General features: G+C 43.6%; 2 protein-coding genes across 2 annotated transcripts; both read right to left on the bottom strand.

Moving 5' to 3' along the window:
* Positions 1–4665: 4665 nt before the first annotated feature.
* Positions 4666–28768, bottom strand: pip4k2cb (phosphatidylinositol-5-phosphate 4-kinase, type II, gamma b). The gene is made up of 10 exons (XM_079844232.1): positions 28255–28768; positions 27945–28042; positions 25999–26095; positions 18452–18601; positions 16282–16428; positions 9034–9072; positions 8661–8774; positions 7792–8056; positions 7334–7437; positions 4666–5262 (listed from the first exon to the last, which is right to left on the bottom strand). The coding sequence occupies exons 1-10, from the start codon at positions 28399–28401 to the stop codon at positions 5179–5181; spliced, it is 1245 nt and encodes a 414-aa protein (XP_079700358.1). The 5' UTR covers positions 28402–28768; the 3' UTR covers positions 4666–5178.
* A 19191-nt stretch (positions 28769–47959) lies between these two features.
* Positions 47960–49240, bottom strand: igfbp6a (insulin-like growth factor binding protein 6a; the record flags this gene model as incomplete). The annotated part of the gene is made up of 4 exons (XM_079845330.1): positions 47960–48073; positions 48303–48422; positions 48532–48566; positions 48904–49240. 4 exons carry the CDS (start codon positions 49238–49240, stop codon positions 47960–47962), a joined length of 606 nt encoding a protein of 201 aa, XP_079701456.1.
* Positions 49241–60948: the final 11708 nt, after the last annotated feature.

The raw sequence follows: 60948 nt of genomic DNA, 5'->3' as shown, positions 1-60948 counted from the left end.
TAGGCAGTTATTTACAGGAGTACTGCAGAATCTGTGTATCATTCGTTCAGTCGTTTTTGATTTAATATTGAAATTAGAGAAATTAGAAAACAGCTCGTTTTTCGTTTTTTCAGAAAAACAAGATTTCGGCTTGATTTTTCGTTTTAAATTAATAAACAGTTTGAATATTCGATTTCTACAAGTGGACGGGAATTATACGCCCCTTTCTGCTGATTGATTAGCCAAAGATCAAACTATTCCGTCATCAGTTCCTCCTCAGCTCCGCACAGCAGAATAAAAGTCCTGCTCTGCTACAGCTGTACGGATTCTTAACGCGTTTATTAGATTAGATTAGATTCAACTTTATTGTCATTACACAAGTACAAGTACAAGGCAACGAAATGCAGTTTAGGTCTAACCAGAAGTGCAATAGCAGGAAGTGCAGGATATACAATGGATGCGTAAGTGCAGGACATGGATATGTACTGAATATGTATAAATATGTATAAATAGAGAGACGTTATTACTATAAACAGAACTGAATTTACAGGTGAATGTACAGTGAATAAATATACAGATGGCTATTACTATAAACAGAATTTACAGGTGAATATGTACTATGAATACAATATACAGATGGCTATTACTATAAACAGAATTTTACAGATAGAGGTATACAATAATATGTTAGGCTAATATGAGGAATAGCAGTGGATTAGGGTAGTGCAATAAATTATGGACAGAGCTATCCGGAAAAAAAAGTGTAAAGTGCAGTGGAAAGTGGTTGCATATTACATTTAGAAGTACAGTGCAAAAATGCAAATGTAAACATTGGTACTATAAATACAGTCGGCAGTGCAAATGAGCATAATCCAGTTAAGATATGGCAGTGCAAGATGCATATGTAAACAGTTGTTACTGTAATAAACAGTCGGTAGTGCAAATAACAAAGTGAAGGAAGATGTGAGGTAGGAGAGTTATCAGTATATGAGGGAAGTGGATCAACGGGGGTTTGAGTTCAATAAAGAGACAGCTCTGGGGAAAAAACTGTTCTTTAGTCTGCTGGTCCTGGTCCGGTGGATCCTGAAACGCCTGCCGGAGGGCAGGAGAGAAAACAGTCTGTGGGCTGGGTGAGAGGAGTCCTTGAGGATGCTGCGAGCTCGATGCAGGCAGCGTTTCCTCTGGATGTGTTCGATGGCAGGCAGTGGAGTCCCTGTGATGCGCTGGGCAGTTTTCACCACCCGCTGCAGTGCCTTGCGCTCCGCAACAGAGCAGCTCCCATACCATACTGCCACACAGTTGGTCAGGATGCTTTCTATTGTGCAGCGATAGAAGTTCACCAGGATAGCCGAGGAGAGCTGATTCTTCCTCAGTGTCCTCAGGAAGAAGAGGCGCTGGTGAGCCTTCTTGACCAGGCTGGAGGTGTTGGTCGTCCACGACATGTCCGCCGAGATGTGGGTCCCCAGGAACTTGAAACTGGAGACACGCTCAACAGCCATTCCATTGATGTGGATGGTGTCGTGTGTGCCTCTTGACTCCTTCCTGAAGTCCACGATGAGCTCCTTCGTTTTGGTGGTGTTGAGGAGCAGGTTATTATCAGCGCACCATGTGGCCAGGTGCTGAATCTCTTCCCTGTAGGCAGTCTCATCGTTGTTGCTGATGAGCCCGATCACCGTAGTGTCGTCCGCAAACTTGACGATAGAATTAGATCCATACACAGGCTTGCAGTCGGCGGTGAAGAGGGAGTAGAGAAACGGGCTTAGCACACAGCCCTGTGGTACACCAGTGTTGAGAGTGATGGACGTGGAGCAGGTGAATCCTGAACGAACATTCTGGGGTCTGTCAGTTAGGAAGTCCAAAATCCAGTTACACATTGAAGTGTTGATGCCCAGGTCTCCAAGTTTGGCTATTAACTTGGATGGGATGACAGTGTTGAATGCGGAGCTGAAGTCAACAAACAGCATGCGTGCATACGTGTTCTTATGGTCCAGATGGGTGAGCACAGAGTGCAGTGCCATGGAAACGGCATCCTCTGTGCTCCTATTGCTGCGGTAGGCAAACTGGTGTGAGTCCAATGTGGATGGTATAGAGTCTTTTAGGTGTTCCAGGACCAGGCGCTCAAAGCACTTCATGACGATGGGTGTGAGTGCTACAGGGCGGTAGTCATTAGGGCACCTCGGGTTAGAGTGTTTTGGCACTGGCACAATGGAAGTGCGTTTAAAGCATGAAGGTACAGCTGCTTGGGCAAGAGACAGGTTGAAAATGTCTGTAAAAACCCCAGCGAGCTGCTCCGCACATGCCCTGAGCACACGTCCAGGGATGTTGTCTGGTCCAGCAGCCTTGTGTGCGCTGATCCGGCTCAGTGCCTTGCAGACATCTGTGGAGGAGAGTGTGATTGGTGGGTGGTCAGCTGAGGGTTTGAGCTTGGTGGCAGTTTCTCTGTTGTCTCTTTCAAAACGAGCATAAAAGTTATTTAGCTCGTTCAGGAAGTTGACATCAGTGGCTGCGGTGGTGGAGTGGGTGGGTTTGTAGTCACTGATAGCCTGAATGCCCTGCCACATGCGTCGAGGGTCAGAGTTGGAAAAGTGACCCTCTATCTTTAGCTTGTAGCAGTGCTTGGCCTTTTTGATGCCCCTCTTCAGGTTTGCCCTGGACGTATTGTAGGCTTGTGCATCACCTGATCTGAAGGCAGTATTGCGTGACTTCAGCAGGAGTCGAACTTCCCTGTTCATCCAAGGCTTCTGATTAGGGTATGTGGTGATCTGTTTCTGGGTTGTAACACTGTCGATGGTGGTATTGATATGATCCAATACAGAGGAAGTGAATGAGTCAATGTCCGTGTGAGCGCCACTGGTGGCTTGAGAAGCAAACATACTCCAGTCTGTGTTTAGAAACCTTTCCTGGAGTGTGGAGTCTGCCCCCGCAGGCCACACCTTGATGGTGTTTACTGATGGCTTCACACGGTTGATGAGGGGTGAATATTTGGGTGATAGAAACAAAGAGAGGTGCAGCTACATTTCATATGCTTCTCATCAAACAACCAGACTAACGAATGGCTCGACACAACCCGTACCGTATTAAGTAAACTAAATAAATAAATAAATATTTTAAACACTAATACATAAAGGAGAGAATAATGTGTTGCAACCAGACAACCGGAGAACAACAGAGATATTAAAATACATACGCTACTCTTTTATGATAGGCTACTTCTATTTTATGACGTATGCCTTGTGTTTTATTAAAATGGATTATAATTGATATATCAAAAGGGTGCTTGTGCGCAGCGCAAGCTGCTCCACACTCGCACACAGAACTGCAACACAAGATTTTCATTAAAGCCTGTAATAACTTGCCATTTCGGTTTGTTTCTCACCAAACCCTACAGTAAAGGCCTACCTTCAGAGCGCTTGGAATATATGGCACGAGTTGCATATATGGATTATGTTACGACATATTTGCATCCGCTTTAAAAAAAAGAACAAAAGAGAAACATTTGTGTGTGTGTGTGTTCCGAAAAAAAAGGTAATAAGCATAATAATATCAAGGTAGTTACCCTAGTTCACTGTTCCAATAAATTGCGAAACATAACACTGGAATAGTTGTGCTGCTTAAAGGGCAAATTGCAGGGCATCCCCCCGCGTGAAAAATAGGCGACGGTTCTATTTCTAGCTTGCACGTGTTTTTGGCACGGCTCGGGCGTGTCACGCAGGCAGTGTGCAAGCTCTAACCTGTTAACATGTCATGGGAGCCGCGGACACGCCACGCTGCCAGTGTGTAGCTGGCCTAAAGGATGATATTAAATGTATAAACAGCCACACGCGATGCTTCTTTGCCGTTGTTTTTACGTGAATCAATTTCAACATTGATGAATAACAAGTATGTAGGCTACATTAACACTAATGCATACAGTCTCACATTTTTCAAAGAAAGTTTGGAATTTTGTGCTACTAATGTAAATATTTTATTGTATGTACATTCAAGTTCACTCAAATACATACTCATAACTTCAAACATCCTCACACTATCGGTGAATCGGCACAAAATTAAATAAAGTGCCTAAACGGGTACTTAGTGGGAATGACGTGTTTAACGGTTGGGGTTAAAAGGACTTTAAAGGATTAGTTCACTTCAAAATGAAAATGTCCTGATAATTTCCTCACCCCCATCTCATCCAAGAAGTTAATGTCGTTCTTCAGTCGAAAAGAAATACACGAACATCTTGGTTGAGATGGGGGTGAGTAAATTAGTTAAGTTATCTCCTGAGTGTTTCTGTTGAGCACTATTTTTGTTACTCATCTCATTCGTTGTGCGTGCTTCACTACAGCCGCCAATATGTCAAAGATACAACCCTAAAATAAAAAAAGACAGCATGCTCAAGCATATCTGTTTTTTCTCATTATAGGAGCTACGTTGCCCAGTACCGTTTTCATTACAGGCGTCAGATCCGCCGTCTCCTTGGAGTTGGAGTTCTTTTAACTGTTCCTTCAATTCAATTATTTTAACCCGGGGTTTGAAAAGCAATTTCACACTTTGATTACAATATATACACGTTTATGTTACACATGTCTGCACATCCAATTCATGTACCATATCAGGTGTGATTTTATATAGTAAAAAAAAAAAAAAATGAATAACTGTAATTGTCACGGGTGTGTACAGGAACAGGCAGAAGACTCAGGAGATGCAATCCAAACGTGTTTAATAAATAAACTAAAGGCAGGCAGACAGGCAACAGCACAACTAAGCATAACGGTGACCAGACAAACAGTGAGTGGACCAAAGGAACTTAAATAGCAAACAGAAGCGAGATAATTGACTAAACACAGCTGAACAGAACTTAATGAAGGTAACTATGGGAACAAAGGACTGGCGGGGAAACTGTGACAGAGGAACACGTGACAGGATGAAAACACAACTGAAAGATCAACTAAACAGACAGACGTGACTCTAATCTGCATGAGTTTTAAACAAATTTATTTTTCACAGAACCAAAGGATCCATTTAAAAGCGATAAAGCCATTTTCTTGTAAATCAGAGCACTGAAACACAATATCATACGTTTTTATAATTTATACAGTAAAAGGTAAACATTTTAATAATTAAATAATGTTTTTGAAATAATTGAATAATGTGGTAATCGTACAGACCACTAGCTCTCAATCAATGTTCTTTTTGCCCACTAGATTTAAAATTCTCTCAATAGGCAAAGATGTTTGCAATGAAATCCCGAAACCGCTTGGCATATTGTTCAGGGTGAACTGTAGAGATCTCAGCCCCAGCCTTTAAATAAAAACATGCAAATGAAAAAAACAGAACATTAAACAGTAACATGTAATAAGCTTTAGAATATTTACAGCTCAGTTTAGCCTTTTTACAATAACTGTGTAAAAAGTAGGGGTGTGACGACACACTTATGAGACAAGATTTTTGCAGAGTATTTTTAAGAAATCCTCAATGACAAAATTCATGACTGGAAAAATAGTCTGCAGGTGCATTTTGAAATGTTTTAAATAATCATGTAATACATTTTATTTCAGTTCTACTTTCTGAAAATTATGGGATCTGAGGAGGTTTGAGCGATCTCTCCCGTCTCACTATACTGTTATCATTTTAACTAGAGCAACAGAGGGAGTTTACGAGAAGAAAACAGGACTTATGAGTTATACAAGTTAAACGAAGTGCATGTTTTTTATGACATATACCGATCAGGCATAACATTATTACTAATATTGTGTTGGTCCCCCTTTTGCTGCCAAAACAGCCCTGAGCCATCGAGGCATGGACTCCACTAGACCCCTGAAGGTGTGCTGTGATATCTGGCACCAAGATGTTAGCAGCAGATCCTTTAAGTCCTGTAAGTTACGAGGTGGGGCCTCCATGGATCGGACTTGTTTGTTCAGCACATCCCACAGATGCTCAATTGGATTGAGATCTGGGGAATTTGGAGGCCAAAACTTGTTGTTGTGCTCCTCAAACCATTCCTAAAGCATTTTTGTTTTGTGAAAGGGCGCATTATCCTGCTGAAAGTGGCCACAGCCACCAGGGAATACCGTTTCCATGAAAGGGTATACATGGTCTGCAACAATGTTTAGGTAGATGGTACGTGTCAAAGTAACATCCACATGGATGGCCAGCAGAACATTGCCCAAAGCAGCACACTGCCTCAGCCTGCTTGCCTTCTTCCCATGTGCCATGTGTTCCCCAGGTAAGCGACGCACATGCCCCTGGACATCCACGTGATGTGAAAGGAAATTTGATTCATCAGACCAGGCCACCTTCTTCCATTGCTCTGTGGTCCAGTTTTTATGCTCTCGTGCCCACTGTTGGTGCATGGGCACCCTGACTGGTCTGCAGCTTTGCAGCCCCATACGCAACAAACTGCGATGCACTGTGTATTCTGACACCTTTCTATCAGAACCAGCATTAACTTCTTGAGAAATTTGAGCTACAGTAGCTCGTCTGTTTCACCGGACTACACAGGCCAGCCTTCGCTCCCCACGTGCATCAATGAGCCTTGGCCATCTATGACCTGTCGCCGGTTCACCACTGTTCCTTTCTTGGAGCACTTTTTATACTGACCACTGTAGACCGGGAACACCCCACAAGAGCTGCAATTTTGGAGATGCTCTGACCCAGTCGGCTAGCCATCACAATTTAGCCCTTGTCAAACTTGCTCAAATCCTTACGCTTGTCCATTTTTCCTGCTTCTATCACATCAACTTCAAAATGACAAAACGTTCTCTTGCTGCCTAATATATCCCACCCACTAACAGGTGCCATGATGAAGAGATAATCAGTGTTATTCACTTCACCTCATAATGTCATAATGTTATGCTTGATCGGTGTATATGTGGATGCATACGTCTGGTATCAACAAAGGCAAAGGGAAGAGACAGCAAATACATAAAATAAACCAAATAGACACCAAATAAATCCACGCTTATAATCATATATGAATTGTTTACATTCTTCAAGCAGTCTCTGGTATTCCATAAACGTATTTATCATTGCAATGGTTAGCATCAGTAGCCTTTTGCATCGCATATAAATATATTTCTGCCTCATACTGTGATCAGAATCCCTATCGGATCGCAAGGAAGTTATTTCAAACAGTCGCTGGTATCTGAAAGTGAGTTTTGCGCTGAATAATTGTTTAAAATGTCTTAAATATTGAAGTTAGCTGGTAGCCTGTTATAATAACAGGGGAAATGAGCAGCGGTGTTGACCGTTTTCAGACTCCTTTGTTCATGGCCACTCCTCAAGCCCGAGCTGGCCCACTTTGGACCAAGATATTTGGCGGGCTAAAAACCTCTGGCCCGACAGTGGAAACCAGCTATTAAGTATTACTTACACCGTGCTTGACTGTTTTTGCTGCATGGGCTGCTTTCTTCTTGGTATCATACTGGGTCAAAATGTCTATAAGACCCATGAAGTACACTTCTCTGTGTGGGGCACCTATAGATCAAGGACAGGCAAACACAAGACTGATAAATGTAATGTGAGGATTTAATCAAATTCAAATGTCATTCACCTTGGTTAATAATCTGAATCTGAAAAAACAAATGAGGTAAGATGTACTCATAACACAAAATGAGTAATGGACAATTATTTTTTGAGGAATGCAAAAACCATTACCTTCATGAAAAGATTGCTCAATGGGTTCAATATTATAGAAAAGTTGGGTACTGCTACATAAACCATTTATTTGAGTTTTATTCCATTTGCATTCATTGGCAATTATGTATTTCAATGTTTTCATGTAGAGCGTGACATGTAAATAATGTTGGATGAGACTGGATTGTGACTCACCAACTGCACTCTGGATGGCATACACATCAACATAAGGGTCAAACTCTCCTGGACCAAGAGGTTTATAAGAGCTCATGTACCCTGCAATTCCCTCAGGGGAAGAACCGAAAGACCCCACGGCTGTAGAGCATTGGTCATTCTCTGAATCCTCCTCCTCTTCACTTAAAGAGTCTTTCATTTCTACCTCTTCTTCTTGCTCTGCCCTCCCGACATCATGAATGCCCAGCAGCAGGCTGTAGTCCATGATCTTCAAACGCGCAAGAAACTGCATCCAAACACATACAGATACACAAACAGAGTATTAGGCCCTGTTTACACCTGGTATTAAGATGCGCTTTGGTTGATCAGATCACATGTAGACGAGTGAGATACATTCCTGTTTGGTGTTTTAATCCATCACTTCTTTCTTCGGGGGGAGGTCATGGAAGGGGAAATATATGGGCTTTTTCAGATATTTCGTTCTAATGGATGAAATAAGCTTTTTTATCTTCAAACCGAACTTGGGTCTCCAGCCGACAAAGTTTAAATCCCGTCTGGCTAGTGCGCTTCCTACAATGTTTGCGCATTAGGCATTGTGCATTAATGTGCATTACGTTTTCAAACTACTGGAAGTGGTTGAAAGTGGACAAGCTAAAAACCTTTAACACCCTGTTTACACTGTATTTAGCATCGTCCACTTGTGATCCAATTGACCAAAACACATCTTAATACCTGGTGTAAACTGAGCCTTTGTTTCAGTATGTCAGTTACAAAAAGTTATTTGGGTCTAGGAAAACTTCACTTTCACAGTGGGTAAAATCAACCAATCAGTCAAAGTACATTTAATCCAAATGTAATATTCTGTAAATTGTCTCATTAACTCCTCTCACCTCTACATCCCTGTTCAGTTTATCCAATAGCGTTTCTTTCTCCTCTTCACTGATGTAGACTCGCTGCATGTTGTTTCTGAAATCTACATCCTTGAAGGTAGGCAGCTCTTTCACCTGGGTTTTCAAATGACTTAAGCAATTATTATCAAGAAAAAATTTTCAACTTTGAGAAACTTAAACCTCTTTCAAGAACAGCATACAAAAATGCCTTTTTAACATAATGAAAAGGTATAGTGTATATGTTTAGTATTAAGGAGCCGATACAATTACAACCATTTAATTTGAATAGGCTATAAAACTAAATGTTTTAGATTAAAAATTACATAATATTTGTGAGGAACATGAATGTAAACATGGTTGCATCATCTCTCACCTTTTCTTTATCACTTGCTTCTCGAGAAACCAACGAGCCCTATAATATGAAATATTCCTGCTAATTTATTTAGATACATGACAATAGATGATCCTTACAAAATAATAGATGTTCTACACAAATATGATACAGAAGCTCTTATTTAATAGGTTGCCTTAAATATGCAAGTAGAGTGAAAAACATTACAACGTCTATTGTGATCTTTCAATTTTTAAAAAACGTATTTTGCACTTATTGGGCCCTATTTTAACGATCTGAGTGCATGGTCTAAAGTGCACGGGGCAGGTCCACTCAAGGCGTGTCCGAATCCGCTTTTGCTAGTTTAACTACAGGAAAAATGGTCAGCGTGCCAGGCACATGGTCCAAAAGAGTTGTACCTAGTCTCTTAATGAGCCATCAGTGTGTTTTGGGCATAACGTGCAATGAACCAAGTCTAATCTTCCATTCCCTTTAAAAGTTAAAAGCCAGTTGAGCTCGCGCCATGGTGGATTCGATATTTACATGGCGGATTATAGACACCCTCAACCTGACGAGTCAGTTTAAATACATGTGTGTGTTGCAATTTCATTCGTCATTACTGCAAATAGGTAATTCTGATACATGCAATAACTATTATATTACTATTATATAATAATATAATCATTTTGAACTATTTGCAAATAATATTTGTATTAATTTGCATTAAAATATGCTCATGTACTTTTATTTGTATGCTAAAAAGTCGAAAAGTGAAACGTTGACACTCAGTTAGGAATGACATGAATCACATAAAGGCATCATGGACATGCACGAGGGTAGACCTGACCCATAGCTCCTCCGGGAGGTCCAGGTGGCGACAGACCTCGCTCTCTGGGCAATGAAAGGCACCGCTTTTGCAGTCGGTCAGGCGATGTCCACTATTGTGCTCCAGGAGCGACATCTCTGGCTCAACCTGGTGGATATGAGGGAGACCGATAAATATTGGTTCCTGGACTACCCCATTTCCCAGGTTGAGTTATTCGGCGACACGGTCGAGAGCTTTACCCAGCAGTTCTCGGCCGCCCAGAAGCAGACGGAGGCATCCACTTCACCTCCGTTTTGAAAGAGTGTGCTCCTGTTTTACAGGCGGAGATCGCAGTCCTACTGGCTAAGGACGCGATAGAGCCGGTCCCTCCAGTCGATATGAAGACAGGCTTCTACAGCCCGTACTTCATTGTACCCAAGAAAGTTGGTGGGTTACGGCCAATCTTGGTGTTCACATTCTCAACTACCCAGACAACTGGCTGATCCTAGCCCAGTCGAGAGAGCAGTTGTGCGAACACAGGTACATGGTGCTCAGTCACCTCAGCTAGTTTCTACGGGCAGGTGTTCCCCTAGAACAAGTCTCCAGGCATTCTGTGGTCTCCATGGATGCCTCCGCCACCGGCTGGGGGGCCACGTACAACGGGCTTGCAGTTTCGGGTCTGTGAACGGGACCTAAACTGCAATGGCACGTCAACTGCCTCGAGTTGTTAGCAGTTCGTCTTGCACTGGGCCGCCTCAAGGGGCCACTACGAGGCAAGCACGTTCTGGTCCATACGGACAGCACTGCGATCGTTGCGTACATCAACAAACAGGGTGGTCTACACTCCCGTCGCATGTCACAACTCTCCCGCCATCTCCTCCCCTGGAGTCAGAAGCATCTGAGGTCGCTTTGCACCACTCAGATTCTGTGCCTGCTCAATCGTCTAGCCGGTGAGCTCTCACGACAGCAAGTGCTCCTGGGAGAGTGGAGCCTCCATCCTCAGGTGGCCCAGCTGATCTGGAGACGCTTCGGGACCGCAAAGGTAGATCTATTTGCTGCCCCGGACACGTTGTTTTACTCCCTAACCGAGGGGACCCTCGGCACGGATGCGCTGGCACACAGCTGACCCCGGGGCCTATGCAAGTATGCATTTTCCCCAGTGAGCCTTCTAGCACAGACTCTGTGCAAAGTCAGGGAGGATGAAGAGCAAGTCTTGTTAGTTGCGCCATACTGTCCCAACTGGACCTGGTTCCCGGAACTAGTGCTCCTCGCGACAGCACCTCCTTGGCCCATTCTTCTGAGGAAGGACCTTCTGACTCAGAGACGGGGCACCCTATGGCACCCACGTCCAGACCTCTGGAAACTCCATGTCTGGTCCCTGGACAGGACGCGGAGGTTCTAGGTGGCCTACCACAGACTGTGGTCCCTCTATGAGACGCCTCTATGCTTTTAAGTGGAACCTGTTCGTCAAGTGGTGCTCTTCTCGACGACAAGACCCCCGAAGATGTTTGATCAGTTCTGTGCTTTCCTTCCTGCAAGATGGGTCTCCATTCACCCTTAAAGGGGGGGGGAAACACTCAGTTTCAGTCAGTCTCATGTCAATCTTGAGTACCTATAGAGTAGCACTGCATCCTGCATATCTCCGAAAAGTCTTTATTTTTATTATAATTATAAAAGAAAGATGCGCTGTTCCGAGTCTTTCTGGAAAAAGCCGTGCGGCTGGGGGCGTATCGTGTGGGCGGAGCTAAAGAATGTCGAGCGCTCGCCGCTGTTACTGTGTTGAGTGCGTCTGAAAGCTGCGTCATCCCTAAAAGCGGGGAAAAACTTTATTCAACATAAAAAATGGCTTTTAATCAGATACAGCCATACATCTATGATCCGGAATCAGACCCAGAGGCTGAAGTTGAACAGGAGCAGCAGCAAAAACGACTAGAGCAGGACGTCGACTATGTGGTATAAGTTACACTAACTATATAATATGTTTAGCGGCTTGTGTTATTTAGAAAACCATGTCAAGCGCGAGTGTTACAATGTGTGTGTGTGTGTGTGTGTGTGTGTGTGTGTGTGTGTGTGTGTGTGTGTGTGTATGTGTGTGTGTGTTTACGCGTGGTTTGTGAAGACATGATTTGTAGTAAGCGGACTGGTTTTGCGCGTCAGGCTAGTGTTTACATAGAAAGACATGGAATAGTAGCGCATTTGAATGAAGAACATTGCTTATTTAGTTCAACATATTTCCCCATTCTTTGTGTATTGTTGTTTGGAGTGCTTTTACAATACACAAACATACACATATAGTGGCCAGCTAAACAAATGTACACACACTATACATCGCATGCTCCATTGATCAATACGTGATCATGTTTGGGCTACTTGATGGGCATAGGCAAAAACAGACATTTGAAGCAGTCAAACCTGCGGTTCCAACGTTGGGACCTTTATCGTTGGGACAGCTCCATCCTTCAGTATTAGGCGATCTGAAAATCCGGCGTCGAACTGGGCCTTGTTTATAAAACAATCGGCACCGAAATGCAGGGAACAGACATAAATATTTGCGCAACTCAGTTGTTGATCCGGAAAAGCAAATTCCATCTGTACGAGCCAGCGCTCTGATGGGCGTAGCCTATTGCTTTCACGCTCTCTCTCTCTCTCGCTCGCGCTCTTCCGGTAGAATTGTCCGTACGGCCCATACAAGGAAATTCCGCCCTGTTGACGTCAAGCGGACCCATGATCGAAAAAAACTTTCCGAAACTTATGACTAACAGGAAGTACTAATTTTGGCAAAGAAATACTCCCATTAAACGTCCACCTTAGCTTATGAAACGGTGTCCATGTTTAGCATGGGAATCCAAGTCTTTAACAGTGCCAAAAGATCAGTATGCATGAAACAGCATTTCACCCCCCCTTTAAAGTGTATGTTGCCGGTATCGCCGCACATCATGATGTAGTTGATGATAAGTCTTTGGGGAAGCACGATCTGATAGTCAGGTTCCTGAGGGGAGCAAAGAGACTCAATCCGCCTCGCTCTCACTCTATACCCTCTTGGGGTTTGTCTCTGGTGCTAACGGCACTGCAGAGAGTGCCCTTTGAACCATTGCAATCAGCAGAGTTGAAAATCTTGTCTTGGAAGCTCCTGACTGCATTGGCTTCCGTTAAGAGGGTTGGGGACCTGCAGGCATTTTCGGTCGACAAATCATGCCTTGAGTTCGGGCTGGCTAACTCTGACGTAATCCATGAAGATATGTGCCCAAGGTTCCCATCTGCAAGCACTGCCCTTGGAGGAGGTAGACTCAGACCTGGCTTTTCTCTGTCCTGTCTGTGCTCTGTGGGTATACGTAGACAGAACGCAAAGCTTCAGGACCTGAGAATAGATCTTCATCTGTTACAGAGGCTAGCAGAAGGAAAAGGCTGTCTCCAAGCAGAAAATGGCCCACTGGATAGTGGATGCCATTGCCTTGACGTACCATACCCAAGGCGTGCCTTGCCCACTCGGGATGAGAGCCTACTCTTGCCTCTTCCTTGGCGCTGGTGCATGGCACCTCGCTGACAGATATATGTAGAGCTGCGGGCTGGGATACACCTAACATGTTCGCTAGATTCTATAGCCTCCGTGTAGAGCCAGTTTCTTCCTGTGTGCTAACTTCAACCAGCCAGTAACACCAAAATGCCCGTTCTAAGTATCGACTTGCTGCGCCATTCCCCTCCTCATGAACCGGACAAGTGCGCTTTATTGCTCCAGTAAGTTCCCCAGCAGCTGAACTCTGTTGAGTCCTCCACCACCGTACACCTGTCAGATGTGGCGGAGCATCTGACGCCAGGCCCAGTAGTGTAAGCGCACCCCAGAGCTGCGCCCCCTGCTGAACTAGGTGCCATATGTTGTGACCCCTATGGCAGTCCCATATGTGTATTCTTCCACGGTACGGAGAGCCTGTGTCTTTCCCTTGGCAGAGTCCGCTCTGCCGTCTCTGTGCTGTGTAGTCCCCCGCCTAGGTTGGCCGGGGCCACCCCTGGGACATTCGTATGTTGTACTGCTCGGATGGCCAGTCCATATGTTTATCTTCCACATGATACCTCCCTACGGGGAGGATGTGGACTCCGCAGCACCCCAGCATTAACCAATACTCTGCTGAGTGGGTCTTGCGGAACAGCAGCAGTGACTCTCCCTGCATGAGTTCCTGCCCTAAATAGATGGGGGTCTGAGGGGCTTACGCTGGGCAGTGAAAGTGGCAACAGCTGTGGCGTTTTCCATAGGGATCCCAATTCGTTGGTGACGTCTGTCGTACGTCGAACAAGACCGACTGAAAGGGAACGGTCAATGGTCATTGGCCCGTTCTGTATACACTCGAAGCTGATAGGGGCTCCCAGAAGTGATCCCAATTCGTCTGTGATGTCCGACGTACATCTCCGTTCCCTCCCAAAGGGAACGAGGGTTACATACGTAACCAAGACGTCCATCGATCATGAGAACGATGATCGCCCTGAAAAAAAAAATATTTGTCTCTTTTTATTGGTTATTGCGTCGTTTTGCGCGGTACCGGAGGTCTGATTGGTTAGCGTTATACAGCGCCTCCAGACCGCGGCGAAAAAAAGTAAAACTGAGGCGTGCACTGCAGTGATGTCTGGAATCACTGATCATTAAATGGTTAGTGCAAGATGTGCGGCGCCAATCTGTCATAGCATTATAATGAGAACACCGTGGAAAATGCTGTAAATGATCTGTGCTCAGTTCCCTGTGTATCAGCTGATCCACAGAGAAACTAGCGAGAACACTCAGACTAGCGTGTGAAGTTCATGTGTGCATTCGCGTCCTTTTTCTGCAGATGCAGAAGATTACCTTTATATTGTCTATCTGATTAATCTAATATAAAAAGCGTTTGGTTGAGCTTAATAAGCTAGAAAAGCGCTGCCGTTATACCGGCTCTTCATTGTCTTCAGTTTCAGTTCAAATGCATTAATGCTCGAGCTCGACATGGTTTAGAGACAGATATTCTTTTCAGATAGGCTATTTTTTTCTCAGAATCATTGACATTAGTAATGCAGCAGTGCTATACTGTTCTCGTATTTTTTAACAGTAGACCTAGTTTATTTAAAGTTGTTTTTCGTTATGAGTTTGAAAACGCGCAGTGATGTCTGTAAACGCTTCGATCATGAATAATAAAATTAAGTGCATGATGTGCAGAGTCAATCTGTCAAAGCATTATAATGAGAACAGGATTTTAATAAAATGTTGTTTCTGTGTGCTTTCGTTGTCCGTGTATCAGCGCTGTTAAGGGAAGAGCGCATTCAAAATGTTCCGTTTCAAACCATAGCCTGTCAAATCTAGCACGCTGAAGTTCACGTGCGCATTCACGTCCGTTTGTGTTGATTTATGTCGTAATAGGTTCATAATAATCTTCATATTAACATTGATATAGGGTACGTTTGGTTGAGTTTATTAACCAGCTAGCAAGCTCTGCAGGGTGGTGTTATTTCACAGTTTCAGCTCAAAGGCAATGCTCGATATTACTGACTTGGTTATTTGAGACGGTCATTTTATAAAGATGTTTCTTTTTCAAAGACATTTATGCATCATAATCAAGCAGTTATTTTTTGTTTTATATGTTCATGTTTTCATATACCTGTTTTCATGTCACGTTTGTATTTGTCAACAAGCATTTTCATAACAGTTTTCATTATCTCAATGACGGACACGCCCCGCCCCCTGCACATGCCCCGCCCCCGAGTACTCGAGTACTCGTTTTTGAGACGTATCGATGATCGAAATGAGAAATTGACAAAAATGCCCATCCCTAATTAAATGTTTCGCTTACCTCACTTTCTTTTAAAGTTAAACTGACGCTTTGCTGACCAGACTAAAAATGCAACTTGCGTAATGAAGTGCAAGAATTTCAGATATTGGGGGGGACAATTTGGCCATTTCTAATTATTGGAGGGGACTTGTCCCCCTCAATGTCTATGGTGGTTACAGGCCTGTTGTACACGATAATAATCTTTTACATCTTTTACATTGCATGTTTGTGCTGCGTGTCCCTGTGTGTGTGTAATAAGCAGAGTGTACACACGTTGCGCACTGCCTATAGGTGCATATTACTAACACGCCCTTTAAATAACACAAAAAATACTGCGCTATTGACTTTAGAGCAGGTTTGTGTTGGTCAATGTCGTTTTTAGTTCCTTAAAATAGCAACCCACCAACAATGCTGAATCCTGAACACACCTGGTTTTCAGACCAGCACGCCAATGGGTGAAAAATGGTGCGAGTGCATTTGCTATTTAAACAACGTGGCGCTGGACATGAAAATGAGAACTGCGTCGGGCTGACACTAGAAAAAAACACTTGCGTCGCGCCTGGCGTCACATTGCAGCGGGTGTATGATAGGGCCTATTGTTTTGAAACAAACTAAACTCATGACATATCAATTCCTCACCATGATGGTTCAAAAAAAAATTAAATAGTAAACAATGATTAAATAATTAATTTTATCTACCTTGAGGTCATATTTTCTGTGGACAGTTAGTCGGTGGCTGAACATATTCCTCATGACTAAAAGGTATGTTTCTTCATTGTCCACAGTCACACGGTACATGCCAAGGAATTGGGGAAGTAATGTGTTACCATGGCACGTTACAATGTGCTAAGGGGGAAAAAATACATGTTTTAATTTGATAGAAAATGGAATGAAATGTACTACACTTTCTATGTCCAGTAGATTGCTGCTTGTTAGTTGAACAATCAAGTTAAATTAAACCAGCATCTTTAAAAAAAAAAAGTTTGATTAAACTGTTCAAAAAAAAATCTCTTATTCTTTGCTTATTTCTTAAATATCATTACAGTGGACTTGTTCTTGCCTTTTAAACAATAAATCCATGATTAAACACAAATGAGTGACTATGTACCTCTGTGGCATGGTAAAATAGACATAAAGCCTAGTTTATGCTTGGTGTGTCTGGTAAAATCTATCCATCCAAACAGTATTCCAATACATCAAAATTGCAGTTGCTTGGTTGACTCTGGACCCCCCTGGGCATCCATCTAGACCAGCTTGGCCAGACGAGACCATCTTCAAGGCTATTTTGACTGGAAGTGGGTTACTCATAGCCAGACTATATTGGGTCTATAGTCAACCGAGACTGAAATGGCAGCTACAGTGCATTCGGAAAGTATTCACAGTGCTTCACTTTTTCCACATTTTGTTATGTTACAACCTTATTCCAAAATGGATTAAATTCATTATATTTTCCTCAATTCTACAAACAATACCCCATAATGACAATGTGAAAGTAGTTTGTTTGAAATCTTTGCAAATGTATTAAAAATAAAAGTATCCAAAGCCTTTGCCATAACACTCAAAATTGAACTCAGGTGCATCCTGTTTCCACTGATCATCCTTGAGATGTTTCTACAACTTGATTGGAGTCCACCTGTGGAAAATCAGTTGATTGGACATGATTTGGAAAGGCAGTGCATGTTAGAGCACAAACCAAGCCATGAAGTCCAAGGAATTGTCTGTAGACCTCCGAGACAAGATTGTAGCGAGGCACAGATCTGGGGAAGGGTACAGAAAAACTTAGACGGAAGCCACTCCTCAGTAAAAGGCACATGACAGCCCGCCTGGAGTTTGCCAAAAGGCACCTAAAGGACTCTCAGACCATGAGAAAAAAAAGAAAAAAAAATTATCTGGTCTGATGAAACAAAGATTGAACTTTTTGGCCTAAATGGCAAGGGTCATGACTGGAGGAAACCAGGCACCGTTCATCACCTGGCCAATACTACCATCCCTACAGTGAAGCATGGTGGTGGCAGCATCATGCTGTGGGGATGTTTTTCAGCGGCAGGAACTGGGAGACTAGTCAGGATCAAGGGGAAGATGAATGCGGCAATGAACAGAGACATCCTTGATGAAAACCTGCTCTAGAGCGCTCTGGATCTCAGACTGGGGTGAAGGTTCATCTTCCAACAGGACAATGACCCTAAGCACACAGCCAAGATTACAAAGGAGTGGCTACGGGACAACTCTGTGAATGTCCTTGAGTGGCCCAACCAGAGCCCAGACTTCAACCCGACTGAACATCTCTGGAGAGATCCGAAAATGGCTGTGTACCGACGCTCCCCATCCAACCTGATGGAGCTTGAGAGATCCTGCAAAGAAGAATGGGAGAAAATAGGTGTGCCAAGCTTTTAGCATCATACTCAAAAAGACTTGAGGCTGTAATTGGTGCCAAAAGTGCTTCAACAAAGTATTGAGTAAAGGCAGTGAATACGTATGTACATGTGATTTTTTTTCCCCCGTTTTTTTTTTTTTTTTTATAAATTTGGAAAGATTTCAAACAAATTTCTTCCACGTTGTCATTATGGGGTATTGCTTGTAGAATTGAGGGAAAAAAATTAATTGAATCCATTTTGGAATAAGACTGTAACAACAAAATGTGGAAAAAGTTAAGCGCTGTGAATACTTTCCAGAGGCACTGTATTGCTTGCTGTGTAACAGCCTGGTCAGGATCCATCATGAGCATGGCTCCCGATAACGTCAGGAATAACTTGTTGTGCAGCTCCTTTTCAAAGCTCTTGAAATTTCAGGACTGGATGACTACCATGCTCTATTGGCCACCCTCCCAAAAAGCAAAAGGTAACTTGACTTATGAAACAGTACTCTATACCTGGTGGTATTCTGAAAGGATGTTGTGCATGTCCTCCACCTCCTCACTGGAGATTTGCTTGACAATTAATGTGCGGTCATATGATGTCAGCAGCAATCCCGCTTCCTGACTCTTGCATTCCTTAACTGGAGGACTACGCGTTAGAGAAACCTAAAAGGACACATGGAAATTTGGTGGAAAATTCATGACAATCCAGTCCATTTTAATCTCTCTTACCAGCAGGTGTGACCTAAATAGTTACTATAACAGCATTCAAACTCATTCCATAAGAAAATTATATGGGAAGGATCTGGGAGGGGGAAACAGGGCAGATGAGAAACATGATGAAAACAGGTGGTGTAAATGAGAGTTCCCTTTCGAGAGTACTCTCGTATTGCGTTTTGCTAAAACGCTATGGGGGAAATTCCTTTCCTCGAGATATTGAAGCAAATTTTTATCCAAAAATACCATGTACACGCAGTGCAGCTGCACAACTCTCAGCAGGAAGCAGCTGCGTGCTGATTGGCTGTGCCGCTGCAACTGCAGCAACCTATGGCGAGACCGTGGGGCGGGACGGACCAATCAGGTCCTTCCAAATTCCCGCCACAAGGGGCAACAGAATTTGCATAGCCAAGGGTATATAAGACCCACTCTCGCAAGGTTAGTCAGATTAATTATTCTTCAGCGACTTGCAATCGTTGAGCTCCGGATCGAAGCCCGCCGTCGACACGCACCCAGCGGAATTCCCTGCAGCCCTGAGGACGACGGATTCCAACCTGGTCTCCGCCTTCAGCCGCCTGCTGTTCCAGCTGAGCCATCCGGCGTTAAAATATCCTTTATACTATGTTTATGTGTGTTTATGATGTGTGCGTTGCTGCCAACGCCACTTCTAAGAGCTTCTAGCTCTCCACCTCTCTTCTCTCGTGCCCGCCGCGTGTTTACGCCGCGAACAGAGAACATTGGTCCTCCGCCGCTTCAAATAAAGCCGAGGACAGACGGAGCGCTCCTCTTCTCTCGTTCCGTCGCGCTAATGCGCCGCGGACAGAGAATGTGATACCCCCCGCCGCTCTATGGCGCCGCGGGCATACGGAGCTCTCCTTTACTTTCGTTCCGTCGCGCTGAGAAGCGCCGCGGACGGAGAAGGTTTTCCCCGCTGCACTGATGACGCCGCGGGCATACAGAGTTTCACTCCTTCCTCTCTCATCCCCACCGCTCTAAAATGGCCGTGGACAGAGAACATTATATCCCCGCTGCGGACATACAGAGCTCTCCCTTCCTCTCATTCCGTCGCGCTGAAACGCGCCGCGGACCGAGAAGGTTATATCCTCGCTGCGCTGATGACGCCGCGGATATATGGAGCTCTCCACGCGCCTCCCTCTCTCTCCTCCGCCGCTCTAAATGGTCGTGGACAGAGAATGTTATTCCCGCCGTGCTAATGGCTCCGCGGGCATACGGGGCTTTTCACTCGCTCCTTCTCTTACTCCGCCGCCCTGAAATGGCCGCTGACAGAGAATGTGATACTGCCGCCACGCGGATGGAAGATGTGCACTTCTACACACGAGTGAACTCAACATAAGCTCTCCTCACTCTTCCTTTTCTCTCGCCCCGCCGCCCTGATATGCCGCGGGCAGAGAATGCTAGAGGAGAGGCATGCGAACTCAGGCTGCTGGATATACCGAGAACGCGCTTACGTCACAGCCATTCTCGCTGCAGTGCGCGCTTGCTGCCAAAGGTAAACAGCCTTATATGGCAGCGCGCGCTCTCTGCACAGCGCGCGTTCGCTGACTAGAGCGCGTCATAACACGCGCTCTCCGTCTGAGCATTACGATGTCATAAAATGGCTGCCAAGCTTGCGCCTTTTTTCCCTCAAATATCACTTCTCCCAGTTCCCCTATTCAGGCGGCTGGAGTGGTTCAACACTGTAGGTAATGTGTCCACTACATAGTGTGCACTCCTGCATAAGTACTGTTAATTCAGTGCCACAAAATCACTCAATAAACCTGATATTCTCCCAGTTCCCTTAGTTCAGGTGACTGGAGATGTAACATTGCAATAACTAGCCTGTGGCCAAACATGCTCAGTTGCACATTGACGCTGTTATGCGTTTACCTCTGTGAATTTGCTCGCTGGCGTACGCCGCGAATACTCTAATGTAGTGGCGCCCATTATTCAGTGCACGCCACCACACATTATTTACAATCAATCAGAGCTTTTCTAGTGGCTAGGTAGACCCGCGCCTGCAGAGCATGCGCTATCCATTAGCCCTGCCGCTAACGTGCACGTGGACTAATCCGCAAGAATGCGTCCACTTTACAGTAACACTATCTAAACACAGTGTTACGAGTTCATCTGTAGGCAGGTGCCAACATCAAAGTTGTACCCCTACACTCAAGCACTTCCCTATGTTCCCCAGCTCCCTGCACTCAGGCGGCTGGAAACATTATTCCTACAATCGACGAGCCCGCAAACAAACGCGCTCGCCTGTACACATGCACCATTTCCCCGGCGACACAAAGCGTTCGCCGCTATTCTGCGTTCTCCGGCCCCCTGCACTCAGGCGGCTGGGAACACTATTTCCCTATTTACTATTTATGAGCCCGTGAGCAACGTGCTCTTCTGTACACAAACACAATCCCCTTAGTAGGCGCCACTTCCAAGGCGACCCAATAAGGCGTGCGTCACCATTCAGTGCACGCCGCCTCTCACAGTGCTACTAGCACAATGCATCCGGGCTAACATGTCCCTGTTATTCAGTGACCCGCCCCACAAATTAATTCAACCCTTGGCTTCGATAACAAGGTTACTCGCTACAGTTCGCTCACAGACCACCGTGCTTTCGCACTGTGGTAGAGACAGCGGTGAGAAGTGACATGAGTCACGTGCTTCGAACCGAAATATCAAACTGTTAAATTAAGGGAGCGGTGGAAACCGTGCACCCCTCACAGAGCGAGTCAGGCTTTTACAGTCGCTACTTCCTTGCCAAAAGAAGGGTGGTGGTCTCAGGCCATTCTAGATTTCAGACATCTGAACAAAGCCCTTATGAAGCGCCCGTTCAGAATGTTGAGAATGAAACAAATCCTTGCGCACATCCGCCCGGGTGATTTGGTTTTCACTGTGGATCTAAAGGATGCCTTTTTCCACATACAAATAGCCCCTCATTACAGGCCATTCTTGAGATTCGCCTTCGAGGGGAAAGTTTACCAATACAAGGTGCTACCTTTTTGGTCTATCTCTGACTCCCCGCACGAAGTGCATGGAAGCGGCGCTAACCCCGCTGAGGCTGCGGGGAATGAGAATTCTCAATTATCTCGACGACTGGATCAGAATAGCTCAGTCAGAGATACAGTTGTTAAACCACAGATCTTGGCTTCTCAACCATTTAGAATGCTTGGGACTCAGAATCAATGGGGCAAAGAGTTTATTGTCTCCCACACAGAAAGTTTCGTTTCTGGGAACAGTATTGGACTCACTGCAGATGAGCGTGCGACTGACGTCACAGCGCACACTCTCTGTTCAGAACCGAGCGGTTTCCCTCAGGTCCGGTGCACACATTCCTCTCAAACACTTTCAGAGGATGCTGGGTCTCATGGCCTCGGCGGCGCTAGTTCTCAGACTGGGTCTGTTGCACATGCGCCCCCAACAGCACTGGCTGAATTTCCGCGTTCCAGCTCACGCATGGCTCTCGGGTCGATTGCAAATCAAGGTAGACCACAGCTGTGTGTTGGCTCTGGCTCCTTGGAAAAATCTCGTCTGGTACCAGACGGGCGTGAGTTTGGGCACTGTTACGAAGTGGAAAGTTATCTCGACAGATGCATCCAACCTAGGTTGGGGAGCCCTTCACGAGGGCAGGCCAGTCTCCGGTCTCTGGTCAGACTTGGAGAGGAGCCTTTACATAAACTGTCTAGAGATAAAAGCGGTCACACTATCGCTAAGAGCTTTCCTTCCGTACATAAAGCACCACCATGCCCTGGTCCGAATGGACAGCAGGTCGGTGGTAGCCTATATATAAATCGCCAAGGCGGTCTGAAAATTATCGATCTGCACACAATGGCGTAAGAAGTCCTAATATGGGCAGAGCACAATACGCTGAGAGCGACTCATGTGCCAGGCATTCTGAATTTGGGTCCGGACATGCTGTCCAGGTGCAATTCAGACAATTGGGGCAGTTCTTGGAGAGGCAAAAGTGGATCTTTTCGCCTCACAAGACTATGCTCAATGCCAAATATAATTCTCCAAGCACAAGGATGCGTTGGCCCACAAATGGCCCAACCTTCTTCTTTATGCTTTTTCCCCAATCTCAATGTTACCTCAGGTCATAGAGAGGATTAGGGAGAGCAGATGCGCTGTGCTTTAATAGCCCCGCTTTGGAGAAATCAACCTTGGTTCTCACTACTGAGTCAGATGTTGGATACAGATTCGTGGCCGGTCCCGCTGAGGAGAGACCTCCTCATGCAGGCGGGACGGCAGATCTGGCATCCCCGTCCCGATCGATGGGCGCTTCATGTCTGGCCCATCAGCGGGTCCATGAGAACCTCTCTGAAAATTTATTGAATACCATTACTGAAGCTAGAGCCCCCGCGACCAGGCGGCTCTATTCAGACAAATGGTCAGTCTTTTCGGACTGGTGTAAAGCGCGAAGTCTGACCCCACATGATTGTGAAGTGTCAGAAGTGCTTACATTTTACAAGAGCTTCTGGACGCGGGTCGTTCCCCCTCCACGCTCAAAATTATGTGGCTGCTATAGCAGCGTATCACATTCAAGTGAACGGACTAACATTGTTCGCTTCCTTAAAGGGGCTAGAAGGCTTCACCCACCTCGCCCCCTCTTCAGTCCCTATATGGGACTTGTCCAGTGTCTTGGATGTCATGAAGAGCTCTGCACTTGAGCCTCTGCATTCGGTGAGCTTTAAGCTCCTGTCACTAAAGACCGCTTTTCTGCTGGCGATCGTCAGTTAAGCGAGTGGGTGATCTGCACGCGCTCTCTGTGAGCGCCTTCGTGTCTGGAATTGGGCCAAACGACTTCAAGTCGTCCTCAAACCAAGACATGGATATGTACCTAAGTGCTTTCAACTCCGTTCAGAGCACAGGTCATTTCACTCTCAGCACTTTCATCACCGATAGATGAAGAAGATGCTAATTTGCTCTGTCCTGTCAGAGCGCTGAGGATATACATAGAGCGTTCAGCTGCTTAGGCAACTGAACAGCTCTTTGTATGCTTTGGCGGCCGCACCCGAGGGTGCGCGGTTACAAAGCAGACCTTGTCACGATGGATAGTAGATGCTATCTCGCTGGCTTATGAGTCTAAAGATCTCAGCTGCCCTTTAGGCATTAAAGCCCATTCTACTAGAGGCATGGCCTCTTCGTGGGCTTGGTCTACTGGCATTTCTCTGAATGATATCTGTGCGGCGGCAGGCTGGGCCTCCCCGTCCACTTTTATCAGATTCTATAATTTAGATGTTCCGGCTTTACAAGCTGGGCTTCTTGCTGTATGAACAGATTTAACCCCTTAAGGCCCGATAAGTCCGGCCTGGGTTGAATATTGTTTAAGTCATAAGCATATTCCTTATACGGCCCGAAGTATCTGGCCACTCATTATTCCTGACCCGATTATGTCTGGTCTATACTTATTATTGCACGAATATCGTGTTCATTCTCATTAGGGCCCGACTCAGGTCTGGCTCATTCTGAATTATTGATATCATACTACGGGCCCACCTAGGTTGGCCTGGGTTTGGTGTCGTCGGCTTTAGAGCCGTTAAGCAAGCACGGCGTTTTGCATTGGTCCCCCATAGCGTTTTAGCAAAACGCAATACGAGAGTACTCTCGTAAGGGAACGTTTCGGTTACTAACGTAACCTCGGTTCCCTAAGATGAGGGAACGAGTATTGCGTTTTGCTTGCCGTGCTTGCTCACTTGCTCAGGAGTCGCTTCAGTCGATTAACCTGACTAACCTTGCGAGAGTGGGTCTTATATACCCTTGGCTATGCAAATTCTGTTGCCCCTTGTGGCGGAAATTTGGAAGGACCTGATTGGTCCGTCCCGCCCCACGGTCTCGCCATAGGTTGCTGCAGTTGCAGCGGCACAGCCAATCAGCACGCAGCTGCTTCCTGCTGAGAGTTGTGCAGCTGCACTGCGTGTACATGGTATTTTTGGATAAAAATTTGCTTCAATATCTCGAGGAAAGGAATTTCCCCCATAGCGTTTTAGCAAAACGCAATACTCGTTCCCTCATCTTAGGGAACCGAGGTTACGTTAGTAACCGAAACGTTAACAGGGGATTTGCGTGTGTGTGTGTGTGTGTGTGTGTGTGTTTTTAATGGCATTGCAAAGTCCATATTGTAAACAGAATCCAGTTAAAATGCCATTATCTTTAAAAGTGTGAATTCATGCAATTTTTAGAACACAGACCGTGGCATCCTGTTCAAAAGTTTTCACCCCCCGGCTCTTAATGCATCTTGTTTCCTTCTGGAGATTCAGTAAATGTTTGAACCTTTTTTTAATAGTTGTGTTTGAGTCCCTCAATTTTCCTCAGTGTGAAAAGATGGATCTCAAAATCATACAGTCACTGCTGGAGAGGGTCCAAATATGCAAAATATGCTGGAAAACTGAAGAATGTGCAGGACCTGGAGGATTTTTCTGAAGAACATTGGTCAGTTTAACTGCTCAGGACAAACAAGGGACTCATGAACAACCCTCACAAAACACAAAAACAGCCGTGGATCATCCAGGGAACGACACACAGTATTACAATGGTTCATAAACTTTTGAGCGGGTCGTTTTAATAAATTCAGCATTTTTTTTTGTCTTGTGGACTATAAGTAAACATTTTTTTATGTAAAATATCTTATTCAGGACAGTACTAAATAAAAATGAATGCATTTTGTATGATCTCTCTTATTTAGTTAAAATGATTTACATTTTCACAGATTCTGCAAGCGGTTCACATACTTTTTCTTGCAACTGTAAAGGGTCCAAGAGCCCAAGCAAATGAAACACTAGTACCATTATGGTGACTTCAAAACAATTACTGAATAAATGTATTACATTGGCATGATTGCAGACAACATTAAAATGTGAAAAGTTACTGTGATGTCAGCCATCCTTCTGCTGTTTATTCACAGTAATTTGTAAGAAAATGACTTGATTTCACCGTAAATTTTTGACTACAGTCATTTATTTAAATAATACTCTTTAATCCTGTAAATTCCTGGCATTGTTTTACAGTGAAGGATGCATCTGGGCCATTGGTGTGCATTGTGACATAAAACTCTACTAAAGAATTGCCATATTTTAAAGGATAATAGCACACATATGCAGAATACATTGACAAGTGCCTCATGCAAAACATAAAAGCAAATGACCATTCAAATGAAGCTCTTTCGTATACTAGGCCAACTGACCTGATCTATGCAAATAATGAACAAGAGAGGCTCACTTCAAAATATTGTCTGGCACAGTTGTGATGTTTAACCATGATTGTGATTGATATGAAACTTGCTAAACTATGAACTATGCTAAAAAAAATAACACAGGGAGCTTTCAGTCTAAGACTATCCAGAAATGTCCTACCTGATAATCCTGATGTTCAACTCCAAATCTCTCTCTCAGATTCCGGAACACTAGTGGACAGTACTCCTTAAACTTAAAATGTCCAGGGAGGTTTTCCCTAAATATATCAACATAAATAAACATTGTATAAGAGCACATCTAATACACTTCCATTACAAAAACATTAAAATAATTAAAACAAGGAAATAATAATGAATATGTAATTAACCATTATCATAAGAGTTCAAATGTGGCTTTACTAACATACTAAAAACTAAAATGTTTCATCACACATTTAATTGGATAATATTTAGGCGGAGGGTTTCTTTTAAGGGTTTTCCTCTACACTAGCTAAACATTTATGGACAATTATTTTCTTGCATGCTCATTGGGGCTTTAAGGCGCAATTACAAACAACATGAATGGTGAAAATTGCTACAAATAAAGAAAGACTTGATAATGATCATCCTGCTCTGTAATAACGATAATTATTAGTATTATTATTTCATTATATCACAGAATATACCAATGAATATTTGCAAATACTGCATGGACATTTGAGTGCATGCAGTTGTGTCCAAATAAGCAATATTTTGTTTTTGCCAGACAATTGTGGTGATTGCATTTAATCATAAGAACTGTGTCTAAGGTTGCATTTCAGTGAGGTCACAAGTCTGGACTGTTTGCCAGCAACCCACACAAACACCAAATAAATAACCCTGTCTCATACCACAGCAGATTATGAGTTTTACAAAAGCTTTGTGCTGCTCATTGTGCACAAAATAGACTAAAACTGTGACAATGACAACAAGCATTTTCTATATATCAATATTTTCAATCTCTTTGAAAAGAAGTGGAATTTAAGTTAACTAGCCTATTATTGTATTAAAACTAAATAAACCGATAAGAGGTTAAAACTGTATATGTATATTTATATGTATATTATGTACTGTATTTGTAGCCAACCTTATCATGTCTTCTCAAACTTTATACTATACTAATTCCAAATTTTCAAATAGTCATTTGAGATGACACGAGAAATAATGTTTTTAGAAGAAGTCTCTTATGCTCACCAAGGCTGCATTTATTTGATTAAAAATACACAAAAACAGTAATATTGTGAAATGTTATTAAAATGTAAAATAACTGTTTTCTATGTGAATATGTAGTAAAGTGTAATTTATTCCTGTAAATTTTCAGCATCATTACTCCAGTCTTCAGTGTCACATGATGATTCAGAAAACATTCTAATATGATGATTTGATGATCAGCAAACATTTATGATTATTATCAATGTTGGAAACAGCTGTGTGAAACATTTTTTCAGGATTCTTTGATGAATAGAAAGTTCACAAGAACAGCACTTACTTGTACTTTTGTAACATTAGAAATGTCTTTACTGTCACTTTTGATCAATTTAATGCGTCCTTGAAAATAATCCCCAAAAAAATAAATAAAAAATTCTTACTGACCCAAAACTTTTGAACGGTATAGCGCAGTGTTGCAAAAGCTTTATATTTTTAGATAAATACTGTTCTTTTGAACTTTATATTCATCAAAGAATCCTAAAAAAAACCTTTTTCAACATTGATAATAATCAATTATAATCATAAATGTTTCTTGCTCATCAAATTATCATTTTAGACTTCTTTCTGAAGGTTCATGTGACACTGAAGACTAGAGTAATGATGCTGAAATTTCAGCTTGGATCACAGGAATAAATTACATTTGAAAATATATTCACACAGAAAACATTTTAATAATATTTCACAATATTTCTGTTTTTACTGTATTTTTAATAAAATAAATGCAGCCTTGGTGAGCAGAAGAGACTTATTCTAAAAACATAAAAATCTTACCGATCAAAAACTTATGAACGACTAAAATTGACATTGGCTATTCATCTTTTAATTTGAGTAGTATTCTTCAGAAAGCATTTGTTGCAGAGTGTGTTTGATAGACCATACTTGTTGAATAAATGGTTGTTGACTTTCATTTTTATGTTGGCTTTGAAGTCATCTGGAAGTAGCATTACTGGCATAGGCACTTGAAAGAGGTCATTTATCTGCAAAGGTTAAATGCAGGAAGGTTAGAAGTTAAAGGAAGACTGAAACTTTTGTTTATATGCATTGATTACAGCCATTCTCCCAAGGACAGAACAACAAAAATAAACAATATACATACTTTAGCAATAGGGCAACATATCATGTTTAAGTGTTACAGGAAAATAAATAGATACTTTTTTTAGATTCAGAATAAAGGTCTGTAGTAACATACCGTGTGATTGATGCCCCACATAAACACAGTCAGGATGGGGTCGCTAGCCCAGAATATTTCCACTTTTTGATGCACAAAATGTTTTTTCTTGCTTTTTGTTCGTGAAAGTCTTCTTGACAGAGCCCCTGTTTTACCAGGGGAAGACATGATTACAGAAATGAACCCAGATAATCTTAGACCAAAACAACAGCTTGCCTCCTCAGTTGTGATGATGGATGACTTGAAATTCCAGGCGACATTAACGATTGCAACTCAATGAACCTATACAATAGAGGATAAAGAGCTTGAGAGAATTAAACTTGCCCTAACTTGATCCAGTCACATGCCTTCTGTCGGAGGCGTGCAGTTTTTCTTGTAAATGAAATAACCCTCCTAGCCCAAAAGCAACAAATCCATTTTCAATAAGAGCTTTCCTGATAAGTTCAGTGCTGGTGAAAGAGAAAGGAACAGATGCATTGTTGTGCACTGTGTGTGCTGAGGTGAGGTGGTTAGTTGTGTTGACACAGTCAAATGTGAGCTCACCATTGCAGCAGTGACCGAGTTTACATGCCAACACATTTAAAGGGGTCCTATTATGCTTAAAGGGGGGATGAAATGCTGTTTCATGCATACTGAGCTTTTTACACTGTTAAAGACTTGGATTACCATCCTAAACATGGACAAAGTTTTTTAAAAAAAGTTGGACGTTTGATGGAGTATTCTGTGCCAAAAATACTCCTTTCGGTTTCTCATAAGTTTCAGAAAGTTTTTTTGTGACGTCAGATGGGGCGGAATGTCCTTGTACGGGCCGTACGGGCTGTTCTCCCGGAAGGGCGCGCACATGACTAGAGGGAGAGAGCAAACGCTTTAGGGAAGCCGGTTGCGCTGCAGTCACAGGACTTCACAAAATCAAAAATGTCACCAAAGAAGTGTGTTTTTGGTTGTCATGGCAAGACAATCACGTTTTTTCGGAGCAGCAATGGAGTTGTGCAAGTGTTCCCTGAATTTCGGCGACGATGGTTTATAAACAAGGTACAGTTCAACTCCGAATTTGTAGCTCGCCTAATGCTGAAAGATGGAGCAATCCCAGCGATTAAGGTGTGTTGGTAGCAGGCGGTGAGTAAAAATGCTTCAAATGTCTTTGTGTTGTTAGCTATCGATTCCATTGTTTTTCTATGTAAACATGCGTAGTTCAATGCAATAGCTGCGCGGGCTCGTCATTCTTTAGCTCCGCCCGAACAATATGCCTCCAGCCGCTCTACTTTTTCCGGAAAGACTCTGTACAGCGTATCTTTCTTTTATAAATATAATGAAACTAAAGACTTTTCGGAGATATGAAAGATGCAGTACTACTCTATAGGTACTCAAGATTGACATGAGATTGACTGAAAATGAATGTTTCACCCCCCCTTTAAACTTTATTTTAGCATGTAATGTTTAGCATTAGAAGGTTGGAGGAGTCTTCACAATATACCACATACCAATATCGGGTTCTTCCCTTCGTCCTAGTGTTAGCCCCTTGCGCCTTCACAAAGTGTATGGACGCTGCTCTAGCTCCACTGAGACTTCAGGGCATTTGAATACTCGATTATATCGCAGACTGGCTCATCTTAGCTCAGTCGGATGAGATGGCATTTCGGCATTGAGATGTCGTTCTTCGCCATCTAAGGTGTTTAGGGTTTAGACTCAATGTCAAGAAAAGTTCACTGTCTCCCCAGCAGAGAACTGCATTTCTGGGGGATAGTGTGGGACTCCACAACGATGCAAGCTAAAATCATGATATTGTAATATCTTCATGCCTTATCGTCGTATTTAGCAGATTAATGCTGGGCGATAATTCGAATTTTGTGATGATTAGGGGTGTAAGGGAACTATCACGGTATGGTGCATACAATCAGACAATGAATACAGTCGGTTACAGGCACACTGATCCACACTCCAATTCTGGACAGATCCACACTCCAATCCAGAAGGGGGCGCACGTGGTAATGCAACGTTGCTTGCTAACCACATCAGGAAAAAAAGCCCTGAGAAGGGAACGAGATGCTGCGTCGAAGATGACACTTTGGGGAACGCCTCCAGCATGATAGCGTATGAAGCCCGTGTGGAACTAGTCCAATCTGTTCTGACAGTATTTGCTGAGTACTGAGTATTTGCAATAATCATGTATGGTGGGGTTCTTGATAAGAACGGCTTTTTCCACAATCTTGACACCTCAGTGTGGAGATCGGGAAAGAAAGGCAGACTCTGACATGAAGGTTGTGATTGGGACTGCAGGGAGCGCTCGAGTTTGCTTTTCTTTAACACTTCCTGCTTCTTTGTTGGCCATTCGATCATTTAGCCACAACTCTGGTCACAACCTCCAGCATCTCCCCAAAAGCAGGGAAATGAGGTGGCATGTCCTCTATTTCTCCGGCCTTGATACTTAAAATATCTAACTCCTCAGAGCCAGATAGTTCAAGCATCGGGTTCTCATCCGCTCAGATTCCGACACCTGAATGGAAACATCAGAGCTGGCTGCTGAGAGCTGAGAAAGGGCAGAGGCCATCTTAAACTCATCATTGAACAGAGCCAGACGGGAACAGAGCGTTCTGAGTGGCAACAGCTCACAGTTTGCACAGACAGCACCCTCGAATGCTGCCCGTGGATGCTCTGCGGCACATAACACACTGCAAGTGTGAGTCCCCATCTGTGATGTATCTAGGACAGGGAGACGCACACTGCCTATATTTCCTCTCACTTGCCATTTTATACACTTTTTCATTTTTTATAACAGGGAATGCTTTTTACTGGGACAGACAGCACCAAATAAGACAGACAAGAGCAACACCGAATTCTTGCTGAAGAGCAGAAGTTAACACAGTTGTGTGTCGGCTCCCCTTTGTAGCTTCCGTGTACATGTGATGTCAGGACGCAACACCAATCGAGATTGGACTAGTTCCACACATACTTAAGACGGTATTACACTGGAGGCATTCCCCAAAGTGTCGTCATTGACGCAGCGCCAAGAGTGTTTCTCAATACCAAGTACACAAAGTTCGGACTTGGTCCTTGGTCGGACTTGCCAAGCTCGACTCAGGAGTACATACTGTACATACATACTTGATGATTCTGCAAATGGTTCATCAGCATTCTTGATAACATCACTGACCTCGCCTAGGCTACTCCAGTTATCTGTATGTACAAAGGAGAAACGGCGCAGACTTCGACTTCACAAGCCGAAATCTCCGGTTTCACCATCTACGCGACAACGCTACAACCGGAGTTTCTAAAAATCTTCACCCTGGCCGGAGTTTTCCAAAAAGTCCGGTTTCAGTAACCGGATACTGCGTTTGCAGCCAAACAGCGTACAAAAATCTGCGGTTTTGAAAATACCAGTGCTCGTGTGGACAGGGCCTGAGACAAAGGAACATGTGACAGGATGAAATCAACTGAAAGATCAACTAAACAGACATGTGACAACCTCCATGTTTTTTTCAAATACCACTAGCTGATCTAGATATACATAATGAGATGAAATATAAGGATATGAACATTTCAACAGGAACAATGATACAACAATATATTAATCAAAATATTATTCAGTATTGCTGTCACATGGTGTTTTGGTGTTGGTTCATGTTCATTGTTCATTGTTCATGGTTTAGTTTATCACGTTATGTTTGTGTCATGTTCACTGTCTTGGTTCCTGGTTTTGTCATGTTGCATTGTCATGTGTTTCCCATGCCCTCATGTGATCTTGTGTCTTGTCCTGTCATTGGTTCATTGTTTAATCACGGTTCACAGGTGTCACTTGTCTTGTCATTAGTCTGTGTGTGTATTTATGCCCTCATGTTTGCCATGCGTCTTTGTCAAGTATTGAATGTTGTAACCCGCTGTTGGTGAGTTTTGTTTAGCCATGCCATGACTTTATGTTTTGCCAAGTTAAGCCAAGTCTTTGTTTTAAGTTATGTTGAGATTTATGTTTAATGTTGGAAATAAAACTGCACTTGGGTCCTTCAACTTGCCTCCAGTGGATCCCTCGTTACAATTGCAGATATATACAGATTGAGCTAAATAACTAGAATCTGGAAGAACCGCAGCAGCTATGTATATACCTACATTTAAAGTCAAAATAGCAAAGAGAGTATCAGATCATATTTCAGTGTATATACTACCGAATTAATAGCAATATGTCTATCTTTACAGTGGATTGAGGAGGTGCAACCTAATACATCAGTGATATGTACAGATTCAATGGCTGCCCTTAAAAGTTTACAGAGTGAAAAATCGGAAGCACGACAAGATGTAATATATGAAATATTACTTTTCTTGTGGTGCCCCCCTCAGCTTGGTGCCCTACGCGCTGCGCGCGCTGGGAGCGGCGGCACTGTTGGTGATGAAAGAATAAGGAAAATATAATAGAAGGAAGGATGTAATCATATCAAGATTGAGAATATGGCATACAACATTAAATTACATTTTGCAAAGGATGGTGAAACATGAAAATGGTTATTGTGACACATGCGGACTCCCAGAAATGATAGAGCATATTCTTTTAAGATGTGTTGCAAACGAAAGAGAAAGATTTCAGCTATCTCAATAACTCTGCAGGTTAATGCAATCAAGAGTATATGAGAACATTTTGAAGTATTTAAAAAAGATAGGAATAATGGATAGAATAATTATAGATGATTAAGTATATGTGCGCTTCACACTCCAGACCGGTAGGTGGTGCACCTTTTAAGTTGGTTGCCAAACCGCCATAAAACTCCAGAAGAAGAAGAAGACGTGACTAAGGCCCTGTCCCAAATGGCACACTTCACGTGCACTTTCGGTCTTGTGGACTTACAATGGACGCTGAATGCGCGTGTCCGTTAAGTCCACGAGACCACAGGGTGTCCCATTTGTCATTTTAGGTCTCAGAAGGGTGCTCTTTTACCCCTTTTCCACCAAGGCAGTGCTACAGCTAGTTCAGAGCCAGAGCTAGTCCCAGTTCATAGTTGGTTCGACTGAGGAGCCTTCTAAGAACCGTTTGCTTTTCCACGGGCTGAGAGCCACAACAGAGCCATGTCTTACGTCACTGTATACGTCTCATCTCTCTCAGCAATGCTAGTGAGGTGTTGCCAAGTCTGCGGTTTTGCCGCGGGCTGTTTTTTTCATGCCCGCGGGTTGAAGCGACCCCAATTATGTGATATTTAGCCCCGGGAATGCGAATTTTAGTAGGCAACCATGCCAAAAAACACATTTTACCCCCAAATGTGATTTTTACCGGGGAAGCCCCCCTGCAACGCGATTGGGCTTGTTTTGAGTAGCAATTGGGCGGGTTTTGTTGTGAAAACCTGGCAACCCTGGGCAGCGGGAAACACAAACACACCAGGCTTGTTAGAGATGCATCGGCGCTGCGCAGACCGATCCACGTATGATATATATATATAAAAAAAACGCATGAGTGTATCAAAAGCATAAGGAGTCATATGCTCTCGCTGGACTCGTTGTCATACGGCGATCGGTCTGCACAGCTGCGAACAAGCCTTCCATCAACAATGCAAACGTTGCGTTACTTTTGATTCACATGGCTTTACGATCCTACATCGGCATCAAAACACAACGAAAACACAGCAAATCCAACGCATTCGTGCAGCTCGCCGTCATTTGTATAGACGCAGATTACAAACGAGCAGCAGCTGTTAGCTCCATTAGCTGCTATTTCAACAATGGCGGATCTCAAGTTTGTGTTGGTCTTATTGACCCCGCCCCCAGCGCCTGACGTAATCGGTTCTTACTTCTAGCCCTGTTCTAGCCCAGCAATGTTTTGGTGCTACTTAAGAACCACTTTTCCTGGCTCGGAGCTGGGGCTTTGGGTGTGGAAACACAAAGAACCGATTTGAAACTAGGCTCTGGCTCCGATCTAGCTCTAGCACTGCCTTGGTGGAAAAGGGGTATTTGAGGTCGATATGCGCCCTTGATGCGCACTTCTGCCGAGCCCGCACTGGTGCGGGTTACACAGCAGACTTCTTCCCGGTCAAAGTGGCATTACGTCGTGAAAGTGCGGACTCAGAGGAAGACCGTGAGGGTTTAGGGTGCCATTTGGGACAGGGCCAATGTGGTTCAGGCATTATGTGCATATGTACTCCTATTAACTGTATGTACATCATTTTATAAAGATCAATATCCTTTATAAACATATAAGTATAAAGTATAAGAAGCTATACAATAAGAAATATTTCAACAATTGTAAATAATTCAGTCAAATTTACAAAGTACAACTACACTCAAACAAAAAAGGTTCTATATGGCACCAAAAATGGTTCTTGGCTTGTAATAATAGGGGAACCTTTTTTAGTGCTATATAGCACCAATTTTGGTGCTTCAGTGGTTCTTCAGCGGTTCTTCAGAGGTCCTTCACCGGTTCTTTGACTAAGGTGCTATAGCACCTCTGAAGAACCGCTGAAGAACCACTGAAGCACCAAAATTAGTGCTATATAGCACTAAAAAAGGTTCCCCTATGATTATAGCCAAGAACCATTTTTGGTGCCATATAGAACCTTTTTTTTTAGAGTGTACCTCAGGGGGGACTAAATTCCACTGTCTGTTCAAAACAAATGAAAAGAAACGTAGCATTGGAGATTTGTTGTTTTTTCCTTTTGTACTTAACTCATATCGAACTGTGACCCCAAAACCAAGGTATGTACCGAACCGTGGCTTCTGTGTACCGCTACACCACTAGTGATGATATAAACAAAAAAGTAGTTTAAATTTCCTTTATAGTACATATGTATACTTAAAGGGGGGGTGAAATGCTGTTTCATGCATACTGATCTTTTGGCACTGTTAAAGACTTGGATTCCCATGCTAAACATGGACACCGTTTCATAAGCTAAGATGGACGTTTAATGGGAGTATTTCTTTGCCAAAATTAGTACTTCCTGTTAGTCATAAGTTTCGGAAAGTTTTTTTCGATCATGGGTCCGCTTGACGTCAACAGGGCGGAATTTCCTTGTATGGGCCGTACGGACAATTCTACCGGAAGAGCGCGCGCGAGAGAGAGAGAGAGCGTGAAAGCAATAGGCTACGCCCATCAGAGCGCTGGCTCGTACAGATGGAATTTGCTTTTCCGGATCAACAACTGAGTTGCGCAAATATTTATGTCTGTTCCCTGCATTTCGGTGCCGATTGTTTTATAAACAAGGCCCAGTTCGACGCCGGATTTTCAGATCGCCTAATACTGAAGGATGGAGCGGTCCCAACGATAAAGGTCCCAACGTTGGAACCGCAGGTTTGACTGCTTCAAATGTCTGTTTTTGCCTATGCCCATCAAGCCCAAACATGATCACGTATTGATCAATGGAGCATGCGATGTATAGTGTGTGTACATTTGTTTAGCTGGCCACTATATGTGTATGTTTGTGTATTGTAAAAGCACTCCAAACAACAATACACAAAGAATGGGGAAATATGTTGAACTAAATAAGCGCGGTTCTTCATTCAAATGCGCTACTATTCCATGTCTTTCTATGTAAACACTAGCCTAACGCGCAAAACCAGTCCGCTTACTACAAATCATGTCTTCACAAACCACGCGTAAACACACACACACACACACACACACACACACACACACATTGTAACACTCGCGCTTGACATGGTGTTCTAAATAACACAAGCCGCTAAACATATTATATAGTTAGTGTAACTTATACCACATAGTCGACGTCCTGCTCTAGTCGTTTTTGCTGCTGCTCCTGTTCAACTTCAGCCTCTGGGTCTGATTCCGGATCATAGATGTATGGCTGTATCTGATTAAAAGCCATTTTTTATGTTGAATAAAGTTTTTCCCCGCTTTTAGGGATGACGCAGCTTTCAGACGCACTCAACACAGTAACAGCGGCGCGCGCTCGACATTCTTTAGCTCCGCCCACACGATACGCCCCCAGCCGCACGGCTTTTTCCGGAAAGACTCGGAACAGCGCATCTTTCTTTTATAATTATAATAAAAATAAAGACTTTTCGGAGATATGCAGGATGCAGTGCTACTCTATAGGTACTCAAGATTGACATGAGACTGACTGAAACTGAGTGTTTCCCCCCCCCTTTAACATGAGTGCACTGTGTATACATAAGCATACAGAGTTTATTGTATAGCTGTATAGCGGGGTAAATAATGTTGACTATTCTAGGGGCCTCCGTCCTTGGGGGATTTTATACGAGAGAAACCATCCCTCAGAATGTGATTTTAAGGGGGCCCACAGCAGCTCCCCAGCTACGGCCCTGTACTCAGTTTCGGGGAAACTACTCTGAAACTGTAGTTTGACAAGCTACTCGTAAGTTATGATTTCAAAGGGTATTGTTTTATGTTGTAAACTATCTGATACATACAATACTCCAATATGGCCTATATCACAAACTGAGTGTCAAAGTGCAAAATTAAATGTAACATCAATCCAAAAGCAATGCAAATTAAATTGGATACACAGGAGTAGTCAAAAATTCAGGTTAAACCCCCATTTAATTCGATCTCAGCCTTTGCTGTGTGATAAGCACACTATATCGTGTGGTTGGTGATGTTTTGGGTTCATTATAAAACTATGGCTGTACGTCATTGTAATTAAATCAGAGTGCGATATAGTAGGATAATTAATCAATTTAAAAAGGCTATAATTCACCTGTATGTGCTTTAAAGGACACCTATTATACAAAACTTTCACTTTTACATGGGGTTTGAAGATAAATGTGTATTGGCAGTGTGTGTACACAACCACCCTATAATGATAAAAATCCACAGTGTTTTTCACTAAATCATAAATCAAATTGACATCACTTTGCACAGGCCCCTCCTACGACTGTTGACTGACACTGCATTTTTTCAACGCCGGAGCAGGTTTAGGTTAATTTATGTCTGTGCAAATCATCAATCATTATTGTCCGACTCCAGTTAGAAGGAACCCAGGTCACAATCCTCCAGGAGGAGGGTAAATAATGTATGCGGTCAGCTCTTGGCGTGATTCAAGGAAGAGGACGCCCCCTGCCTTGCATAGTCCCGTGGGCTGCGCCATTTAAAACAACCAGGCAATTCTCATGATTGGGCATGGGACACAAGCTCAGGTTTGATCCCCCTGTAGCTGGCCACCTTTGATGAGGGTATCTAGTGTTGAAAGGCCGGAACACCCCCTGATTCAAAGGTACACTACTGATGATGTGTCCCGAAATTTACATCTTTCCCACGTCTGAGATACAGTTCTCACACCTCTCTCAACATCAAGGCAAACCTCATGTACATATCATCCATTGGCACAATGGACAGTTAAACATCACGTCCCGTGTTTCATGACTCTTCAGGTACAAAAGTGTTCCTTTTGAAAAGGTACTGCTAGGGTTGGGTACCGAACTCTGTACATTTAAGGGCACCGACCAAATTATTTTTGGTAATTTTCGATTTACATTAAATTAATTGTGCCACATTTCGGTACCTGAGATCGCATCTGGTGATATAGACTAGTGTCTGTGAATGTCACTTCATGAGATTTTACCGTTTCATTTGAGAAAAACTACCTTCATAAACACACAGAAACTCAAAGCTCTTCACGGCAACCCGTCAAAATAAAAGTTTGGTTTAACTTGACAAATATATTACTGTTCTACTGTTGTACAGTAGAATTTAGATACGTCTCAGTGTTATAATAATACTAACACTAATGTAATTGTTACATGTTTGTGGTTTTCAGTTTTGTTCCTGTGACCTAGTTTTTCCCCAGTCTGTCTTGATTAGTCATTTACATCACCTGTGTCTTGTTAATTACCTCGTTTGCCTATGTGTATTTAGTAGGGGTGTAACGATTCATCTACTACATCGATGTATCGATTTATTTTCCTATGATCTAACTACATCGATCTGTGCTCGGCAAGTTGGCCTTCCGGACGACATATATCGATCTAACATCGTTTTAAAAGGTAATCAATCGATTGTATCGATCATAGGAAATAACGTATTGGATTTAAGCACGTCAGACTTTATATGGATGTTTTTTCTTAGCACTTTTAATGATAAAGGCGTTAAACGTTACTCGATTCAGTCTGCCTATCTGTGACATCATCGCAACGCACCAGCAGCAGCGCTCATTGAAATGAATGGGATTGTGTCGCTTTGTCGCTGCGTGTCGCTGGCGGTGTGAACGGGGCTTGAGAAAACAAAACATAACATGGCGCACGGCAGAGGAGAGGCCAACGAGCGAGAAATTATCAAGCCACCAAGAGAAAGAGCTACCTGTACTTTCAACCCTTGCTTGTTACCTGTGCATTCCTGGCACCAGTTTGCCTGCAGAGCGAGTTTTTAGTACTGCTGGCGACATAGTGAACGCACAGAGAAGTGTTCTGCGGTCAGATCATGTTGATATTTTTGAAAAAGAAATCTGTAGTCATTGAAGAGTAGTTGGTTACATTTTATCTTTTGTTAAATATTGTTTGTTTATTAAACTGAGAGTAGTAGCAGGTTCAGCCAGTTAATTCAACCTGAAGAAATGTTGGTTGCACTTTATTTTTGATATTAATATTGTATTTGTATTATTTTAATGTTGAAAAACAACAGCAAAAGTAGCAGGTAAACCTACTATTAATTAAACCTGAAGAGAAGTTAGTTGCACTTTATTTTTGATATTAATATTGTAATATTATTATGTTGGATAACAAAAGCAGAAGTAGCAGGTTAACCTACTGTTGAAATGTTGGTTGCACTTACTGTGCTTTTATTGAAAATGTATTGAAAATGAGAGCAGAAAAGGTTAACTTCCTGTTAATTCAACCTAAACTGTTGGTTGCACTTTATTCAAATAAAATTTGAATGCATTTGCCATTAATTGTTGTTTACTTGTTTGTTTATATCCATAATTAATTGATATACCGGATTCCCTTTCAAGAAACAACAGGAATCTAGGAAACTTCACCTGCACTGACCAGTATCCAGATATTTATTTCAGTCACACAATTTTTGGCTAAAAAGCTACTGAATCGATTTAAAGTCACTGAATCGTTTCGGATCGTATCGTTCTAAATGAACCAATATCGTCCTTGAATCGTATCGACAACCTCAAATCGTGATATGAATCGTATCGTTGTTAAAACGAATCGTTACACCCCTAGTATTTAGTTCTCTTTGTTCCTTCAATGTTTAACCATCGGCGTTCCCGTATACTGGTGTTTCTGAGTGTTCCCTGTGAGTTCTGTCATTAAAGTTCCTCTTCCAAGTTTTCCTTCTTCTTTGCCTTCGTGAGTTTTGATATACACCAAGTTTATAACAGTTCGGTGGACCAAAACTTTTCCCCCTTTTTTTTGTGAGTTTTTTTCCCTTATCCCATGGAACTACCTGCTGTGCAGCTGCTCTGCCTGAAGCAGGAAGACCGTCCGCTGGAAGCGCACACACAGGAGTTCCTCGACCTGGCGTGGCAGACACACTTCCCTGACCGTTCACTCTGTGTATTCTACTATGCTGGCCTGAGTGAGCGGTCGAAGGCACACGTTCCAGCGGGTGGTCCAAAAGAGGATTTTGCCTCTGTGGAGTGGGTACTGGTAAATAACAACTCGCCATTCACCATCAGCCATTCACTGCGTTACCAGTCCCACTCCACCACCGCCAGAGACCAGCACGAGGGAGTTGCCTGTGCCCGCTGCAGACTGTGGAGGCCGGCCTGCCGCAATTGAAGAGCCCGAACCCAGGCAGAAGTTGAAAGGAGTCATTGCCCCGGAGCCCGGACCACAGCAAGCGTTTGACCAGGTGCGTGAGCCGGCAACATCGTGCGTTAAGGAGGGGGTGGACAGGGAAAGGGAGCCCCGCCCACCACCCCGCTGCGGTGGAAGCAACGAGGACCTCTGGCGGCTATTGTGAAGAACTGAAGGACATTTTTGTGGACAATTTAATAAACTTTTTTGGAGAGGTTATACCCTGTTCCCCTGTATTTCCAGCACCCCCTGTTTCTCCAGAGCCCCCTGTAGCTCCTGTGTTCCCTGTCTCTCCAGCGTCCCAAGTTTCTCCTGAGTCTTCTAAACTCCCACCCAGCCTACCTCTCCCACCTCCTCAGTCAGCCGCTTCCTCAGCCCTGCCTCTGCTGCTGTCCTTCAGCCCCTCTGCTCTGCCCATTTGTGGACCCGCCCCGGTTCCTCAGTCCATCAGCTCCAGCCAGCGCAGTGGATCCCCTGTCGTCGCCGACAGTCTCTGCACCCTGCACTCCACCGTGGCCTGCCGACACTCCGGCTACGCCTTGGCTCCTCCCTCCCTCGGCTCCATCGGAAACCGTCGGCCATATGGCTTCTCCGTGCTCCCTCGTCTCTCCGGCTCCGCCTTGGTCAGTCGTCGACCTGCCTGCACCTTCGTCTTTGTTTGGCTCCTCCTCCGTCCTCGGCCCCACCAGCTCAGCCTCTGTCCTACGGTCATCCGGTTCCACCTAGGACCCTCGTCGCCGTGGCTCCTCCTCGGTCTCCTGGGCCTCTGGTCTTGTGCTCATCGACCGAGCAGCTCCTCCAGTGGCTCCATCAGTGGTGGTTTCCTCATGTACCATCGAGTGTGTTCCATCGAGTCGACACCATGGCGCCTCCCTCCTCCGACTCCGCCCTGGTGCCTCGTCCTGGCTGGTCTCTTTGCCATCTGGCTCCTGCTTCAGGCCCCCCACTGGCTCCTTCCTCCTTCCACACCCCCATGGACTGTTGTTCTTTCCTTTGGACTTTGTGTTATTTTCTGTTTGTTTCTACGCCCTCCTCCAGAGCCCCCACCCTCCCTATTCTGTTCCCTTTACGGCGCGAGGACGCTTCTATTCGGAGGGGGAGTTATGTTACATGTTTGTGGTTTTCAGTTTTGTTCCTGTGACCTAGTTTTTCCCCAGTCTGTCTGATTAGCCATTTCCATCACCTGTCTTGTTAATTACCTTGTTTGCCTCTGTGTATTTAGTTCTCTGTGTTCCTTCAGTGTTTGTCCATCGACGTTCGTGAGTTTTGATATACACCAAGTTTGTAACAGTAATAATACATTATCAAAACTTTATTTTTTAAGTAATAAATCAAGCGTAAGCGTTAGTTCTGGCAAGACACGTTAGTCAAGCTCGCGTCAGCTGACATTCAGCTGATCTATGCCATCCAATAGGGAAGCAATTCTGATTAGGCTGCGTCTTTAAATACACCTGCCAGCCTTTCAGAGCTGCTCGATCGCCACGCTCTGCTCGTTATATGCTACGCTTATGGATTCAGGTTACATCTAAACTTGCGATGTCAATTCGATCACTTCTATTTTCTGTTTTATTTTTTCTCGCACTCCTCAGTCAGGTCCCAGGAAAGAAACCTCCAAAAGAAAAAATATTCGTCCAAGCAGCGCACCTCCAGCTAAGAAGAAAACTGCTCAAAAACCATCTCAATCTTCAGAAGAGGATCCAGTATTGTCGGCACTACAAAACATTCAGAGCTCTATCACAAACATGGATGTCCGGATACAAGCTTTGGAACTTCAACAGCCTTCTTCAAGCTCGGATCATCAATTCGCCAGGCCCTTCTACCGATGTCACAGCTTTTCCGGCTAATCCAGCAACTGCCTTCAATATCACGCCGCACAGGTCTTTGACAACCGCTATTCCGGCTCCTTCTATCGGACCATCTTTCTATCCTTCAATCGGACCCTCCTGCCGCTGCCATCTCTCCTAATTTGAGACTTGCAGGTAATGACATCAATTTAGTAAAAATCCTGCTTTGCTCTGATGTTCACGACAATCGAATAGTTGAATGCGGGGACATTTCTGTACTGTTAAAAGACAATGATTACAGGCTGCAAAAGAGTCTTACTATGGCAGAATTTAACGTTGCTTATACAGAGACATAATCTGCGAGTCATTTCCCGAGCGTCGAAAAGAGTTTGAAACCTATTTGAGTTAGCCATTAGCCTTGATTAGCAGGCATTTTACGGGTCATCGAGCCCTGTCTTGCTCTTTATGCGGGTCTTTTACCCATACAACTTCATTATGTTCAAGAGCTGCCCAGTCATCAAATCCCCATCAGCTGAGCTTAACGAAAATAAGGACAAGGTGACATATACCCCACTCTGCTACAACTTCAATGAAAATGTATGTAAATATTCTAATTGTAAATTTATCCATGCTTGCAGCTACTGCGGGGACAGTCATCCGAAATCCATCTGCCCTCACAGAGCTCGTGCCTTGAAAAATAAAAAATAAAAATATCAATGCCTGTCAACATACCAGAGCTTAGCAAAGCTCTAAGAAAACATCCTTATCGTTGTTTTGTGACTTATTTATTAACTGGTCTTATGCATGGGTTTTTGGCTGGTCAAACTCTTTTTCCTAAAATGTCCCATTTTTGTCATAACCTCCAATCTGCTCTTCAGGAACCAAATGTAGTCGATAGCTTACTGGCCAAAGGAGTGGAAAAAGGATACATGATGGGTCCATTCAACAGCTCCCCCTTTTCTACATTCAGAATTAATCCATTAGGCATCGCAACTAGAAAACATTCCGGGAAAAAACGCCTATAATTATCGATTTATCAGCCCCTCATGACAACAAATCGATTCCAAGCATTAATAGTCTGATTCCTCTAGAGTATTTTTCCTTGTTGTACGCCTCCGTAGATAATGCTATCAAACTCATAAAAATAGCTGGTAAAGGTGCTTGGTTAGGAAAAGCAGATATAGTTGACGCTTTTAAAGTTATGCCCCTTCATCCATCTCAATGGCACCTGTTTGGCGTTCACTGGCGAAATAGAATGTATTTCTCGGTAAAACTCACTTTTGGATGTCGTTGTCACATGTCTTGTCTGTCTCTGTTGTATTTTGTTGCATTTACTTCCTGGTTTCAGTTGTCACATGTTCCTTTGTCTGAGTTTCCCGCCACTCCTGTGTTTCCTTGGTTACCCATTCTGTTCAGCTGTGTTTTGTTATCATCTGTGTCACCTGTGCCCCTCGTTAGTCAGTCATCAGTGTTTGTATTTAGTTCCCTCTTGTTCATTCCTTCCTTGTCTGGTCTCCGTTATACTACCCGTTGTACTTACACATTATGTCAGTGCTGTTTGAAGTTCTGCTCTACGTTAATTTGAATAAATACCTATCTTTGTGGAAGTCCCAAATCTCCTCTTCTCTGCAGCACCATACACCTGCACTCTAAAAAAAAAAAAGGTTCTATATGGCACCAAAAATAGTTCTTGGCTCGTAATCATAGGGGAACCTTTTTTAGTGCTATATAGCACCATTTTTGGTGCTTCAGTGGTTCTTCAGCAGTTCTTCAGAGGTTCTTCACCGGTTCTTCAGAGGTTCTTCACTGGTTCTTTGACTAAGGTGCTATATAGCACCTCTGAAGAACCACTGAAGCACCAAAATTGGTGCTATATAGCACTAAAAAAGGTTCCCCTATGATTACGAGACTTTTTTTTAAGAGTGTGTAACAGTCGTAGCAGCCCTCGTATTTTTGATTCATTATCAGAGGCTCTATGCTGGATACTTCTAAATAATCACAAATTGCCTTTCGTGCTTCATCTTCTAGACGATTTTTTTAGTCATCGACTTTTCTAATTCCAAACCAGACCGTTGTATCAAAACATTAAAAGAAACCTTTGTAAAATTAGGTATTCCTCTCTCCAAAGAGAGAACTGTTGAGCCGTCTAACGTTATAGAATTTCTCGGTATTACTCTTAATTCAGATCTGATGCAAGCCTTTTTGCCTTCTGAGAAACTCGAAAGAATTTGAGCAGTAATTAGGGATTTCGCAGGACGCATTTACGTTTTGAAACGGGAATTGCTTTCTATTTTAGGCCATCTAAACTTCGCCATGCGAATCATCCCACAAGGTCGTTCTTTTATATCAAGGCTTCTCAATCTTGCAAAAACAACCGACAAAATGCATTATATAATTAAATTAGATGCCGGATGCGGCTCCGAACTACGCTTTTGGTCCATTCTATGCAACGAGTGGAACGGCATTTCCTTTTTCTATAATGATTACATGGAAACGTCTGCTGATCTAAAATTCTATACAGAGATCCTACTTCTGTAGGATACGGCGGGTTTTTTAATAACGAATGGTTCGCAAATGTTTGGCCTTCTGAATTGCTCAATTTACCCCCTAATATTTCATCAACAACTTTGCTAGAATTATAACCAGTAACCGTAGCCTGCTTGATATGGGGTAAAGCTTTCTGCTTTTTACGGATTTCTCCGGGTGGGGGAATTCACCACTCGCAATTCTAAATTTGACCCTGCATGCAATTTCACTGTCTCTGATGTTTCATTCAATAGGGAGTCTTTCACCATATTTCTAAAGCAGTCAAAATGTGATCGAGAGCGTAAAGGTGTTTCCGTGGTCATTGCTCGCACTAACATTTTTTCTGTCCTTTTAATTCCATGGCTCACTTCCTGAAACTACGCCCGCACGCCCAACTCCATGAGCCTCTGTCCGGTATCTTACACAACTCACTCTTTTCGCATTGGGACAGCAATGACAGCAGCATCCTTTACATCGATCCCAACATTAAAAGCAATGGGGAGGTGGTCCTCAATGGCTTACGAACGCTATGTTCGGCCCGAAGTAAAGGACATCTTAAAGGCACAGAGAAAAATGGACTTAAAAAAAAAAAATCCATTTAGTTCAGCATTACTCACCATGTATATGTGCGACATGTCACATTTCATGTGTATTCTTATTAAATGCATTAATGAGATACTCGTGTTTTACCCATGCTTGCAACATGCTTGTCGCAATATAAGGCTCACGCTTGTTACTTATCGCTTATTCACTTTGGCAGCATGCTTGCTGACAAGGTGCTTGACACGCTTGTCGCTATGCGCTCTGCAGCATGCTTGTTGCAAGAATCATGTCCGGCTGGCTCACTTAAGATGCCATGCACAAATTCGCAGCCATTCGTATTCAAGCTCGCTTGGGCGGATTATTTACATTTATCATTTAATTTGGTTGGGGGATGGTTTGTTTTGGGGGAAATGTATCGCTGCGCTCCCTGCTCTGTCCAGACATGGCTGCTTGGATGAGTGGGGAGTTTTGCCAAGTGTTCTGGGTCATTATGATCATCGTTGAGTCTCATGTCTTTTTTTCTCCTCCAGGTGATGTTCATGTTTTTTTTAATTTTTTTTTTTAGGTACCAGTCTGTGAGGTCTTTGTCCAATTATTTGCTAAAACTGTTCGGGGAAATGTATTGCTGCGCTCCCTGCTCTGTCCAGGCATGGCTACTTGGATGAGCGGGGAGTTTTGCCCAGAACAGTTCCATTCTCCCAACCTTAAATTTGCTATCACTATTGCTAATAAAATAATTTTAATGCTAAACGTTCCTTGTTTTCTTTTAATAAATCTTTGACGATAGTGGTGTGACAGAAATAAAAACAATTCTTCCATGTTTTAATTTTAACAGAATAAAGCTCAGTTGTGCAGCACTTTGTTTGACAAAAACATTTGTTTAATTCAATTAAAAGATAAATTAAATTAATGTTTTATGTCTTCACTTGATTACCAGTAAATACACAACACAGCATTTGTGGAAAATATTTTCATAGAAATTAAATAAGAAATATATACAGTATGTATATTAAAATGTTTTTTTTTTAATGAATTCAGTTAATTAAGTAGCTAGTAGCCTACTATTTACTGGTAAATATAACAATATGAAAACATTACAGACAATGGCAGACAGAGACCAATGCATAATATCAATAACACTTCTATAAATAAACAACTTAGTTTCTTTACAGTTATTGATGTAAACATCCCTACTGAAAAAATTTACCTTTGGGTATCGGTACCGAATTTCAGGTATGTGTAATTGTTGCCATCACCTGGACCCTGGGGTAAGAGTCAGTAGAAAAGGGAGTTTGTTACAATCTTTGGACCAATGAAAAACCCTTTTTGTCCCCGGGTGTAGTATTGGGGTATTAAAGTCAGATCTTACATGTGAATTTACTGTATTTGTAAGGTGATTTGCAGTGGAAGCTAACGAATTCCTGAGCGTGCAATAAGGGGGTGCGATAAGGATACTAGAGCGGGAGCAAGAGAGCAAAGTCTTTAATTATTTACAATACAGTCGCTCAAGATTTGCTTGTATCTGTTACCCCAAATAATAAGTTCCAACACCTCACAGTCCCGCCGACTACCGCCCCAGCTATCTTCCATATTCACAGAAGAACTACCGATATGTAACATCTTTGGAGTGACTCCCAGCAGCACAGAACAGGGATGAAAAACGAATTTCGACATGACTGATCAGAAAAAAAGAGATCTGAGTCACAGTCTGAAGGAAGCGTTAATGTTAATGTTCTTTTGTATTGTGTATTAAATAATTTAATGTTCTGAGATACATTGTCTTCAACTTGTTTGATTGAAATAAAGTGTTACAATCCCTTTGAGCAACATTACATTTATATACATTCTGTAAAATAACACACAGTATACTTTGTTTCATATACATATATATTCAATGACAGGTGAAGTGAATAACGCTGATGATCTCTTCATCATGACACCTGCTAGTGGGTGGGATATATTAGGCAGCAAGTGAACATTTTGTCCTCAAAGTTGATGTGTTAGAAGCAGGAAAAATGGGCAAGCGTAAGGATTTGAGCGAGTTTGACAAGGGTCAGATTGTGATGGCTTGACGACTGGGTCAGAGCATCTCCAAAACTGCAGCTCTTGTGGGGTGTTCCTGGTCTGCAGTGGTCAGTATCTATCAAAAGTGGTCCAAGGAAGGAACAGTGGTGAACCGGCGACAGGGTCATGGGTGGCCAAGGCTAATTGATGCACGTGGGGAGCGAAGGCTGGCCCGTGTGGTCAGATCAAATAGACGAGCTACTGTAGAGCACGTGAGCTTCAGAACTGGACCACGGAGCAATGGAAGAAGGTGGCCTGGTCTGATGAATCAGCTTTTCTTTTACATCACATGGATGAACTACTGTATAGTTACGTCAAAAGAAGAGACAGTTAATATATATTAATATATAAGGACTTAATATATATCCAACATAAATATATTAAGTAATTTGAAAAAATACATTTTATATTCACTGTAATTTGTTCTTGCATAGCTCTTATTTAATCTAGACATACAGCTAGACATAAAGGGTGAGTACATGTCATTTTTATATCTTTTCATCAAACATTTAATAAAATTAAAAGGATTGCTAACACTTTATTTTACAGTGTCCTTGATAAACGTTACGTACATTTAAATACATATATACATATAAATTATGCAAATGAAATGCAACCCTAATCCTAACCCTATAGTAAGTACATGTTGTTAATTAATTGACAACACTTTATTTTACAGTGTCATTGTTACATATGTTACATGTAGTTACTATAGTAATAATTATAAATTATGCATAATTACACGCAACTAACTATAAACCAAACCCCAATCCTACCCTAACCTTATAGTAAGAAGTACATGTATAGTTACTTAATATTACTCAGTTCTTAAATGTATAATTACACTATTACAAGGACACCTTAAAATAAAGTGTAACCAAATGGATTCATAAAAGGCTAAATTATTAATCTAAAAGAAAATAAATGTTTTTAGATCAGTAACTGTAACTGTTCTGGCATCAAAATGAATGCCACATAATGCTGCAAACATATTTGTCACAACCAGAGGGAGATGAAGGATTGTAAAGGATTGTGGCCATGGAGTTCTCAGTGTATCTCTTTTACTGCGCTCTCAGTCCTTCCTAAACACATTTAGACGTGAAGTTCTATCACAATTCTCAGACACTGTTACAGGAGATAGTTCCATCATTTCTTTTACGGGATGAAATCTTTGATCCTTTCTCGTCCACGCACCAGCATTGGCCTCTTTGCATTCCCCTTGATGAGCGACACTGTTTCAAGAAGAACACATACACTATTATTGTTTATAGAGAACGGATTACACTGTTACAAAAGCACACAGTCAAACGGATTCAGTTGTCATTGGAACAGTTTTAAGTAACAATTCAGATTGGACAAATGTTACATTTAACATTTAAGTGATTCATCTGCTTAAACAATCCTGACATCACTGTCATCTTCCTTCATAAAAAGCTTTGATTTTGCATAATATCGACACACCTGTTTCCTCCTGAAGGACCCTTGTTTGTCACAGTTGGGGATGTAGATGTCCTGAATTGAATGAATGATTGTGAGCTCAATACTTTGGAGGACTGTGTTTAACAGTTTGCGACAAGGACCCTATATAATCAAACAACAACGATTAATGCAAACGTTTTTATTTATGACCGAAAGGCATATTAATATTCATGCAGAACATCATTTACAGAGCCATTAGCAGAAATGTTACCTTTTCATTGTTCTCAGTGGTTGATGGTTGATAGTCTGAAACATAATACTTGCAGTTTTAATATGATTACGGAATGGCTTTTTTGTTGTTGTCTAAAATGCCTAGATAAAGGCATACCCAAAGTAAACAGCAAGAACACCTTTTATTGTATTCCTACCATTATAGGAAAAGAAGCCCTGCTCAAATGAGCATTTTACATTAAGTTTGCTGGTTTCTCTTCCTTCTTAAACACATGCAAAACATAAAGGTCTTTTAGTAATGTCTGGTGGATTATAAATTCTTGTTACACATTTTCTTTCTATATAGTATCTTCATGCTCAATGTTTAGGTTTAGTGTGTTTAGGTTCCATTTAAGAAAAGATGCCATCTTACCTGTAGGTGGAGGGACGTCAGTGATGGTACTTTTGATGTTTTTGCAGACCCCTCGTCCCTGAAGCAGTGCCTGAAGGGGGCTTTGCTCCCCAAGAGGAGGGATACACCGAAGACCCTGAGCACACGGTAGGGTGTACACCCCACAGGGTTCATTTAACGTCAACATGGATGCCATCTCCTCCCCGGATAAACGTTCAGATCTGTGGCCCTTGAGGTCACCCGAGGGCCCATTACACAGTGAGCAGATCTTCCTCAAGCCTAATACAAGGGAGCTGGAGCCAAATAAGCTGAGTTGAATGGTAACCAAAAGGGTTAGCAAATAAGAAAACGAAACCATCTTTGTCCAATTCAGATCAAGAGCTTGTTTTCAGTGAATGGTCTTCTCTCTTCCAGGTCTCTCCTGTTTTTGATGTTCCTCTTTGACATTCAATGGAAGTAGTAGTGTGGATGAACAGGAGACATCAGGTATCTAAAGACTAAGTAATTAGATCAAAATTGCCCAGAAATGCAACATGGGCTGCTTTTAAAGAGCTGAGATGCTCAGGGGTGGGAGGCAGAAAGAGAGATGCTGGGCGTTAAATAAGAGGTGGAGTTACTGTATAACTCCATCCCTCCCTATTTCTGCCACAGCTACATTTCAAATGATGTACAAATTCATGACTTATGTGAACATTTTATGAATTTCCACTGATGCACATAAAGAATGGTAGGTAGAACTCCTTGGAGCCAACCCCAAATCTTCCCAAAGCATTTGGCATATAGAGATGAAACATTGTTGCCCTTGTTACCAATGTCACTTTTTAACGCACAGGGAATCCCTTTAGCACCATTTTTTGAGGCACATGGTACTCCATTGATTTCAGTTGTTTGCCCAATGTGTCAGATCAAGACGCATTTAATTCTTTGCATTTGTAAAAGTAGACATGATTTTATGAATATTTATAGGCTACTTTTATATTTTGGAGAAACAATCTCCACTCCTACCCTTCTCAACAATATAAAACACGAAACAGTACAGTCACAGGTATTTATTGCAAAAACAGTATAAAAGTATTAACTCATGTGGCATTCCAAGTCTTCTGAAGTCATACGATATCTTTATGTGAAGAACAGAGTTGATCTTAATGTTTTAATCACTGAAATGATGATCCCGCCACTCTGTTAACGCACACACTCAGTCATATTTCATTTAAAAGATACACCCGACTCTTTAGCATGACGCAATGAGTCATGAGACATTTTACAATCATAGCTGACATAACGTTTCTTTGTGTGCATGATCTTCGGCGAATGGAGACGCTGATCACATTTGGGGATTTTCTTCACACAAATCAATTGTTTGGCCTAGGAACACTTGGAATATTTGTACTTTCTGAATAAAGTGTGCCTCCAGTCGTATCTATATATTATATATATTATATTATATCATATCATATATCATATGTATATTTTATATCAACACACAAATGGGTAGGTTTAGGAATGTGGTTGGGTTACGTATTCAAATGTGTCTAAATAGCGTAAAATAAAAAATAAAACAAATGTAAATAAAATGAAGCTGGCTGATTAAATTGAGAATCACACTCCAACATGTCATAATGGCAAAATCATAACCCAATATATAATTTCATCATGACGATAACATTCCCATGCCTAACGCATCTGTGTATGACGCCAAAGGTTTTTCATTGAAGTCAATGGAGTACCATGTGCGTCGAAAATGCCGCAGAGGGGTCCTGACCAAGCGTCAATATGAGACGAGTTGGGTGTGAGAATGTGTAGATTTCCCAAAAGCATCGTAAGAGAGTGTGCCAGCAGTTTCAACAATCTACTTAGTTTTACGTAATTTATCCTTGCAGAAACATACCATGTTCTAAAACGAGAATGATTATTCATTTATATTAGTTAAAGGGATAGCTCACCCCTTATCCCATAATATACTCTTCCGCAGGAACTAGACTCGCGTACGGCAGTTACCGGAAGCCAGTGATTATAGTTTATAAAGTTGTAAATATGGATATTTTTCTAACACAAAAACATGGCTTTGCTTCAGAAGGCCATTATTAACGGCCTGGAGCCATCTGGAGTACGTTTATAATGGATGGATGAACTTTTTGGGGCTTCAAATTCTCAGGTACCATTCACTCCCATTATAAAGCTTGGAAGAGCCAGGACATTTTTTTATATAACTCTGATTGTGTTTGGCTGAAAGAAGAATGCCATATATATATATACCGAGGATGGCTTGAGGGTGAGCAAATCATGGGGTAATTTTCCTTGTTGGGAGAACTTACCCTTTGGCAGTGGGTATTGATCTTAAACCAGACAATAAATCTGATTGCCTCTTTTTTCTTTACTTTTAGAGAGGCCTTTTCCAGCTTATGGCATCTCTCTATGCTATTATTAAAATGGAGCCATTCTATCAAATTGTATTTATTACTGATACCCTGAAGTTTTTTTCTGTTTTGATTACCTGAGCTGCCTCACAAATACTGGACAGTGTTGTGGATATTTACACATGACCAATTTCATTTATCATAACGCACAATGTGTAGTTACAAGCAAATATCATCTTTGTCTGTGTTTCTCCTTTCCTGGATTTTCAGACTGAAGTGCCACTTCCCTTCGGATGTTGTGATGGCATATTTTATTAGTTGATTTGGCAGCAAGACAAAAATGTCTTGCACCCACAGCAACTCCCACATGTTGTTAAGACGGGCTACTATAACAAATTGCTCTACATTGCAGTGTATCAATTTTTTCCCCCAGTTGTCTCCATCTCTTTTCCTCCCAAATCACACACACACAAACACAAATGAGCACAATCCTTTTTCATGAAGTCATGGTTGATGGCTTAATGACTTTAAGCCTGTTTTTCAAGAACTTCACCCTTGATCTGTCATTGCACTGATTTCCCCATCGCAATGATGTCATAATTAATCGCCTCAAGTAGGAAAATGAGCACCACATCACAGGTGTTTCTGAGTGACATTTGGAAAAATGAACAAGGGCTTTCCCCTCTAACCACAATTTCTTTTAAACGTTTTACTGATATCCAAGGAAACATTCTGTGTGTGTGCTTTGTCAGACAATATCTTCTTAAAAGACACATGGAAGGGTTTACATACATGTTGTTGGCAACCAGCTTCATTCCTACAGGTGTGCAAGTCACCGATATAGGAGCGTGATCCCACATCTGAACAGCTGTACAGTACATCTCACTAAAGTACAGGGGAAATAAAGAACTTCCAGAGCTGCCTTGCTCTCCATCTGCGTCTTTGACCTTCTATATGATATTTATGATTATATAATAATCTGTTGCAGCACCTCAGTAGAGAGTCCTATCATCAACTATATCATGTCCATACCTTTAGTGTTCAAGTCAGGGGTGCAGCTAAGGGGGGGAAAGTTAGGACGATTCTAAGGGCCCAGACACTTTTGGGGCCCTCAGAGATATAATCCACCAAAGAGCTACAAATATAAAAAAATGATGGCGCATTTCCAGCAAAATCCAGCAAAACGCTCCACTCATGAACCGCTCACGCTCACCCGTTCACTCATATCCCACTCCGACATGAAAATTCTCTGTGCTATAATTGTTGCAGCCATTAAGGTATTTATTTTTATATTTATGTTTAAATATTATAATGTTGTTTTTTTATATCTATGTTGTCAATCTGTCAATCTATGTTGATTATGAAAAGTGAACAGCATGAGATAGGACACATCATTTGATGAATGGAGTTGATCAGACATGATTATGACCACTTCATTAAGTTTTATTTTATATAAATTGTATCTTAAGTTGAATCAATGTTTCATCAGCCAATTGGGGCATTCTGGGTTGAGCGAGCGGAGCTTAATTGGTCAGTATTATTAAATTGCAGACAAAGATTTTGGATAGCTAGGTTGGCGTGTTTTTTTTTTTTCTTCTTCAGATTTTGCTCCTTGGGACTTTTTTGTAGGTATTGGGCTGTGAAATGTGTCTACCGAATTTCATACTTGAATTTTTGTAGGCGGCGCTATCGAGCCATTTTGCCATGCCTAATTCTGAAACCCATGTAATAATAATAATAATAATAATAATAATAATTTGTTACATTTATATAGCGCTTTTCTAGGCACTCAAAGTGCTTTACATAGAAGGGGGGAATCTCCTCACCCACCACCAATGTGCAGCATCCACCTGGATGATGTGACGGCAGCCATATTGCACCAGAACGCCCACCACACACCAGCTGATTGGTGGAGAGGAGACAGAGTGATGAAGCCAATTGGATGTGGGGATGATTAGGAGGCCATGATGGACAGAGGCCAATGGGCAAATTTGGCCAGGATGCCGGGGTTACACCCCTACTCTTTCTCAAAGGACATCCTGGGATTTTTAATGACCAGAGAGTCAGGACCTCGGTTTAACATCTCATCCGAAGGACGGTGCTTGTTACATTATAGTGTCCTAATCACTATCCTGGGGTGTTAGTACCCACACAGACCACAGGGTGAGCACCCTCTGCTGGTCTCACTTACACCTCTACCAGCAGCAACCTAGTTTTCCCAGTTGGTCTCCCATCCAGATACTAACCAGGCTCAGCCCTGCTTAGCTTCAGTGGGAAACCAGTCTTGGTCTAATGGGTGATATGGCTGCTGGTTAATGGCTGATGGCTGCATATCAGATGTACATTTTCAGCACTTCTGACGCGCTAGTTTTTGAGCATGTTCAGGCTCTCAAAAACACAATTTATTTTGGAGAAGAAGAAGAATAGACTGAGCAATTACAATAGGGTCCACCATCGGTGCTTAGGCCCTATTATTGTCAAGTTCTGGTTGGTACCTTCTGCCTTTGATTACAGCCTCCAATGAGATCCAGAGCGGTGTGACCATCTTCACCAATCTCGATTTGAGTAGTGCATACAAAATTCATTGGTTAGTACCCCGCTAGAAATGTTACATTGCCAGACAGGTTTGTGTGTACACTGGACTGCTTTGCAAATGAGAGTCAGTAAAACGCAGGATTTTCACAAACGTTTCTTCTCAAAGATGGATCAGTAACAAGTCTTCGTGGTCCAACTTCATATTCAGAACACGTAAGTACCGAGCTTTATAATATGTGTTTGCAAATGGCCTTTCTGAATGTGCTAATGTGGCTAAAGCTACTATTGTCTCTTACTGTATTCACAGAGACCAGAGCTTGTTATATTTAACCTGAAAATGTTCACCGCCTGTACAATTTAGAAGCACACTTTTATTACTTCTTAAAAATAAAACTAATGACATAGATCTGATCTCTGTGAATACAGAGACATTGGTAACTTTAGCCACCGTATAGCGTCCTAACAAGCACATTCAAAAAATTTAACATGTGGTACATACATAGTTGGACAAACAGTTGGTATTGATCCATCTTTGAGAAGAAACGTTTGTGCAAATCCAGTGTTTTACTGACCCTCGTTTGCAAAGCAGTCCAGTGTACAGTGATTCACTGTTCACCATTCAGTAAATGTGATGGAAAGACCAAAAAATAACATTCTAGGTTGGTCCCCTAAAGGTCCTGCAAATGTTATGGGAATGTAGTGTAAAGGCTGAGCACTGAACAAGATCTGTTGCACTGCAGAACAGAATAAAACGTCCCCATCTGACTAACAGGGAACCGTATGGGAACATTTTGTTAGTGTTCCAAATGTCCTCTTTGTAATGTTGCTATGTGACTGTAGTGGAGGTTCGTGTGGGTGTGGGAAGGAAGAAGACGGGGTCGGCGTGACTGGGACTGTGTCTTTTATTAATACTCAAAACTTCGTATAACAAAAAACAGTCCCAGTCCGGTCTCTCTCTGCCTCTCTCTCGTCCCGCAGCGGCTTTTATGCGGTCTCTCCATGCCAATTACTGCAATGAGACACAGGTGTTTGTGATCTGCACTTGACCTACTTACTCACCGCTCGGCTCCGCCCTCTCTCTCCCGCTGCAGACCTCGCGAAACCACGCCCCCTTCTTCGGGTTGGCGTGAGCCCTGCCCTTCTCAGCGACTTCAGGACAGCACGCAGGTGCTGCATGTGCCGCTGCCAGTCTGCGCTGTAGATGATGATATCATCGAGATAGGCAGCGGCATACGCAGCATGCGGCCGGAGAATTCTGTCCATCAGACGCTGGAAGGTGGCGAGAGCTCCGAACAAGCCGAAAGGAAGGGTGACAAATTGGTGCAACCCAAACGGCATAGTGAAGGCGTTTTTTTCTTTGGTCATTGGAGACAAGGGGATCTGCCAATAACCCTTAGTTAAGTCCAGTGTCGAATAAAATGGAGCGGTCCCTAGCCGATCAAGCAGTTCGTCAACCCTTGGCATTGGGTACGCATCAAATTTCGACACCGCGTTTACCTTACGGTAGTCCACACAGAACCGGACCGAGCTGTCAGGCTTTGGAACCAAAATTATCTGGCTGGCCCAGTCACTGCTGGACTCTTCTATTACTCCCATCTCTAGCATGGCCTCTAATTCAGTCTGAACTACTTTTTTTTGTGTTCAGGTAAACGGTATGGCCGACTGCGAACCACCACGCCCGGCTCGGTCTCAACGTGGTGTTGAATGAGGTCGGTGCGGCCAGGTAGGGGTGAAAACACGTCGGCAAACTCAGCCTGTAATGTTTTTACGTCAGTGAGCTGGGACGGTGAGAGGTGATCCCCGCCCGGGGCCAGAGCGAGAGATTGGGATTTTTGAACCGCCTCTGGCCCGAGATCCTCCTCTCCGCTCACCACCGTCGCCAACATCATTGACTCCACCTCTGACCACTTTTTTAACAGGTTGAGGTGGTAAATTTGACGTGCCCCGTCCCTATCTGAACGCACAACCTCATAAATGAGGTCCCCAATAGGCCTTTATCACAGAGGAATTGAATACCGGAAGTGCGCGTCGAAGCAGTGTGCTGATTCTTCCGGTTATGCATGTTTTCAATGTGCTGTGAACACCTAGCTGAACAAACGACAATTAAAATAAGCATCTGGAGGATGATTTAAAAATACGGACATTTTCCGAGACAGGAGAAGAGATAAACTTACTGTGTACAGGATTTTTCAAACTCTGTTGAACTTGTAGTTTTTTAATCCGACATAAGCCGAGGGTCGTAAACATACGTGATTATTTCACCACACGGTGTCAGTGCACGTCTAAATAGTGTCCGCGATGAAGTGTGTGTGAGACCTGACGAATAAGATCTGTATGAACATATTGATTTGTATTAATATTTTAGTCATTGTTCTGTCACTTTTCAGTGACAATCATTTCACTGTAGCCTACAGTATATGTAATTCACACATTTATGCCAAAATTCAGTCACGCTGTTAGCGTATTACTGTTTAAGATTAATTAAATGCTTAACATTGTTTACTTTCTTTAAGGCAGTTACCGCGCATTCATTCATCTATTTATTACATGAAAATGAACCATGGTTTTTATTACAAATAAAATAAAACATGGTTATTGTAGTTTATCATGGTATTTGTAGTAAAACTAATACAAATGGTAGTCAATCCACGAAAAAAAACATGGTTACTACATTCTTACTATAATAAAACCATGGTTAACTTTCGTAAGGGTGTTTATCAGTCAAATTAATTTAAAAATGTAACAACAGGTATGAAATATGATTAGTAAGAAAAACACTGTTAATGAGAAGAAAATCACTGGACTGCGGCAGGTTAGAAATATATTTATTATTCAGAATGCACATTTGGATGGGAACATTTCAGCAGGCTGACGATATGAGACGTAAACATCCGCAGTTTGGAAATGCATAGGTCTACAACACACAAACATACAACTTCATCCCACCATATCAGTCTCACCCATGCTCTCCTCTATTCTTTTAGTGTCAGGAAATGTTCAAATCTGAGGTAAGGATGTCATTATTTAGTGTTAGAGCACGGGATCGCTGCAGTTACACCCGCGTTTTGATTGAGTCGCGATGAGACCGGAAGAAGAGGTGCACTGCTTCACTTACCGGAAATAGGAAGTGTGATAAAGGCCTATTCGCCGTGTGACCACGAAGGGCCCTTGCCACTTTGCGAGCAATTAAGAGCTAGAGGTAGGAAGAAACACAAGCACTTTATCTCCCTGTGCAAATTGACGTAACATAGCCCCTCTGTTGTACAGCTGTTTTTGTCTGTCCTGGGCCTGTAACAAATTCTCCATTGATAGCCGTCCCAAAGTGTGGAGTTTTGTTCTCAGGTCCAGGACATACTGAATTTCGTTTTTACTCGCGGACGGTCCGTCCTCCCAAGTCTCTCTAAGGACATCCAGCACCCCCCGAGGCTGGCGCCCATAGAGAAGCTCGAAGGGGAAAAACCCCGTGGAGGCTTGCGCGACCTCACGAACAGCAAACAAGAGAGGTTCTAGCCATTTATCCCAATTTTTGGCATCCTCGTGAACGAACTTCCGAATCATGGTTTTCAACGTGCGATTAAAACGTTCCACCAGACCGTCTGTTTGTGGGTGATAGACGCTGGTGCGAACGGATTTAACGGCCAATAACTCGTATAGTTTGCGGATTGTCCGTGACATGAACGCCGTGCCTTGGTCTCTTTCGGGATTCCCACCCGGGAGATTAATGAAAACAGCGCACTCGCAACACTTTTCGCCGAAATAGTGCGGAGTGGAACTGCTTTCGGGTATCGCATTGCATAATCCACCAGGGCTAATGCAAAGCGATGCCCCCCTGCTTTTAAGCGTGTCATCCTGGGACTGTTCCAGGGGAAAGTCATCGCGCTCTGTGAGCACCGGTGTCTCCAGCTCGCTCGTTTCCCCTGAAACCGCTGCCAGAGGTCCCGGTTCCGCCTCCCCCAACTGAGCAACCGCCATCTTCATTTCAGAGCGTTTTCCCCAAGAAGCATCCGCGCACAAATGCCCCAATAAATATGCCCCAATATATAATTGTTAAAAGCTGGCCAATTGGTTCCCAGAATTAGCGGATGCCGGAGGTGCAGGTTAACTGCAACCTCGACACTATGCGTTTGTCCCCTAAATTGAATAGTGACGGGCACTAACGGAGAGTTCACCACTTCCCCGTGCACACACCGCACCGTAACCACACGGCTGTTACCCAACGCCTTAGGCTGAATCAGGCTTTGGTGTATAGAGGTCTGGTTGCAACCGGAATCCACTAAAGCCTGACAAGTACCCCCCTTGATACTCACAGGTATAAGGTACAGTCCAGCTTGATCAGGGGCGGCTTGCGGAGCGTCGGGAACCCGGACCAGCGTACCGACCTCCATGACCGGACAGCGATCAATGAAATGGCCCGGATCCCCGCAGCGCCAACAAGCCGGCCCAGACCTTCCCGCTGCCCTAGTGGCCGGAAGTAGGTCGGCAGAATGGCGTGGAGAGAGCGCGGGGTGGAGGAAGAGGGGTATGGATCCGGTGGTGTAGCACCTCCCCTCGGCACCGGCCGGGAAGGTGCCGGCTGATCACTGGCTCCGCCCATCCTCCATCGCGGGGCCGGCCTGGGTGCTGAGCCGCCGCGGGTCCTGGGAAAGGGGACAGGTCTGGAGACAGGGGGTGGGGAGCGAAGAGGGAAGAGAGAGAGAGAGAGAGAGAGAGAGAGAGGCAGAAGGAAGGGGTTCGCCGACCCCGTGGCACGCCACCATCTGATCCTCCGCCAACTGGATGGCCTGGCTCAGCGACGTCGGGTGGTGGCACTTGACCTACTGCGCGGTCTTTCTGGGAAGCCGCGCGACGAACTGCTCCAGTACCACACGATCGATGACGGCCTCGAAGTCGCTTCCGTCGGCCATCAGCCACTTGCGGCAGGAGTCCCGGAGCTGGTGCGCAAAGGCGAAGGGCCGGCCGGACTCATCCAGGGCCAGGGTACGGAACCGCTGGCGATGCTGTTCGGGGCTCTGGCCGACCCGCTGTAAAATCGCGCGCTTGAGGTCGTCGTAAGCCAGGAGATTCTGGACTGGCAACTGGTGGGCGGCTACCTGCGCCTCCCCAGACAGTAGTGGCAGGAGCCGCATCAACCAGTCCGCCTTGGGCCTTCCCTGGGACTCGGCGGACCTCTCGAAGAGGTCGATGAACGCCTCTGGATCGTCCTCCCGGCCCATCTTCGAGAGGTGCAGGGCGGCTGCCGAGTCGCTGGTGGGTTGGGGGATGGCCGGAATCCCCTGGCTAAACCAGCTCCGGAACAGCTTTCATGCTGGGCCCGAAGGAGGGCTTCAAAGTGCTTTTGTTGCTCTGACCTCGCGAAACCACGCCCCCTCCACCACAGTGACCATAGAACAACCAAAATGGAACATCCCCCTAAAGTCATATCGGGAACATTATTGTAAGACCAACAGAGGACCATGTGGGAACGCTATGTTAACATCCCAAATGTCCTCTTTGTAACGTTGCTGTGTGACCATAGAATAACCAAAATTGAACATCATAAGGAACCTTGAACTGCAGCACGTTTTAGGAACAAAATGTTCTGTAAAGGTTCAGGATTTCCGTCACCTTTAAAGAAATTTTAGAGAACGTTGCCCAAGGTCATGAGAACGTCCCTCCCACATGAGTAATCTGTATTGTCACGGGTGAGAAATCACACAACAAGGTAGCTCGTGAAAGTGAACCCCGGAGGGTGGATTTAATGTGAACACTTTGGGGAATAGGTGCAAACGGTGAAACAAAGGTGCGTGCTGTCGTCGTGGCTGGTGTCCCTGTGAAGTCCTCGTGCTCGTGAAGGTGGGTGTCCAAGCATGCTCAGTCGGGCTGTCGGTCACTCGCTGCCTTCTGTGAGGTAAGAGAGAAAGGGTTAGTTCCAGCACGTTCAGCATGAGACGGGTGTCTGCTCAAGTGAGAGCGGCAGCGGCTTTTACACCCTCTCGCTGATCGGGTGCAGCTGTGACCGATCAGCCCGTGATGAGGTCGTGCAGGTGCCGTGCGTTGGTTGCCAGGGCGACGCTGATATGCCCAGAGAGACTCGTCACATTCCCCCCCCCTAAGCGTCGTTCTGGCCCTGGGAACGAGAGGAGACAGTAGGGGTGAAACAAGGGGTGGGTGGGGAATGACCCCTGACAGACCTGAAAAAGCTGCCCACATCCGTGAGAGTCCATCAGCGTTGGCGCTCCGCAGACGTTCCAGGTGTTCCTCCCATGCCTCGGAGTGCACCACGACGTCATCCAAATACGCGGCCGCGTACGCTTGGTGGGGCCGTAGGATGATGTCCATCATTCGTTGGAACGTCGCAGGGGCCCCGTGCAGGCCGAAGGGGAGGGTCCGGTACTGCCAGTGTCCACTAGGGGTAGAAAAAGCAGTCTTTGATTTAGCGGAGGGAGTGAGTGGTACCTGCCAGTATCCCTTGGTGAGGTCCAGGGTCGTGATGTACCGGGCCCTCCCCAGGCGGTCTAGCAGCTCGTCAACCCGAGGCATGGGATAGCCGTCGAACTCGGAGACTTCGTTGAGCCGGCGGAAGTCATTGCAGAAGCGGAGGGTGCCATCCGGCTTGGGTACCATCACAATGGGGCTGGACCATGGGCTGCGAGATGGTTCTATCACCCCCAACTTCAGCATTTCCTGGATTTCCTCCTCAATAGCCTGCCGACGAGCTTCTGGGACTCGGTAGGGCCGTTGCCTGACGATGACTCCAGGGGCGGTCCTGATTTCATGGTGGATGACGTTGGTCTGCCCGGGCCTAGAGGAGAACACATCCGTGAACTGTCTGACCAGGTTCTGCAGCTCGGTCTTCTGGGCAGCCGACAGGTGGGGGTCCATGTCCACAACCACGGGATCGGTGAGACTCAGGGCGGCGAGCTGGTCTCGGGTCCCTTGCCACTTCTTCAGTAGGTTGACGTGGTATAACTGCTCCGTTCGCCTTCTTCCTGGTTGGCGTACCCGGTACGTCACGGGACCAACCTTCTCCACCACGGTGTACGGCCCTTGCCACGACGCCAGGAACTTGCAGGCGGACGTAGGGACCAAGACCATTACTCTGTCTCCCGGCTGGAACTCCCGTGGTTGGGCTGCCCGGTTGTAATGGCGTTGTTGGGCCTGTTGTGCCTTGCTGAGATGCTCCCGGACTAATGGC

This window comes from Gobio gobio, assembly GCF_949357685.1.
Source record: "Gobio gobio genome assembly, chromosome: 19".
Taxonomy (NCBI): Eukaryota; Metazoa; Chordata; class Actinopteri; order Cypriniformes; family Gobionidae; genus Gobio; species Gobio gobio.
The sequence above is the reverse complement of the archived record's forward strand: the minus strand, read 5'-3'. Positions and strand labels throughout refer to the sequence as shown.

What these genes read in the sequence shown, in the direction of transcription:
- pip4k2cb (XM_079844232.1), bottom strand. Translation starts at nt 28,401, where the DNA reads ATGTCTTCCCCTGGTAAAACAGGGGCTCTGTCAAGAAGACTTTCACGA. An exon ending in TGTGGGGCATCAATCACACG is followed by an intron (nt 28,043 to 28,254) that starts GTATGTTACTAC and finishes TAACCTTTGCAG; the next exon opens with ATAAATGACCTCTTTCAAGT. An exon ending in TGCCATCCAGAGTGCAGTTG is followed by an intron (nt 7,438 to 7,791) that starts GTGAGTCACAAT and finishes CTTGATCTATAG; the next exon opens with GTGCCCCACACAGAGAAGTG.